This window comes from Macrotis lagotis, unplaced genomic scaffold (genome assembly GCF_037893015.1).
Source record: "Macrotis lagotis isolate mMagLag1 unplaced genomic scaffold, bilby.v1.9.chrom.fasta BILBYCTG047, whole genome shotgun sequence".
Lineage (NCBI taxonomy): Eukaryota > Metazoa > Chordata > Mammalia > Peramelemorphia > Peramelidae > Macrotis > Macrotis lagotis.
The window spans coordinates 8,685-80,773 of NW_027421954.1; the positions used below are offsets into that span (position 1 = coordinate 8,685).

A 72,089-nucleotide genomic window follows, 5' to 3' on the forward strand; every position below is an offset into this window, starting at 1 on the left:
TTTCTCTCCGCATCTCTCTCTATTCCATTTTGTCACTTCCGTTTCTTCCTTATCGTGGCTGAATGGTGAAAAAACTCTATAGTATGTAATTTGAGAAATAAACTTCGATTCAACAACCACTCCTGGTAACACTGACTTCTCATTTTCCACAAGTGGTGATGAATGCCACCTTATGGCAAAGACACTTCAGGTAGGTCAGGTGCCCTGAATTTCTTGGTGGCACGCTCAGCTCCCTCGGGCTTTTTCTGGATTTCCCAATCCATCAGCCAAAGACCCCAATCAGTGTCTGAGGGTACTTTATCCAATCTCACACTTTGGGCCATCTTTGTCTCCCAAGGATTCCAGCAACTCGCACTCCCCTTTCACTTGCCCAAAATCCCTCCAGGAATTCCACTTCCAGGGGGGAATAATCACGTGAAATCCTTCCAGACACACAAACACACACACACACTCACACACAAACAAATACAAAGAAACCCAAAGACAGACTCATACACAGACATAAAACGAATATGAACCTTTCGTTGCTCTCTATTCATTTCTGTCCATATCTTGTCTTCCTTTTCGTCTTGTCTTGGACCAACTACGTCACCTTCTATTTCTGGCACTTCTCCTCAATCCTCAATCTACTACTGCCTTTCCCAAGACAACCCCATGAGGACAACGACTTTGACAAAGACCCATGAAACCCTTTAGCTGCTTCTGCTTCTTCTTCCTCTTTCTCTCCTTCTTTGGACCCTGCCTCCCTGACCTTTGCTTCCCCTACTTTTCTTCCTCCCCCTTCCAATCTAAGCCAAAAAAATAACAATTCAAACAGAAGCCTAAAGCATTGACGCAAATGCTGACACAGCTATCCTATCTCTAAGCATTACACCTTAAACCTTATCTTCTGACCTTTCACCTAGAAAGCTTTCCCTCTCCCTGAAACCCTTAAGCTGCTTCTGATTCTTCTTCCTCTTTCTCTCCTTCTTTAGACCCTTCCTCCTGACCTTTGCTTCCGCTTCTTTTCTTCCTCCCCCTTCCAATCTAAGCCAAAAATAAACAATTCAAACAGAACCTAAGCAGCATTGACGCAAATGCTGACACAGCTATCCTATCTCTAAGCCTTCCACCTTAAACCTTCTCTTCTGACCTTTCACCTAGAAAGCTTTCCCTCTCCATGGAAATGCACACCTAAGCACGTGACTGGCCCTATTACCAACAGGACTTCACACAATACCTACCCCAAACCTTAAGGTCCTCCCAGTCCAAAGCTGACGGAAAGAAATTCCCTCCAGAACCGGGCTTCCAGGTTGGCGACACACAACCTTCAGCCGAAAACTGACTTTCAGTTTCCCACTCCTGCACTACAAACCTCTGCCACCCACTCTCAATTAGGACAGCCTAAGGATCTGACTCTGACCAAGCCAAAGCGCCTGACACTTGCAACCTCTTACTCAGCTGCGAACGTCAACCTGATTCCTAAGCTATCTGCCTTCAAACTAATCCTCTGCCAATTCTCTTTGAAATCTCCATCTCCTCCAAACACAACAAAAAGCCTCTAGCCAAATGTTAATGACTTCCTCGAAAGGTCTCACACTAAAGCTATGCCCAACACTCAACCTATTCAAAAGCTCAACATGAACCCTAATTTCCCCTTCCGGCTCTAACCCAAACATGAAACTCTTGCTTTAGAATCCTCTGCCTTCTTCTCCTCATGCCAACCAAAGCCAAAATCACTTGGAGCCATAAACAGCCACTTACTGGACCTTGATCCCACACACTCTCCTGTTTATAGCTTAGGAATGGGAAAGAAAAAGAGGTCAAGTCCCTTGGATGAAATCGCATAGCTAAAACAGACTTTAGATAAGCTTGGAAGGACTGATGGGCTCTGATGCTGAGCGAAGGCAGCAGAGTAAAGAGACCATTTTAAAACGTAATATGAACATGATGAGTTTTGAAGCTATGATGGAGGCAGTTGCTCTCAGCACTAAAGGGATCAAGAAACATCCTGGAAGATGCATTCTCCGCAAAGACATCCTCAGCATGATAAAAATCAAAAGAAAAAACGCAAAAAACGAAAAACACACGGGGAAATCGGAATGAATACTATGTTCACTTGGTTACAAAGCTTCTCTTCTGTTTTCCCTGGACACCCCATGTTTTCCTCTCATTTCGCTAATTCCTGATTCCTCAAAGACAAAATGATTCATTTGAAAACATGTTCAACGCAGATGGATATGTGTCCAACATTGACCCGAGTATTCGTTGCCGCTCTATTACAATATTTGACATTTCTAAAAATGTAAGTGGCCGAAAGTTGAAAAATCTGTATAGTGTGTTATTTAAAAATAAACTCAACAAGCACTGCTGGTAAAACTGACTTCTGATTTTCCCCAAGTGCTGAGAGGTGTCAGTGTATGGTGAAGACTTTTCAGGTAGTTCAGGCTCCATAAATTTCTCGGAGTCACTCTCAGCTGCCTTCGGCTTTTTCTCGATTTCCCATTCCATCAGTCAAAGACCCAATCACTGCCTGGGGTGCTCAATCCAATCAAACAATGGGGGCTTTTGATTTCAATGATCGTGGGTTGAATACCGATAATGCTGGAAGGTTCACGTGCCTCATGTCGTCCTAGGGCAGTGGCGATCCTACGGGTATGCAGATGTTTATTTGTTTAATCTCTGGGCAAATATGTTTAGACCTCTTTCCGAATGTCTTTACAAACACAAGTCGGGATGGCTTTGGCTCTTGGGTATCTGAAGGGAGCATTGACTTGTATCTCTTACCCCATGCCAGATCGAATACCTACGTAGTCATGTGGAGAAAAGCACACACACACATACACACACACAGACACAAACACACCGACTCGGAAAGACAAACACAGACACAGACACAAACACAAAGACAAACGCCAACAGACAAAGACAGCAAGGAAGAGAGCCAAGGATGAACAAACAGTGGCTCATCTAGTAACAGACACAAAGACAGAAAGCTGAGAATGGAAAGCCTTGGAGCAGGGCACAGACTTGCCTGGAGAAGTCAATCAATGGAAGGGGAGGGGCTGTGGAGCTTTGTCCAGTTTTTTTAAGGGAGAGGAGGTGGGCTTTATGGTTTTCGGCACATGAGTAAGCTTCCCTTGGAAGGCAGGCAGGAAGGGGCTTCATTGGCTGTGACGTGGCAGCAGTCGGGCTATAATAGGGGAGAACCTGAGGCAGAGGCATTCATTTTGCAGAAGCCAGAGGTGTGTTGGGCTAGCGCTTGGCAGTTTTCAGCTCCAGCTCGGAGTCCTTTGCAACTGAGCGTTTTTCTACAGGAATCCCCGATTTGGGGGTGGGGCCTGGCGTGTTGTTCCCCCCCTTCAAGAAGCAAGAGGCGAGTCTGCCTGGGGGTGACTCTGTTCAGGAGAAGTATCCCGGGTGCAGCCATCGGCCCGGGTCTGACCCTTAGGTGTCTGATTGTGCAGCAGGCGCCCTCGTAGTCTGACTCCGCAGGCGGCTGGGATGCCCAAGGAGAGGAAGGTCGGGGGCCAGAGGAGGCAGGGCCAAGGCCCCTTTTTCTCCCAGCCTCTGCAGAATGCAGCCGGAGCCGCGAGGGACAAACGACGAGCGTCTGCCGGGACAGTCGCCCGGATGCCCCAGGGTGTCTCTTCTGCCACCCACCCCAGCTGCTTCCAGTCGGATGCCAGCCGAGTCGCCCGTGCCACGCCTCCTGCCAGTTCCCGGGACTGCAGCCAGCTCGGCCCTATCATCCAGGCCAGAGCCTTCACCCGGCACCCCGAAGCTGCTTGCTCCGGAGACCTGAAAGTCGCCCTCTCTCACCCTGACCTCTGGCTCCAGTTTCATGCTCAGCAGAACGAAATGATCCTCACCAGGCCAGGCCGGGCCATGTTCCCCATCCTAACATACACAGTCCAGGGCCTGGACCCCGCGGCCCACTACCAGCTCAAGGTAGACTTCCAACAGAGCGATCCCCATCACTGGCGTTTCCACGAGGGTCAATGGGCTCCCTATCAAGTGGAAGAGGACTCGCCGCCAGGGGGTCAGTCCTATATCCACCCTGACTCGCCCAACACCGGGGCACACTGGATGAAGAAGGACATCTCCTTCAAGAAACTCAAACTGACAAACGCCAAATCCACTTCCGGGAATGCCAACCGGCCCATCTTACTCAAATCTCACCGCAAATACCAGCCCAGGCTTCACCTTGAAGAACTGAAGGCTGCTGGACACCAGGCCTCCCTGCCTTCCGGCTCCTCCGCCTCCTACTCTACCCACATCTTCATCTTCCCACAAACAGAGTTTATTGCGGTCACTGCATATAACAATGTGGAGATCATTCGCCTCAAAATCAACAAAAATCCCTTTGCTATGGCCTTTCGGAAAGGCCCCTTGGGCGAAGGGATCTTGAACAACGGTCCCCCCCTTGGAGAAGACAGTGCCAGGAGCTCTCCGGAAGCTGCTTCTCTGGTCAGTGGCCATGCCCCCGGAGGCAAAGAGGTTGCTGCCCAAGACAAGCAAAGGGTTTCCCCTAGTCTGTCCCAGCTGAGCCCCATCCCACAGACCCCCTTGCAGCAGAACTGCACATCCACTCCTGGCTGGAGCAGTAGGAGCATTGTGCCCCCGGGACACACTGCCATGAGCCCAGGCGTCCTACCTTCTGCTTCGCCACCAACCGTGACTTTTAGCTCCACACCAGAACCCATGGTCTCGCTAGGGGTGGCCCCTGTGGCCCTCTCTGACACCTCCCAGACGAGCAATATAGACTGGCTCCGATCTGGGCACCTAAAACCTAGGGAAGACCACCCGGAAGCCCAAGATGAGCAATGGCTAGCCACGGAAAACTCGACTGATCTGACCAAGTCACACTGTGCTCATTCGATAGTGGGTCATCCAAGAAGAGACGGTTGTCTCCCAAGGATTCAGACAGGGACTTTCTTGATGGAAACGAGGGAGCAACAGGCCTGCTGTCCCACAGTCCAAGGATTCAGCACCAACATTACCCCTGAGGGCGCTTCTGCAATCCCGAGTCAGCAACTGTGGCCAAGACCGACTCTGGCCCAAGACAAGAGAAACGAGCTCTCCGTTCCCTGGCAGGAGGTCCGGGACGCACGGTCACCTCTGTTGGCAACTTTGGACTCTCTTCAGAGCAGCAGCTCCAGCACCAGCAGCACCCATTTGGACCGGAGCTCCATCTACCCAGCCTTCCTTCCCTCCACTTCTCCAGCAGCCATGCCTGTTCAAGTCAGACAAGATGCTGAGCACTCACTCTCGGAAGGGCCCAATCTCCTCCATGAGATGGCAGAGGGGAATGCTATGGAATCTCTTCTATCTGGACCCCCAACCTTCACGGACCCTTTTACTGGATCTCAGGAATGGGAATATTATCATGACCAAATCGGCATCACTCTCATCAACTCAGAACCGGATGATTCCACAAAAGCCGAAACAATTTCCAAGAACACATGTTTGTCTCCTGAGTATGCCAGAAACTCGGACTCCCCTGTCACTTGTCCAGAATACTTCCAGGATTTGCACTTTTAGGGAGGAATAATCGCTTGGACTCCTTACACACACACACACACACACACACACAGACACACACAAACACACAAACACACAGACAAAAACACAGAAACAGAAACGCACAATCACAGTCGTTGGGATAATGACCAAAGAGGACACAATCGATCGTTTTCTCTCCGCATCTCTCTCTATTCCATTTTGTCACTTCCGTTTCTTCCTTATCGTGGCTGAATGGTGAAAAAACTCTATAGTATGTAATTTGAGAAATAAACTTCGATTCAACAACCACTCCTGGTAACACTGACTTCTCATTTTCCACAAGTGGTGATGAATGCCACCTTATGGCAAAGACACTTCACGTAGGTCAGGTGCCCTGAATTTCTTGGTGGCACGCTCAGCTCCCTCGGGCTTTTTCTGGATTTCCCAATCCATCAGCCAAAGACCCCAATCAGTGTCTGAGGGTACTTTATCCAATCTCACACTTTGGGCCATCTTTGTCTCCCAAGGATTCCAGCAACTCGCACTCCCCTTTCACTTGCCCAAAATCCCTCCAGGAATTCCACTTCCAGGGGGGAATAATCACGTGAAATCCTTCCAGACACACAAACACACACACACACTCACACACACACAAACACACACACAAACACACACAAACAAATACAAAGAAACCCAAAGACAGACTCATACACAGACATAAAACGAATATGAACCTTTCGTTGCTCTCTATTCATTTCTGTCCATATCTTGTCTTCCTTTTCTTCTTGTCTTGGACCAACTACGTCACCTTCTATTTCTGGCACTTCTCCTCAATCTACTACTGCCTTTCCCAAGACAACCCCATGAGGACAACGACTTTGACAAAGACCCATGAAACCCTTTAGCTGCTTCTGCTTCTTCTTCCTCTTTCTCTCCTTCTTTGGACCCTGCCTCCCTGACCTTTGCTTCCCCTACTCTGGGCTTCCCCGGCCTGGTCATTATATGGCTTGAGGGGTTCTCACCTTGGAACAAAGCCTGCCAGGGTCCCCCAGACCCCAGGACTAGTGCCACAACCAGCTGTTCTGAGGGACAGCTACTGAGCAAGGAGGGTAGCCTTACAAGAGAACCAAGGGAGCTCCTTGGACCATCCCTCTTGACCCTCAGCCCAGGCTCCCAGAAGCCCCCTTGGCATCTCAGTGGTATCCGCTGCACTTCAGCACTTCTGACCTGATGCTCCCTAGGCCTGCTGTCTGGGGCTGGGGTTGGGGGCACTCTGCCCTTCCTTAGCTTCTTTTAGCCCTGGAGCCTCAGGACCTACTCTAGCTCCCTACCAAACCTCAAGAAAGAACAGTCCCCACTCATTTCTGAGAACCAGAAGCAGAGCAGGTTTCAGCTCCCCCACTCCTGGGGTACCCTCCTGTGCCCATGAGAAGGGGCATCCCCCGCCCTAATGGTCAGTCTCTTCTCTAGTGGCTCAGCCAAATCAGACCTGCTGGGTGGGGAACAATAACCATCCCCCACCCCCAGAAGCAGGGCACCCCCTCCTCTGAGCCTCATTCCTCTGGGGCAGACAGAGGGAGACCAGAGGCCTGGCCTCTCCCATGAGAGGAGTCTGTTACCCCTCAGCCCGGGACAGCTTCACCTGGCCCTGAGCTCCGTCTTCTGCTCCTGTTGCCATGGACCAGTCTTGGACCCAAAGGAGCCCTGTCCTCAGGGGCCCTGAATCCCTATCCCTAACTTCAGAGTTCACTGTAAGCTATTCTACATGTAGGAAAGTCCCCTTTGAGGCTGGTTATGTGTAACTTCGGTAAAAACTGTGTCAGGGATTGTGGCTTAGTCGTTATTTGGGTCTGACTCTTCATGACCCCATGTGGGGTTTTTTACAAAGATCCTGAAAAGGTTTGACATTTCCTTCTCTAGCTCATTTTACCTATGAGAAACTGAGGCAAACAGGGTGAAGAGACTTGACCAGGGTCACCCAGCCAGTCAGGGTCTAAGGCTGGATCCACACTCAAGTCCTCCCGATGCCAGGTCTGGCCCTTTATCCGCAGGGACACCTAGCTGCCCTAGAGCTGCTGGACACCTCTTTTAAATTCAGTGTAAAAATGGTTTCAAGTAGAAATCCACTTAAATCAGGTTTGGGGTCCACTCCCAACTCGCCACATTTCAATGTCCGGGGCTTTTACCCTGATGATGTCATCCACAAGCCAATAGAAATGGTGTCTGCTTTTCTCTCTCTAATAACCAACGTGAATCTCTTCCTTTTATGGCCAGTCACAGGAAGCAGGAGAGCCTCTAGGCAGAGAAATATTGGTGTTTTTCTCTTTTTTCTGTATTGAGAGACAAATGCCATAATCCATTCCCCTTCCTGTATTGTTCCTTCTAAGCAGGGAATGGACCTATGTAAATGGCGTTCCGTTAGCTCCATTCATCTTTCAGAACTGGGAAAGCTTCCCTATTTTTGAGTCTGAATTAGGCTGATAATGAATCTTGTTAAAATTAGTGTCTCCAGTTATCCCGCCAGTCTCTCCTGGTTGTCCATCACAAACTCCTTGAGGCGGCTTTGTGATCGCAAAGACTCTGTCACCAGCCAAGCTGGTGCCTCCTTCAGTGAAGACAGTAACAATTCTGAACCTTAATCTCAGAATTGATGGTTAATTTAAAACTACTTCCCTTCAGACATGAGCAGGAGCACAGTGTTATGTGATGCATTTAGACCTTCCTGAGGCCACCCCTGCCCCTCCCCTAACTCCTCCCTGGAGAGGGGGCGCTACCCTCCCTTCACAGGTTCTGCTCACCCTCTCCTAACTGCCGGATCCATGTTCATCCCAGCCCAGCTCCCTATCTCCTGGTTCTTCTCCTTCCCCTTTCCACCTTCTTAACTGTCCCTGCTGTTCTCACCAACCCAGCTTGTAGCTGTTCCTTCTTGGCTTGAACTTGAGTATTTTCTCAAAAAAAAATGGGCCTGTGCCCTCTTCTTCCATTGTTGCCCCAGTTGGGCTGCCCCCCGTGGGCTCTCTTCTCCTTCATGATCCAAACATGCAGATGCTCCCCTCCCTTCATCTGTCTGGTGCCCAGGGCAGCGCTGGTCTTTGGCTTCCCCAGAGCAGAAGCTGAGGGGGCTCTGGGGCATAGCTCCTGATCAAGTGGCAAGGACCCCAGCTTGTCCAATAATGTCCCCTACTGACAAAGGTCTGAAAAGGCTGATTTTGCAGAGAGTTACCTTCCTGTGACCCACACCTTTTCGTGAGACTAATTGCTCATGAGGAATAAGGTTCTGTACTGTCAGTTTTATTTTCCTTGCTCTAACACTGTGCTTTTCTACTTTAGTTCCAAGACATTCATACTGAGGATTAATTTGTATCTTTTCAGGTGCAATAAGCCAACCCATATTTTCCAATTGAACTATAGTTTCTTTCATAAACTATCATAAACTATCATTCAAACTATCAGTCTGCTTCCTTATACTCTTGTCTTCTTGATTTCAATGCCGTGGATGCATAGATTTGACACATAGTAGGACTGTTCTTCATGCCTCATGGGAAGACTTTCCAATGATAGCTTTCATGTGGTTCTCTGAGATATATACTAGCCATAGAAAATGCACAAATTGTCCTATCCTTGTCATGTAAAGAATAGTATGAAAACAGTCTTTTAAATCTATTACCCATAATGGCCACTTGTTAGGAATCATAGAGGGAGAATATAATCTGGGTTACAAAGCCCCCCTTGTTACTGTTCTATCATTTACTTCCCTTAAATCCGTCAGCATTCTCCATTTTCCCAATTTCTTTTTTAGCACAAAACCAGGAGAGTTCAAGGACTATTAGACTCCTCTGTGTGACCTTTTCCTAACTGTTCCTTAATTCTTTGAGAGCCATTAGTTTGTCTTTTGGGAGGGGGCCACTGTTCCACCCATATAGCTTCTTTTGTTTTCTCAGCTTTGTATCCTCTTTCCATTACATCCTCCACAGTGGCCCCTATTGCAAACCTCTTCCTCATGACCAGTCTTTACTTGCATATCTTTCAAGATGTCACTTCCCCATAAACTGATGAGTAATGTATTCAGTGTATGTGGTTTTACTAGACCTTGTTCCTCATCCTTTTCCCACTGTAAGTAACTTGAGGTCACAGCTGTTACTTGTATGTTACCCCACACACACCCCTGTTATAAAAGAACCTTGATCAGTCCCCCAATTTCTTGCCCAGTATTTTGTTCCTATCACTGATCTGTCAGCTCCCATATCTGTAAGACAGATGTTTCCCCTTCTGTTTTTATTTCCATCATAGGTCTTGTTTCCTTTATTTCTTGACTCCAGTAAACCCCAGTCTTTGGAATCCTTGAGCTCCCCTAATATTTTCACCTCTTTTTTCCTTTCTTAGAAGGCAACAGGAGCAATTGAGCTAATCTTTGTCCTTTTTGTATTTCATATTTATTAGGATTGGGGCCCAAATAGATTATAACTTGAATCTCCCCTAAAGAATTCTCATCAGTGACTACCAGGATGATGAACAACCCAGCAGGGAAAATGCTACTGTGCCCAATGATGAAACCTGTAGTTCCCTGTGACAAAGAACCACAAAGCCCTGTGGTGTGCCTTGAACACCCATTGTTTCTTTTAGAGTAGGCCAACATGCCCCAGGTAAATCTAGGCCAGAGCTCCCTCTTGTGTCATGTTTTAAATCAGACACTTTTAATCTTGATCCTGGAAAAGTGAATTCACCTTTGGGATGCTCTTTGGTGGAATCATAGACAGGGCTGCTGCCATCATTTGATGGGCCTGGGCTGGGCCCTTTTCCCAGGTTCCTGAAATCTGTTTTCCCTCGTTGTCTGTTTTTGACCTACATTCAGATGCCCAATGTTTTCCTTTCCTATATCTAGGACAAAATTATCTAATTTGTTTGTAATGATGTTCTCCATCTCTTCCTTGGTCATAAGCTGCTCCCCTTTCCATAGATCTGACAGGTAAACTAGTCCTTGATCTTCTAGTTTGCTTACAGTATTGTTTTTTGTGTCTAAATCCTGTATCCATTTGATCTTATCTTGGTAACAGGTGTGAGCTGTTTGCCTAATCTACGTTTCTTCCATACTAACGTCCAATTTTCCCCACAGTGGCTCACGTTCTTTAGGACAAGAAAAACTAGGGGGTAGAACATGACCTTTGGGCAATGAGTGTTGCCTTGTCCACTTCTTGGGGATGATCCCTGTGGCATACGATTGGAGAATACCTGGTACCAGGTGCTGAATCACATCCCAAGCACCATTCATGTCCCATCCAGCCAGGAAATGCATGTAGGCAAAGTCCTCAATGTCTTCCCTTTGAATGGAAGGTCTAATTCTCTTTTCTTCTTTGCATTTCCCAGCCAGATGACCGACTTTCTCTCTCTAAGTTACAACCATGTGCTCTGGCCTAATAAAGAATCTGGAATAAAGAATCTGAGCTTTTTACATCTCCAGACCTATTCCTGAAGCTTTTCCTTGCTAGAACCCTGGTCTTTGTGGCAGCACCACACAACTTCCCCATCAGTAGTGGCAGAGAACTTTGGGCAGGGAAAGACTGCAAAGAAGAGGATTCTGGTGAAGGAGTCATGATTGGCCCATTGAACAGTTCTCTCCTGGTTTCTCCCTTCAGAGCCAGTTTCTCACTGACTTCTCACATTAAAGCAAGTTGTAAACTTAGAAAACAATAAACACTTATGTGCATCTGATTGGTGTTTGTCTTACTGGAGGTCAAGTTCTGAAGTTTCCTACTTTGAAGAGTCGGAATTCTCCCCCAGCTTCTCCTCTCTGACCAAACTGGATCATCATCTCCAAATTGTCTGAGGTGGTTCCAGACTCTCAGCAAGTCTTCCAAGAAAACCGTATCTCCCTCTCTCCTGTGAATTCTAAAATCTAAAGCTTGTGTCACTGCAGCTCTGGTTGTGGTGGCAAAGAAATGGAAACTGAGGGAATGCCCATTAACTGAGGAAAAGTTGAACAAGTTGTGGTTTATGTATGAAGTGGAACACTATGGCTCTGTAAGTAACCATGAGGATTGGGATTGTAAAAAAGCCTGGAAAGATTTGTATGAATTGATGCTAAGTGAAAGGAGCAGAACCAGAAGAACACCCTATACACCATCAACAGTAAGGGGTGATGGTCAACCGTGATGGACTTGTTCATTTCAGAAGTAAAAAAAAACACAGTTTAAAAAGACTTGTGATGGAAAAATCTCCTCCTGCAGAGAAGGAACTGTGGAGTTGAAAAGAAGACCAAAGCAGATGACCTTCACTTTTTGTAAGTTGTCGGATGTCTTTTGTGTTATGTAATTCTGTTATCTCTAATGCTTTCATTTTTCTGTTTAGATCTGACTCTTCTCTCACAACACATTTAATTTTGATCTATGTTTATCCTGGTTAAAATGTAAAATCTACATAAGATTGCTTTCTGTCTGAGGCAGGGGGAGGGAGAAAATTGGAAAGCTCAAAGCCTTGCAAAAAAATTGATTAGTTAAAAACTACCATGGTTTGTAGGTGGAAATTTGATGAATCATTTCTTTTAAAAATATAGTTAAAATAACTTAATAGGAAGAAAAGAGAAAAAAAAGATTTCACTTAAATAATGAAGTCTCTCTGCAGTGGTTTGGGATGTCAGAAATGATGGGTACAAGGACAGTTAGGAGAGACAGGGTTTGAAATTCTTACAAATATGCTGGTTAAGAAGGGCTTTGAGATGTCAGATGAGACCAAGGGTGGGGATAAAAGGTCATCAAAGTCATCAAGTCTGGCTAGACCCAGAATCTCATGTAAAGTTATAGAACAAGGCTGGCCTTCAGCAGATCTGGAGCAGCAGGTAGTGATAATGGATCACCAGATGGCAACAAGACTTTGGACAAAAGCCAACCAGTAGAGCCAGGGATTTGGTCATAATTAGGATCACAGCTTTTGAGAGGACCAGGAAGGACCCTCAGGGAACATCTGAATAAATTGGGACCCATCATAATAAGTATTCCATAATAAGCTTCTGGGAGTCAGATTTCTTCCTTCCCAGGCTCTGCTTCTGGTGCTCCAAGGATCTTTCACCAAAATTCACCTGTTTTTTCATGCTGCTTCTTCCTTGGGCCCTGGATCCTTCTCCCTATGACATGTTCATCCACAGGCAACTCCCTTCCTCCAGGACCTGCTCTGGGGATAGCCAGGCTCCCTTCCCCTCCAGCTGTGCCAGGGACTCTGGAGTCTTCACAAGCACCAGGTAAGGGGGGACTTCCCCTGTCCCCATCATTGTAAACCTCTGTTATATTAGAACTGTCCTATTAGAATGGAGGCTCCATGAAGGCAGGGCCCCCGATCTTTATTCTCCTTTCATTGCAATTTCCCACACATAATACTGAAAGATGAAGTTTCTAAATCTTCTGTTTCTGATCACTTATCTGTAAGTCGGGTTCCTAAGTCTGAGTGTTGGCTTCTGCCCATCCCAAGCTCTAGGTCTCTCCAAGTATATATCTGAAGCCTGGCACTAACTGCATCTTCAAGCTTGGCATTTTTTAGCCACAAGACAAAGAGTTGCTATAAATCTGTTTTCTCTAACTAGGCCTTTCTCCCCATTGGGGATGTCTTAGGGACACATACATAGCTGTGACACAGCTGGACTAAAGGGGAGGAACAGTTTTCTAGCCCTTGGGACATATTTCAGGATATGTTGGAATAGAACCAGATTAAGGTTGAGAAGAGTTGGATCAGTTCACAACTTCACCATCAGCACATCAGTGAACTCAATTTCCCTTGTGCTCTTCAAACAATCTTAATTTTCCATTTTTGTTCAATTAAATTGCTGAATCTCCTGTATTATTCATGAGTGTAACTGCCCTTTATCTATCACCCCCCCACAAAACCTAGTGAAATGCTGTTGATGAAAAAGCCCCCATGCATTTCCTTGTCCTCTGCTCTCCTTGACATCCTCTGCTCACACTCTAATTTCCCCCTCAATGTGCCCTCTCAACCATCCTCCCCAGGGCTGTGCCTCACTTTTCTATCCATCCTGTAGCCAGGAAAAATCCCATGGGAATGACTGGGCTCTCCTAGGCAGGGGCCAGGATATCTGAAAGATGGCCAGCACCCAAACCTAGCTTCCTTGCTAGTGCTCATGTGGGAGGTGACCAGTGGGTCATTCCCAAGAGAACCCATTCAGAAATCCAGCCTGGTCAGAAGAAGGCTTATATAAGGAGAGGGGAAAACCAGACACATCAAAGTCAAGGCAGGGGGCACAGGGATAGGCCTCAGCTTGGTCCAGGGTCTCAGGTCCAGATCTCAAGAATGACTAGAGCAGAATAATATTGTCAGAAACATTTGGCCACTGGCCTGCCTCTAGTCCAGCCCCTTGAGAGCTGGGAACACCTGAGCTGGGAGACCCTCCTTCTTTCTTGATTAGATCCTGGTTCGTGGACCTGAGTGTGTGAGACTTGACTGAGTGATCCCATGAAAAGGATGGAGATTGGGAGAGGAATGGAGAGAAGAGACATCTGTGTCCTCCAAGGCTGGGAAGGATTCCCTGGCCCTGGGTGAGTCAATGTCTTGTTTCTGACTAGTTGTTCCAGGTTTCCACAAAGCACAGGGCTTCTCCACTTTCTTCTCTGGTTGAGTCCCAGAGTAAAACCTGAAGCAGTGAGCCCAGAGGCAGTTAGTGGAAGGACATTGGTTTCAGTCATCCACCTAAAGTGGGAGCACTGGCCTAGAGAGGAACATGCCAGAAGCCCCCACAGTAGTGACTGGAGCACCATGAGTCAGCACTGGAAGGGAAGCCTGGATCCCTGGTTTGCAGACCAAAGGGACCCCTTAAGGAGCTCCCTGACTTAGCCTCCTTCTCCTCCCCCTGACACCCTGGTAGGAGCTGAGGCACATCTGCTGGGAGCTGTCCCACATCTGCTAGGAGCTGTCACAGGGGACCATTCAAGATTTCTTTGGGGAAGTGCTGGCATTTCAGGGATTCCTGGAAGACTTCCCCTTCCTCTATGGTTTGGGTATTTTAAGATGCCAACAAGGTTTTTCAAGATTTTCCACTTTCCTTTCTGTGGCTTCCCCAGCATTCTCCTCATTTTCCCAGAAGTCTTCAACTCCTGTGTGCAGGGAGCAAAGTACTGGCATGTGATGAAGTGGCCAAACTCCAGCCATCCCTGGGCATAGCATTTCTAGTCTAGTCCTTGCAATGTTTAATCAGGTCATGGGTGTCTTTCTCAAGAGCTGGCCCACACCATCGATGGCCTCCTGGCTGTGGCTGAAGCTCTGGCCTGTGCTGACCAGGCTGGTCTCTGGGTTGAGCCTCAGTGAAGAAACCTGGAGTACCAAGGATCCAGTGAAAGTCATTGGAGTTGGAGAAGAAGGGATGTTGTAGGCAGGGACTGAAGGGAAGACATAATGGGGCTTCCTCAGAACATGTTGTTTATCTTCATTCTTTTTTTAGGTTTTTTTTGCTAGGCAATGGGGTTAAGTGGCTTGCCCAAGGCCACATGGCTAGGTAATTATTGAGTGTCTGAGGCTGGATTTGAACTCAGGTACTCCTGACTCCAGGGCCAGTGCCCCATCCACTGCACCACCTAGCCGCCCCAGTTTGTCCTTCATTCTTGAAGGAGACCATAACATCAGGGAAGGACCTCTCTAGAATGCAGAGATAATGGCACAGTGGTGGGTGGAAGCTCAGGGAAGGGTTTTTGTCTCAGTTTCCCATCAGTCTGCTTCAATGTGAGGAAAAATACCAGTATTCTACTGGTGACAATAATAATTGGCCTCATCCTCAACCTGGAGCCTGGAGATGCTCAGTGTGACTGTGGTCTCTGACATGGAACCTGAGAAGCAGACAGGGATGCCTGAAGCCTTCTGGCTATTTGTATAAATCACCAGCACAGGGGACTGACCAGGTTTTTGCTGGTACCAATGTACACAGGAGCTAAGACTAACTCCACCACGGGAGATGGAGGCCGTCTCTCCCAAGTTCCTGGACACTGAAGAAGGCTGAGTCGGCGCAGCAGAGACCCCAGCAATTAACTGGGCAACAAATAGGTTGAGGTCATCACGGTCTGAGCAGGGACAAGAAAATTAACTACATGATTGATAATCACACTTGTAAGCACTACATGATCAAACTTGTAACCATATGAACTACATGATTGGTGATGAAAATTGTTCACTTTTGTAACCAAGGAAATGCTTTTAGCTTGCTTGTTTGATATGATTCTGAGACTATAAAAATAAATCCAAGTAGCTGACAGTCAGGTAACCTGCTCCTGCCTTTAACCCCTGTGTTGATTCAACTCATTTCACCGATTCTATCCTTCCTCTCAGGTTCCAAGGACCCCGTGGAGGCTGGACATCCACAGACACCAGATTAGATTTTTCCTTGAGGTTTTACATGTAGCCATTTTGTCACTTTTGTTCCCCTCTAAATTCATGCCTCGATCCTCCCTATTCCCATCATAATTTTAAAGTGATGTTTTGGGTTTGGCTTAATAGTCCTCTGTTTTTGGTGACTTCATGTTTTTAGGTGCGAGTTGATTCTGGTCCTGCACTATCCCAAGTAGTTTTTGTTGGAGTTGTGGATGTCTGCTGACTTTCCCTGGAGAACAGGGCTTAGGTTCTTGCTTTTTCTGTAGGACAGGTAGCAGTAGGGTTGGGGTGGGGGTCCTCCCTGTTGGCCTCCCCTGGGTGTGGGGTTTATCTACTGGCCTCTCCCCAGGACAAATCCTTGCTGCTGGGTTGCCTTCTTTATGTGCTATCTCTGCCCTAAGCTCTGGGCTGGAGTCTTACTGTTGGTCAGTGGTAGGTAGGACTTCACATCTGGTCAGCACTGGTCTCAGAGTTTCCCAGGGGACTTGTGCTTAGAGTCAGCAGGTGGGGAGGGACACCTACTATTCTGTAGACTGATCACATATTTTCCTTCCACTGCAAGTTTTTATACCAAAGTCTTTAGAAAGGTCTTCCTGGCTCCAAAATTGATCAAACTAAATTCCTGATTTTGTGTCATTGGATTAACCCCAAGAATAGCTAATATACCTAGTGGTATTCCTTAAATTATTTTTCTTGCAAGTGACCATTTCCCCACTTTCCTTGCTAGTCCATACTAACTCACAGTTTCCCTTAATAAATGCCCCAGTTTGCTCATCTTTACAATTGGATCCAAGTACCATCATTAATCTCACGAGTCTGAGGCCACCTATCTCTAAATTGTGCAATCCAGAATATATGCACCCTGCTTCTGGACATATTCAGACATATTCTACTCACCAGGTAAATATCCTGGCCAGTCAGTTATAAACAATAGTCACTCTGAACTGACTCAGTCATATGCCACTGGTGTCTCTCTCCTCTGGATCAGAATCCTGTGCCACAGTGCACCTCTGATCAGGGACTGAGAATCTAGGTCAGACCCAGGGGTACTGCTACCCACTAATCTCTCTCTCTCAATGGAGAACATTTTCACCCTGCCTCCCCTCTTCCTTTCTATAAGGAGAAGGTCATAAGTAGGGGTGTCACACTTACAGAGTCAAGGGGAAGTTACAGATAAACATGTACACATAGGTGAGAGATGGTGGAGATGAAACTGGTTCAGTGTCTCTCCTCTAGTCTCTTCTCCTCTTCTCTCTTCTTCTCCCTGGAGGCATCCAATGTCCTTCAGCATCCTTTGAATCTGTTCCAAAATGTCCTCTCCAGCTCTGGTGACTACTTGTTTTCTGGTAAAGAAACTGCTTAACATCTTAATTCAGTTCAAAACACATGTCTTCCATCACAAAACAATGAGATTCTGGAGCTTATTACAATTTACATTTTGCCTTACTGCTATATTGACACACACACACACACACACACACACACACACACACACAGACACTTCACTTTGAACACTTTTAACTTCCATTAGTATTTTACTACATGAGCAAACTCACAAGCTTGTAACATATACATTGGACAGTCATTTTTGTTCTAAGAGTACCCAACATCTGGTTTAAAATAAAATAGTTTTAACCTTTGTTCCCAAAACAATGACTCTAACATCCTTAACCAAAATGAATTTTTTCCAAATATTCCCATAATTTCCTTTTCCTGGTGTACTTATCTAACTCATATTCCTTTCCATAAAGTAGAATTTGAAACTGTAATTATCCTAAGAATTTCCCATTCTTCTTTGCAGGGGCCCTGGATCCCAACACTTCTCCTTAACTAAATATCCCTTCTAACACACACCAAAAAAAACTAAGGAGACTTAATTCCTACCTTAGCATGTAGCTGATAGCAGGTGTCAGAGCCAGACACCTAACCCATCTCTGCCTATTAGATCCAATTCACCTAAAACCTTTTTAGTTTGCTTAGTAACTAACTGTAAAGATCCAGGACATTAAAGGAAAATTCCTTTACAGATATAAGTATTGAATGTCAGTGTCAAGGCAGATCACATGGGTAAGTCAAATGTCTTAGGCCAGATGTATACTTCCAGGTGAGATATTATCCAAATGTCATTTTGGAAAAATCAAGTCAAAGGGGTCCAACCTCAGCCATACTGAGAAGTTGCCCCTTCAGCTGTCATCCTTGTCATCACCTGACATCCTTGACCCATTGGCTTCCTTGGCTCCAAGAACATAACATTTACCCAGTAGCATTTCTTTTTGTTGACCATCCTGGTATCTGACATAAGAGAAAATCAATTAAAAGGGGTGAAGTCAGGAGGGCTCAGAGGCAGGTTGCTAGAAGTCGATATGATGTTAATAGAAAACTCAAAAGTGTCTGAAACAAATTCAAACCAAGGTCTCGTGTTCTCTATGTCACTGTTACTAAATAGAGAGATTCTCCCACTCTGCAACATTTTATTCTCTTTATCTTGATTCTTTGTATCATTTCAAGTCTTTCTTATAGGTATTTCCAGTAACATTTATGTGTAACATGTATAGACTCATGGATGATGGAAACAAAGTATCCCATTGTAGTCATGAAAGATTACCTGGAACATTGTAACTTTCAGTTCTAGAACCATAGAATATCCCTAGAATATCTTGATGCTGATACCTAGGCCATTATTTCCAAACCTGTGGTATTGTTGATGTGAAGAGACGTGTCTGAGGCTCAGGGTTGGTGTATGATCTACTAGGATTCTCTTACAGGAATCCCCCTCCCCAGCTCATTGAAAAGGATTGTCTGTATGACTTCATAAGGGAACATGTGCCCATGTCCCTCTCTGCTTATCAGTACCTAATTGTCATGACCATTCCAGATGCAACATAATTAAGTATGAGAGTGAGCCAGTGGATCAGGATAATGCCTATTGGTTTATTTTTTTAACTCTTTCAAAAGAGAGATCCATTCTTCAACTAGAATTTCTGGTCATCCTAAACACAGTCAAAGATTAAATAGAAAATTCTGGGGCAAATTATCCATTGGGCACGAGCAGTTTTAAAGTGCTTTTTCAGTACATTTATTTATACTATTTTGAACTTTTGTTTGCAACTTATGTGGCATCCATCAATGAATCTGTGTTACACTGGAACCCATGTTTTTATAAAAAGGTATTAACTTAGGCTTAGGATCATGAAGTATAATTCTTGCTCTTTATACACCTTCTAGTTTTTCCTAGTTACTGGACTGCTCTTAAATAGCCTTCTCTGTTGCAATATCTCTGGTTTTTGCTTGCCTAATTTTTTACCCTTGAGTTTTGTTTCTCTCACTGTATATCTCCAAACCCAACCTCTGCAGGATGCCAACCAGCTGTGCCAGCTAATCAATCTCTGGACCCTGCTTCAAAGAAGCTATGAAAGGTCCAGAAGAATCTGGGTCCTGAATAATTATTAGGGGGGGGGGATGATGCAGAGCAAAGATGTAGAGAATTATGAATGTAGAAATTGGGTGGAGATGTAAAGTGACTGCCGCCTAGTCTAGAGAAGTAAATTCACTACCATGGAAAAGACTAGAGAACTATGAATGTAGCAGAAGCTAAATTTGTAATCTTAAAGGGCTGTTAAATCTTGTTAAATTGAGTGGAGGTCTCCCAAGTCTCCCTGATCTTGAAATGTAGACCCACTATCTTTGATTAATGTAAGCTTTGTATCCTGATCTCCTTAGGCTCCAGCTACTACCTAATTCCAGTCTGGTAAGAATGGGAAGGGAGTACTCCTCTTGGCCTCTGGATGAGGGGCAAAGACATAAAAACCTGGGTTAAACTCCATTCAAGGTCATGAGTCTTCTCTAACTCGTTGGCCCAGTCTCTGCTTGGCTGCTCTTTCAATTCTGTCCTTCTTTACCTCCCATTTTCTTAATGTGTTGTAACTTCTTTAATAAATTTTGGGTTTATTTCTACCCTTGCTTTTGATAGTTTGAATGATTCATCAAACGGAGAACAAAACTCAAGAAACCTGCAGCTAAAGATTCTGGCCCTTTTTACTTTGTCATCTGGTTTTAATTTATCTGGGTGATTTTCTTTGATAATTTTTTTAAATGTGCTCTTCAGCTTTGCTTTTTTCTTTATTGAGGTTATTGGGTCTAATAATTCTTATATTTTTCTCTCCCTGATTTATTTTCTAGTTCAGTTGTATTTCCAATGAGAAGTTTCACAATTTTTCCGATTTATAAATTTTTTTTATTTTGTCTTAGGATAACTTGATGTCTCATAATGTCATTAGTTTCCACTTGCTCGGGTCTAATTATTAAAGAATTATTTTCTATAGTGATCTTTTGTTCTTCCTTTTTCATTTAGTCAACTCTAACTTTTAGGAAGGTATTTTCCTCAGTAAATTTTTGTATATCTTTTTATATATTGTATCTTTTTTCATGATTCACTCCATTTATTCTTTTTGTTTAATTACTTTCCTCACTTTTTCTTCTACTTTGTAATGTGCTTTTAAAAACATTTTTCAGGAATTATTTTTGAGCTTGAAACCAGATTAGATTTTTCTTTGAAGCTTCACATATGGCCATTTCCCCACTATTGTTCCCTTCTAAATTCATGCCTTAATCCTCCCTATTACCATAGGCTTTCTCAATGATTTTGCTCAATGATTCTGCCTTTTTTTTTTGGTGACTTGGTATTTCTAGGTGAGAGCTGGACTCTGGTCCAGCCCTTTGGGCCTCACTGCCAGCTTTCCCTGGGATTCTGGGCTGAGCTTCTTGCTTTCTCTGTAGGATAGGCTTCCCTTCTAATTAGTAGTGGTGGTGTGGAGGTCCTCCCTGTTGATCTCCACCAGGTAAGGACTCTAACTACTGGCATCTTCCAGGGTTAAGCCTTGCTGCTAACACAGCATCTCTGTGAGTAAACTCAGGGCCTGGGGTCTTGCTGTTGGCCAGTCTTCAAGTATGGTCAGTAATAGGGTCCCTAGTGGCTTGTGCTTAGGGTGCACTGACTGGGCGGGGTGGGCACTGATGGTTTGTAGGAGGGAGGGGCCTTTCAGATAGATTGCCCCCAGGCCTCATTGTGAGGTTACTGCTGCTCTTGGACCATTCTGCTTCCTGGGTCCTGGATGAATCCTGAGGTGCTTTTCTAGTTGTTTGGAGGAGAATTTGGAAGGGATTCACAGAGCTTGTTCTTCACTTTATCACCTTGGCACAAGGAGCCATGTCTAAGTCTCAACAGAGCCTACAATGGTCTTGGTCGGGGGGAGGAGAAGAATGGAGGAGAGGCAAGTGGAAAGAGGGAGGGGACAGGTGAGGGCCTGGGACTGGGGAGGGAGCTTTTGGGGGATAGGATCAGAGGAAGAAGAAGCTTGAGGAGGAGATGTCCCTGTCTCTATCCCCAAGGACCTCTTCAGAGACCAGAGAGAACCAACACTACAGGATTCACAGGCCTGGGAGAGGTTTTTGTGTCACTTTCCCATCAGTCTCTATCACTGTGAGCATCACTACTGTACAATGACTGACAGTAATAAACCACCTCATCCTAAGCCAGGAGCATGGAGATGCTCAGGGTGGCTGTGGACCCTGACTTGCAGCTAGAGAAGGGGGCAGGTATCCCCAAAGTTATCTGTTTATTACCATAAATCACCAGCACAGGGGTCTGGACAGGTTTTTTCTGGTACCAGTTTGAATCATAGCTATGAAGTTCATTCCCCAATACAGGAGATGGAAGCCATCTTTCCTAAGCTCTTGGACACTGAAGGTGGCTGAGGCAGTGCAACAGAGACCCCAAAACCTGCAAGGACTGAAGAGCTGAGTCAGAGACAGGGGCACCTGTGCCCCAAGGGGATGTTGGTCAGGAGGAGGACCAGCTCTGACCTAAGACATTTTGGGGCTTTTGCCCCAGGGAATAGGCTCTGGAAATTTTCACCTGTGTAGCGAGCCAGGAATGAAAACAGCAGAGAGATCCAGGCCATGGTCAAGATTCCTCCCAAAGTTCTGGGTTCTGAGGCTCCCCAGCTGAAGTTGGGCTCCCCCAGGGCCCCCATAAGATAGCCCAGGCCTTGCAGGGAGGAGTTTCCCCCTCCCCCTAGGCAAATCTGCTCCTGCTCTGAAACCTGCAGTCAGGTCTCAGGTGCTGGCACACCCTAGTGCTCCTGGGCCTGGGGGAAGGATTGGACCACTGATGCTGAGGATGGTATAGGCAGAGAAAAACATTTTTTTTCTTGCCAATAACTAAATTTCATGTCTTTCAATGCTAACCTTGGGTATTCTGAGAAATATTATCTTATAGACCAACCTGTCTTGTAGCATCCCTGGTAAAGTTTATCCCTGAGAAAGCTCCCCTCCGTGGAACAGCCCCTTGGACTGATAAAATGTCTCTTGGATAGAATAGAAGGGTCCAACAAGGACAGGGAGGTAGAGGCCAATGAAGAATAACTAGGTAACCTTTATTAATCCAAAATGAGTGATTTGTCCTTGTGCAGACCCTATCCCTTTCCAGACATGGGTCCAGATCCAGTTTCCCTAATTAAGCCACAGCATGACCCCCTTTTGACTGATTGTCCCTTAAGGATGAGACCCCAACTTGGCTTATGAAGTTAGCAAAGAATGTGACCTGTGAAGTTCATCAATATTTGACCTGATTGCATTGAAATAAAAGTTTATGTGTTTTAAAATACAACAAAATGAAAAAATGACAAGCTCGTAGCTTTCCATAGAACAAATAATAACTTTATATTATTAGATTCAGAATGAACAGATTTACAATGACATCACCCTTATTGCAATGGGTTCAATTTTTTTGAATGACGGATAGACAGACTTCCTTCATAACTTTTAATCCCTATTCTGGAGTCCCATCCCCAGAGGCCATGTGGTTTAGTTAAGTAGCCTGTTCCCAGACCTGGGACTCAGTTCATGGATTGGAACACTGAGGCATTGCTGGTGGAGTTGTGAATGGATCCCACTTTTCTAGAGAGTAAAATGGAAATATGCCCAAAGAGTAATAAAACTGTTCATACCCTTTGACCCAGTAATTCCAATTCTCAGTCTATATCCAGAAGAAATTGTAAAAAAGGGGAAAAGGCCATCAAGTTCCAAAATATTCATAGTAGTCCTTATTGTGGTGGCAAAGAGTTGTAAACTGAGGGGATGCCCATCAACTGGGGAATGGCCAAACAAGTTATGGCACACGAGTACTATGGAATATTATTATTCTATAAGAAACCATAACTGGTCCAACTCTAGAGAATCATGGAATGACTTATGGGATCTGATGCTGACCAAAGGGAGTAGAACCAAGAGAACAATGTCCACATCAACAATATTGAGGAATGATCAGCCTCGATGGAAGCAGCTCCTCTCAGCAGTTCAGAGAGTTAGGACAACCATATTAGACTGACTATGGACTATATTATCCACATCCAGAGGAAGAAAAACAAAACAAAGCACACAAAACCCCCAAAACAAGCCTGCTGAATCTGATGAACACTTTATAAACATTATCTCTTTTGCATCTTTCTCTTAATCCTAATTCCTCATTCTAAAAAAGCTAATGTGTAAAAATGGTTATTGGATTATGGATGTAACCTGACTTCACCTCTGGGGGTGGGTGGGAAGGGAGGGTAGAAGGAAAATTTGTAACTTAAAAATAGGAATGTGCATATGGATGAAAAGAAAAAATAGAAATAAAAATATTTTTTCCTTTGAGATTTTACATAGAGCCCTTTTGTCATTTTTGTCCCCTTTTGAATTCATGCCTTTATCCTCCCTATTCCCATAATAACATTCAAGCTTTGCTTTGAATTTTCCTCAGTTTTCCTGCCTTTTTTGGTGACTATTTATTTTTACATGAGAGTTGGGCTCTGGTCCTACACTGTCCCGAGAATTTTTTTTGTGGGAGCTGTGGGTCTTACTGCTGGCTTTCTTTGGACTTCAGGGTTCCGCTACCACCTTTCTCTGCAGGACAGGCTTCTGTCTGGTTTGTATGTTGTTTGGGGGGGTCCTCCCTTTTGGCCTCCCCTTGTGGTAGAGTTTAACTGCTGGACTCTTCCCAAGGGGAAAAGATGAACATTTAACAAAATAGGAAACTATCATTATTTATTGATGAAGAGAATCAAAGGTAAACAGAAAATCTGGTCATCAAACAGGAGAGTCAAGAGATGCATGCAAAGGTAAAAAAAGGAAAAAAATTGTTATCCAATAAAACTATCCGAGTTATATCCCCGCCCCGAGAGGAAGATTTTCATAATTTATGAGAACTGTAATGTATCAGAGGGAATATACTTAGCCAGAAGAAATGGACATTCATGACATGTCCATGATTTTCATGTAATGATTAAAAATAATATTTCATTTAAAAGGGGAAACAGTAAAGAGACAGGAGGAAGGGGAAGATTAAATGGGGTTAATTACATCACATGAATAGGTGCAAAGGACTTATTTCAATAGAGGGGAAGAAAGGAGAGGTGAGAATCACCTGAAACTTCCTCTAATCAGAATTGGCTCAAAGAGGGATTGACCAACACTCAGTTGAGTTAAGAAACGTATGACCATTCAAGTATTAAGATGGAAAAGGTGGGGGAAGGGAAATTGAGAGAAGGAAGGGAAGGAAGAATGGATAAAGGGAAAGAGGAAAGAGAAGGGAGGGTTTTGGAAGGAAGGAGGCAAACACACTGAAGGAGGTGGCATTCAGAAGCAAAAGACTGGGGAGATAAGATGAAAAAAGGGAAAAATACAAACTGGTAAGATAGCATGGAGGGCAATAAAGAGTTAGGAATTCTAACTTTGAATGTGGATGGGATGAAATCTCCCTTAAAACAGAAGTGGACAGCAGACTGGGTTAAAAACCAGAATATCAATGGAATTAATGGACAAATGCAAATGAAAGTGGACTCACCATACTAGAACTAAAATTACATTATAAAGCATCAGCTATCAAAAATGTCTGGTGCCATTATAAATTCATGCTTTGATCATCACAATTGCGGTAGTAATTCTGTAAACTCATGCTTTGTTTTGAGTTCTGTTCAATTTTTCTGCCTTTATTTTGTTACTTGGTATTTTTTTTAGATTTCTGCAAGGCAATGGGGTTAAGTGACTTGCCCAAGGAGGCAAAGCTAAGTAATTATTAAGCATTTGAGGTTGGATTTGAACTCGGGTACTCCTGACTCCAGGGCCACTGCTCTATCCACTGCACCACCTAGCCGCCCCTTCATATTCTTTTTGTAAGAGCTGGGTATTATTTCTATTTTGCTGTTGGACAGAGCCAGGCAGGACCTGACATCTAGTCAGTATGGGCTCCAAGTCTCCAGGAGGTTGTGCTTAGGGTGGGCTGACTGGGAGGGGTTGGCTTCTTGCTCTGCACAGACTGCTCACTTTCCTTGGTGCAGGAGCTGCTGACTTATAGGAGGGAGGGGTCACTGGGATGGTTTGACCCCAATCCTTTTAGTGAGGCTACACCTTTTGGACCACTCTACTTCCTGAATCCTGGATGTTTGGGGGGAAATTTGGGAGGATGACAGAGAGTTTGTTTCCCATTCATCAACTTGGCATAGAGGCCGTGTCCAAATTTCAAAAGAGTCCAAAATGGTCTTTCAAGGGGCGGGGTATCAGAAATGAGAGCAGAGCATGTGGAGAGAGGGAGGGGGCAGGTGAGGGCTGGGGGTGGGGGTGGGGAAGGAGCCTCAGAAGGAGAGGGTCAGATGGGAAAGTGGTCTGAGGGGGATGATGTTTCTATATCTGATCCTCACCAGGGACCTCTCTGGAGCCCAGAGGGAAGGGCACAGGGGGGCACAGGTGACACAAGTCCTGCGAAGGGTTTTTGTTGCCCTTCCCCATGAGTCTGTGTCACTGTGAGGAGAATGATACTCAGCAGACTGACAGTAATAATCAGCCTCGTCCTCAGCTTGGAGCCCTGAGATGCTCAGGGTGGCCGTGGTCCCTGACTTGGAGCCAGCGAAGCGGACAGAGATCCCTGAGGGCCTCTGGTTATTTTCATAAATCACCAGCACAGGGACCTGGTCAGGTTTCTGCTGGTACCAGTGTGCATAGTAACCAGTAACTCCAGTACAGGAGATGGAGACTGTCTCTCCCAGATTCTTAGACAATGAAGGAGCCTGAGTCACCTCAGAGTGGACGCCAGAACCTGCAAAGAGAGAAGAACTGGGTCAGGCAGGGGTCTCTCTGTACCAAGAATATGATGGTCAAGGGCAGACTAGGCCTGGTCTGAGACACTGCAGGACCTGAACCCCAGGGAGAAGACCATGGGAAGTCTCACCTGTGTAGATGGCTAGGACTGAGAACAGTAGAAATATCCAGGCCATGGTCAAGATTCCTCCCAGAGCTCTGGGTCTTCAGACTCTCCTGCTGGGGCTGGGCTCCTCCAGGGCTTCCTTAAGACTAGCCAAGACCATGCAGGGAGGAGGTCCCCCCTCTATGCAAAGCTACTCCTGCCCTGGAGACCTTCAGGAGGGGCCTCAGGTACTGATTGGCTCCTTGTGCTCCTGGGCCTTGGGTCAGGGCTAGACCAATAATGCAGAGGAAATTCTAGGTAAAGGAGAAAACCATTTTTTTACAAATAGCTAAATTTTGTGTTTTTCAATACTCTCTCCAGGAAGAGGGGTGGAACTTTCAGAGAACTCACTTCCCCTCCCCTATCTTTCAATCACTGCCTTCTGCCCAAGTTCAGAATTGTCCCCAGACTGGTTTGAGTTTTCTGTTTGATCAGCTGCCCCATAGAAAGGACTGGGGAAGAAGAACCTGCCAATGGTCCACCCCAGACCAGAGAGCCCTATGGAGGAACCTCAGGGAGTGAGGGCCCTTTGGCTTCTTATCAGCCAGGCTGAGTCCCCATCCTCAGGCCAACACCTCCCTCTGGTGACCCTATATGCAACAGGGACTCCTCTGAGTGTCAGGAGATAGGCTGCTGAATCCTTGTGGCACCATTGGGGACTCCTCCTTGTACCTTCAGAGGCACTAGGAAAGAATGGAGCCCATTGACTAGTCCACCACAACAGAAAGGATGGAGATGTGGAGATGGAGGACAAGGAGACCTGAAATCAATCATGGAAAGACTTCATGTTCTGAGTAAAGTAGAAGGCAAGGTCACCCTACTGACGGAAGGAAGAAAGCAGTGAGGGCTTGAGAGGTGCAGAAAACATGTGAAAATCTTCTCTGGGGGGGGGGGGAGATGTAGAGTCAGGGGAGAACATAAGATTTCTGCCTGTAGAGCAGGGAGGCCTCAGAGGAGGGAAGTATAGAGACATGGTGCATCTCAGCTCCTCAGTGCTGATGGATACACATTGATTAATGAGGAAGACATGAACCTAGAGAGATGGATTGTCACTACCATGGTGTTTGCTGCCCAACAACTCCAGGAAAAATGCCATGAACAGAACAGGAGTCTGTAGATAACATTTGTAGATCTAAACAAGGTCTTTGATATCACTAGTCATGTGGGCTTATGGGAAATTATGTCAAAAGAGTATTGCCTGGGGCAGCTAGGTGGCGTAGTGGATAAAGCACAGGCCTTGGAGTAAGGAGTACCTGGGTTCAAATCTGGTCTCAGACACTTAATAATTACCTAGCTGTGTGGCCTTGGGCAAGCCACTTAACCTCATTTGCCTTGCAAAAAAAACCTAAAAAAAAAGAGTATTGCCTGAGAAATTCATGAATATTGAACATCAATCTCATGACAGTGTGCTTGCCTCAATTCTGGATGGTGGATGATGCTCTCCAGATTTTCTAGTCACTAATGGAGTGAAACAACGCTGTGCCCTTGAACCCATGATTTTTAGCATGAGGTTTTTAGCCATGTTGTTAAATTCCTTCACTGAGGATGAACAAGCCATCAAGGTAAATTATTTTATTTGAAAAGGTTCCAAGCCAAGACCAAAGTGGAGGGAGTGTCGGTGCAGGTCTTCTGTTTGCAGATGATTTTGGACTCAAGCCTCTGGAGCTGAGATGCAGCAAAGTGTGGGTCTATTCTCTGCTGCTTGTGTTTATTTTCTCCCAACCATGAACACCAAGAACCCACAGGTGCTCCATCAACCAGCACCACACCATCTATATGGGGAACCATGGGTTACAGCAAATGGAGAAGTTTTGAGTACTGTGGACAAGTTCACTTACATTGACTGTGTCCTTTCCAAGGAGGTCCACATTGACAATGAGATTGACACTCACATAGTCAGAGCTAGGTCAGTATTTGGGAGGCTTTGAAAGAACATATGGGAGACAAGAGTTATTAGACTAACCAGTAAGCTGAAGGTCCCCAGAACATTGTACTGACCTTATTGCAGGATGTTTGTGAAACTGGGACAGTGTACCAGCACCATGACAGGAAACTGAATCGCTTCCATTTAAATTGTCTTGAGAAGATTCTGATGATCACCGGGTAGGAGAAGATGCCAGACACTGAGGTCCTTTCTCAAGCTAAACCATCAAGTATCCCAACATTATTACTACACATGATAGATGGGAAATATTGTTAGAATGCCAGATGTATACTTGCCAAAAAGCCTATTTTATGGAAAACTCACACAGGGTAAGAGCTCACAAGGGGGTCAGAAGAAGCAATACTGGGACACGCTGAAGTTCTCTCCTAAGACCTTTGTTTGATTGAGCAGCATGGGAGACACTGGCACAGGACATTGTGTGCCCTCATCACTGAGGGGGTCGTGCTCTATGAGGAAGGCAGAATGGGAGCAGCGCAAAGGAAAGTAGACATCCATATGTTTAGAGAACCCAGCCCCAGCAGTATCCCCAGACTATTTCTGCCCAACCTATGGTAAAGTATTCTGAGTTCATATATGGCCAGACACACTATAATTTGTCTCAACCAGAGTGATGTCATTTTGGTCTTTTGGGGTAATGAATGACAAGAACAATTGACCAGTAATCAATGTGAGAAAATTAGGAACTATGACCAACTGTCCCATCTCCTATTAAAGAAAATGAGCTGAGTTCTTAGCTTGAGGTGGTTTTTTTTTTTTTTGCTAAAATTTATATTGAATTCGGAGCAACATCACTGACAGTTTACACTAATATCAGTCCATAATGTTTGTGAAAATAGTTTAGCTAATGATGCTCAACCCTGTCCCAGATTAGGACAGATAAAGCAGCAAATATACCTGTTGATGAGATCACCTGATACATAAATACATCAAAGCAATTCAGATGTGGAAGGACGACCCAGACTCCTAGGATGCTTCACTTTAATTTTTGTCCATCCTTCAAAGGGAGTGACTAAGGATCCCTAACTGTGATTAACTTCTTTAATGTAATTTTTTTACCTTTTCCATAGTACAAATCCATATAAATCAATAACTTTAGGTTTTATTATAAGTCATTCTCCATATAGTAAAATAGCTTCTGTAATGGGGTCTTCTCCTCAAACGTATCAAGTACTGTGGCTTAGTTGATTAGTTGTATCTGACTCTTCATGACCTGATTTGGGATTTTCCTCTCTCTCTCTCTCTCTCTCTCTCTCTCTCTCTCTCCCTCTCCCTCTCCCTCTCTCTCTTTCTGTCTCTCGTGTGTGTGTGTGTGTGTGTGTGTGTGTGTGTGTGTGTGTGCTCTGAAAGCTATTTATAGACCAAAGATCTATGGTGCATCTCAACTACTCAGTGCTGATGGAGCCCATTGATTAGTGATAGGGACCTGAACCTAGAGAGATGGACTCAACACTGCCATAGTGTTCTTAATAGACCATCATCCATCAGGGCAGTAGTCATGGATCCTTTACTTCCAGAAGAGGTCAATCCACATCTAGGTGAAACTTCAACTGAAAAAGAGGGTTTGTACCATTAGGCTCCCTTCAAGTGGCTGATTCTTTTCCAGCTAAGATCTACAAGGAGGTGAGTCCATTTCTCATTCAAAAGCTGACAGAAATTTTACAGGACATATGGCAGGAGAAAGCTATCCCCCAAGAATTCAAGGCTGCCTCCATTGACAATCTCTATGAAGGGAAAAGGGAATAGATTGCCCTCTGACAACCACAGGGGTCTTTCTCTTTTAATTTTTCCTGGTAAGATTCTTGGTAGAGTTCTTCTCAATAGGCTGAACCTACATCTGGAAGGGGGTTACTCCCTGAGAGCCAGTGTGACTTTAGAATGTGGCAAGGAACAGTTGATATGGTGTTTGCTGCCCACCAATTCCAGGACAAATGCCAGGGACAGAAAAGAAGGTCTGTATTCAACATTTGTAGATCTGACCAAGAAGTCTGAATACTGTCAGTCAAGAAGGATTATGGAAAATTATGTCAAAATTTGGTCTCCTGAGAAGCTCCTTACTTAACCTGGATGTCAATCTCATGAGGTTGTCATGTGGACAGTGCTCTCTGAATGGAGGGAAAGATGGAGGTCTCCTTGCTCCCAGACTTTCTAGAGTGATGTTTTCAGGCATGCAAATTTAGGCAAAACAAGTTAAAATAATGAGGAAGCTAGGCCAATGACTCCAAAAGGAGTACGCCATGGTGACTGTTCCCATTCCCCTGAGTACATATTAGGAATGGACATTTTAAAGGCGATGACTTTGAATTTACCTGAGGGGGAAGGTCTGGAAGTTGCCTGGGATCTTCCAGTTTGTAATCACTTTCAAACAGTGAAAGGGTGGATTCTTTCCATTCTACTTTACCTTCTGGTTCCAATTTATCTGGGCAGTTTTCTTTGATAATTTCATGAATTTTGCTTTTCGTGCTTGATTTTGTTTAATTATGGTTTTTGGATAGTTCAATACTTTTATTTTCTCTTCTGGTTCTATTTTCAAAGTCTGTTATTTTTCTTTATCTTTCTTATTTTTTAGGTTTTTGTAAGGCAAATGGGGTTAAGTGGCTTGCCCAAGGCCACACAGCTAGGTAATTATTAAATGTCTGAGACCAGATTTGAACCCAGGTACTCCTGATTCCAAGGCTGGTGCTTTATCCACTACGCCACCTAGCCACCCCAGTCAGTTATTTTTCAATGAGAAACTTCATATTTTATCTTATTTTTATAAAAGCATTTTTGATTTTATTTTATTTTATTTTGATGTCTCATAAAGTTCTTAGTTTCCATATGCTCAGTTCTATTTTTTAAGGAGCTATTTTCTTCAGAGGTCTCTTGCACTTCCTTTTTCCTTTGATCAATTATATTTTTTTAGGGAGTTATTTTCCTCAGTAAATTTTCATATATTCTTTTCCATGCTTTATCTTTTTCAGTGATATTCTACTGCTACTCTCAATTCTTTCCTTATTTTTTCTTTCACTTCTGTATTTTGGTTTTCAAAATACTTTTATTCATCTTCAGGTAATATTTTTGGACTTGAGACCAGATTAGATTTTTCTTTGAGGCTTCACATGTAGCCATTTGAATAATACAGTCCACTTATAAATTCCTGCTCCCTTCACCCCTATTACTATAGTAACTCTGTAAACTCAGGCTTTGTTTTTTTGTGTTTTGTTCAATTTTTCTGCCTTGTTTTTTGACTTAGTATTTTTTCTGGAGGGTTGGGCTTTGTTTTGTGTCTTGCTGTTGGCCAGATCCAGGGAGGGCTTCACCTCTGGTCAGCAATGGACCCAAGGTCTCCCATCAGGTTTGTGTTTAGGGTGGGCTCTGGGTTTGGGAAGAGGGATTGCTGGCTTGTAGGAGAGAGGGGCATCTAGATTGCATTATCCAGGCCCCTTCTGTTGGTCTTGGACCACTCTGCTTCCTGACTCCTGGATGACTTCTAAGGTGACTTTCTAGTTATTTGGAGGGAGATGTGTGAGGATGAAAGAGAATTTATTTCTCACTTCTTCACCTTCACAGGAGGAGTGACGTTCAAGTCACAGAAGAGCCCAAAGTGGTCTTTGGGGGGGGCAGCAGAAATGAGAGGGGGGCATGTGGTGAGAAGGAGGGGGGCCAGTGAAGGCCTAGTGCTGGGAAAGGAGCCTCAGAAGGAGAGGGTCAGAGGGGGAAGGGGCATGTGGGAGAAGATGTTTTGGTCTCTGTCCTCTCCAGGGACCTCTCCAGAGCCCAGAGGGAAGGGCACAGAGGGCTCAGGCCCTGGAGGGGTTTTTGTCTCACTTCCCCATGAGTCTGCATCACTGTGAGCATTAGCACTACTATCCCAGTGCAGACAGTAATAATCGGCCTCATCCTCAGCCTGGAGCCCAGCGATGCTCAGGGTGGCCGTGGTCCCTGACTTGGAGCCGGAGAAGCGGGCAGGGATGCCCGAGGGTCTGCTGTTATTATCATAAATCACCAGCACAGGGGACAGACCAGTTTTCTGCTGGTACCAGTACGCATAACTACCAGTAATTCCACTACAGGAGATGGAGGCCGTCTCTCCCAGACTCTTGGACACTAAAGGAGGTTGAGTTGGTGCAGAGGAGACTCCAGAACCTGCAAGGATAGGAGAGTTTTGTCAGAAAGGGGCAGCTTTGTCCCAAGAGGATGTTGGTCAAGTGCAGGACTAGGCCTGGCCAGGGACACAGCAGGAGCTGAGCCCCAGGGAGCGAGACCTGTGAAGTCTTACCTGTGTAGAGAGCCAAGAGTGAGACCAGCAGAGAGATCCAGGCCATGGTCAAGATTCCTTCTACAGCTCTGGGTCCTGAGACTTCCCAGCTGGGCCTGGGCTCCCCAGGGCTCCCTTAAGACCAGACCAGGCCCTGCAGGGAGGAGCCCCTCCCCCTCTATGCAAATCTGCTTCTGCTCTGGAGACCTGCAGGAGGGGCCTCAGGTCCTGGCTGACCCTGATATTCCTAGGCCTGCATGGCAGGACTGGACCAGTGATGCAGAGGAAGTTCTAAGTAGAGGGGGGGGAAACAGTTTTTTTTCCTACAAATATCAAAATTTTGCATCTATCTGTGTGACCCTTCTGTATCCTGAGAAATATGATTGGATGACCAGGCTTGGAACATCCATGGGAAAGTTTCTCCCTGAGAAAACATGCCTCCCTAGACCAGCCCTTGGGCTGATAAAATGGATCTTGGCTACACCAAGAAGATCCTACAAGGACAAGGAGGTAGAAGACCAAAAAGGAATACAGAGATAACAGCCTGTTAGCCAAAATGAGCCACTTGTATTTGTGCAGACCCCATCCCTGTCCCAGTATGGACACGGGTCCTGTTTCCCTACATAAGTCACAGTTTGGTCCCTTCTTGGCTGCTCGTCCCTTCAGGATCAACCACACAAATAATAACAGTTATATGACCTCATAGTTCTGAGTCTTAAATATCTTCAGTGAATTCATCCCTCAGACACCAATTTACACTTTTTAGTTTCCTGACTTCAACCCATCCTGGCCCCTGAGTTCATCCATGACTTTGGGATTCTGGGGTCAGATCCCCTGTGCCCCAGGCTCTGCCTTGGATGCTCTTGGTCTCTGTCACTATCACTCAAGTAGAGCCCTCCCTGGGCCTGGGACTCAGGGAGGGAAGACCACAGCTTGTCCTCCAGTGATCTCTTCTGGCCAAGGCTGCAGATGCTCCTTCTTCAGAGCAGTCCCTGCCTGTGTCCTCACCTTCCAAGGTGACTAATGACCCACAACATAAAAGGTTCTGGACTGTTCAGACAGATATGTGTGGGGGGCAATACCAGAGAATATTATTAAAGGAAAAGGAGCAAGAAAAACAGCCAAGAAGACTCCTTCAGAGCTGGAAAGTCCGGAGCTGAGAGAGCTTGAGGATCCCAGAGAAATTCATCCAAGTCAGAATCTTGACTCTTAGATCATGTGGAGAATCTTACCTTAATAGAAAACTCAGTCCAGACTTTTGGCTTCAGCCTTTGAGAACCGGTGAGATCAGAAAGATTACCAGAGCTTAAACCAAAGCCCTGGGTCTGGCGGTGAGGGTGTCGGTGGATGGATTTTCAGGAGACCTCATGGACCCATTTGATGGTTTCCCTTTAGACCATTCAGGATTGGGATAAAGAAGGAAGAGAAGAGAGGAGAGAATGGACCCCAGAAATAGGTGGATGACTGGAGGAAAAAATGGGGAGATCCAATGTCATTAGCATCCACAACCTCCCAGTCCCTTGGAGAAAGACTGAAGTTTATCAGAACCTCTGCTCCCAGAGAGACCTGGTCTTCACCAACCAGGAGCCATTAGGATGACTGTAACCAGGGGTGTGGAATAGGCCCTGAGGGCAGCACTGGAGGGGTCTTCCTGTCCCAGGGAGATTAGACACACTCAGGGCAGGATGGTGTAGAAAGGTCTTTTGACCCCAGAGGTACACAGAGTCTCTGCCTCTGCCAGCAGGTCACCAGTGTGTCCTTTCCAAGAGACCCATTCATTCTGTTCAGAGGAAGGTTTATATAAAGGGAGAGGAAACCAGAGGTATCATAGTCACATCAGGTGGGCACAGGGATGGATCTCACTGGGCCAAGACTCAACCAACCTGACCAGATCATAGGCATGTCTCAGACACACCCAATCTCTGATCTCCCTCTAGTCCTGTCCCCAGAGAGCTGCACACCCACTGGGCTGGGAGACCCTCCTGCTGTCTTTGTCACATCCCTGATATTGGGCCATTTGCATTGTCTGAGGATGAGGAGGAGATCTGGTCTTTGTCGCAGAGCCCTGGTAGGCTTAGAATTTAAGAGACACACGGAGACATATGTGGATATATCCAGGGAGGAAGAAGCAGGAAACCTGCTGGTTTTCTTGGATGAGGCACATTTGTTTTAAAAAGAGTTTTTCTTTTTGTTTTCAAAGGATTGTGAGGCGAAAAATTTAATTTGTTTAGAATGGGAAAGTGGCGGTTCTCTGTTGTGGAATGTTGACTGCACCATCTGATGGGGTCACATTACTGAATTTCTTTCCCTGATAACAAGAGAGCTCCCCTGGAGTAAGGGGGATGGGAACATGATTATAAAGAAAAAGAATATATAGCAATAAAATTTTAAATGAAAGATAAAAGACCCCCCCTGTATTACATTTTCCTGTACTCTCCCTGTCAGTCTTGGCTCAGTCTCCAATTTAGTTCTCTTCATATTGTGTCCCCTCAACCCCTTCCTCAGGGTTAGGCCTTTCTATCCTTCCTGGATCCAGGAAAAATTTCATGGGAAGGATTGGAGCCTTCTTGACAAGGACCAGGCTATCTCCAAAATGGCACAGTACCACCACTAGCATCCCTGCCAGGACTTGGGGAGCTCTTGACAAAGGCCAGGACCATCCTTGGGATGGCATGGGGAAGAAGCACATGATGCCAGGCAGGAGTTGGTTCTTACCATCTCCAGCTTTGGCCCCTTTCTCAGATTAACTGGGGAGGAAGTACCTGCCAGGAGATCACCAAGACCAAAGAGCCCTAGGAAGGGACCTCAGGGACTGAAGGACTTTTGACTCCTGGCCTGCCAAGCTGAGTCCCCATCCTCAGGCTAACAGCTCCCTCTAATGGCCCTAGGCCGAATGATGGCTCCTGAGAGGGGCAGGAGACAGGCTGCTGAACCCCTGTGGCACCATTGGGGCTCCTCCTTGTAACTCCAGAGACACCAGGCAAGGCAGGTCTTGGAATGACTGGAGCCCCATTGACTCATCCACCATGTCAAAATGGATGGAGATCCGTAGAGGGAGGGCAAGGAGGGCTGAGGTCAATCATGGGATCACCTCAAGGCTCTCAGTAAAGTCAAGGGCAAGGTCACCTGTTGAGGGAAGGAAGGAAGAAAGAGGTGAGGGCTTGAGGGGTGCAGAGAAAATATGGAAAATATTCTATGGGGCAAGAGGAGATGGAGAAACCTGGGGAGAAAAGAAGGTTTCTGCCTGTAGAGCAGGGAGGCCTCAGGGGAGGGACATGTGGAGGGGACCCCAAGACTGTTCTTGTACCTAAGGAGTAGAATGGAGGATCAGGTTTGGGGAAGGACCCATTGGTCACCTACCTCATGAGCACTGGCAGGGAGGGAGAGGTTCTGTGGGCCTTCGCTGCCCTCCTGGCTTCCTGCCCCCCTTCTCTGAAGCTGAGCTCCTCTCCCTGAGCAGGGAGACCTCTCCAATGTGTCCTTCAGGGTCCATCCCCATCATCCAGACAGCCTCACTCTCTCCTGGTGACTGTGACCTCTAGGCTTGAATCAGAGAACTCCCCAAGGGCTCCATTTATGGTTGTGTCTGAAAGTCCAACCACAAACCCTAAGCAAGTGCCCTCTTGGACTCAGTCCTGTGCTGATACTGGAAGACTAGACTGCACCCCTAGGAGAGGTATGGTGCTCTGTGGGCCCACTGCTTCCTCACCCCAGCTTCCCTTCCCTGTTCCTTCCATGGCCTGGGGGGTCTATGCTGAGGCACAAAGCCTGCCAGCCCCTCCAGAGGTTTCTGCCACAAGCTGTTGTTTGGACAATCAGCTTCTGAGCCAGGTGGGTTCTTCTGTCATCTGAAGAGCACCCCCAGCTGCTGGAGGGGATGGTCAGTCACCAGGCCCTTCCTCAGCTCATCCGGGGCTACAGAAGCTGGCACCACAGGGCTCTTGCCACTAGGAGCAGAATGGTGGGAACTTCCTTCAGGGAGGTCAAACCTCCCCCCCCCACTCCAGAAAGGCCTCTGGGCCCTCAGAGACCCAAGAAACAGAGAAAAGGGGGTCAGAGACCCTGAAACCTTGGAATTATGAGTAGAGCCTGGGCCAGCCCTGGCTGTGGCTACTCTCAGAAACTTGGACTCAGCTCTCTGCAAGAGACTCAAAGGGGGTGACTGGGAGACTCAACCAGTGAGCTCCTCAGGGTGACCTCTTGCCCTCATCCCAGCCTCCCAGAAGGCCCTTTGGATTCCCAGTGGAAACCACTATGTATCAGCACTACTGACCTGGTCCTCCCTGGACTTGGTGTCCAGGTGGAGAGGGGGGTGGGAAGGTTAGGGGAGGCATTGCCCTCCATCAGCCTCCTTTAGCCCCAGAGCCTCAGGGCCCATTCTAACTCCCTGCCTTGACTCAAGGGAGGGCACCCCCCAGCAGGGCAGACATCAGCTCCCCTGGTCCTGATGTGCCCTTCTGTGCTCATTAGAAGGGGCATTCCCTTTCCTCCTAGCCAGTGTCTTCTCACATGGCTCAGCCAAGGCAGCCAACTCTCACACCTGCTCTGTGGGGAACATTCTCCTTCTCCAAAATCAGGGGGAACCCCTCCTCTGAGCCTTGTTCCTCTGGTGCAGACAGAAGGTGACCAGGGGTCTGGCCATTCCCATGAGAGGAGTCTGAGACCCCTCAGCCCCATATAGCACCATCCAGCCCTGATCCTGGCTTCTCTGCCTGCTGTCATTGGCCAGACTCTTGGACCCAAAGGAGCCCCCTCCTCAGGGTCCCTGAAACTGTTTCCATCTCTCAACCATTCTCCTGGAGGGTTTCCTGGCTTCTTCCTGTATGTGTTGGCCCCTCACAGAGAGAACAAAAGACCCCCTGAAGCCTGAGGAATTCATTCCCTGACCAAGGAATGACAGAGTGGGGTTGAAGTTTGGGGTGATTGGACATACCCCAGATGAAGGCAAGGTTCAAAGAGGATGGAGTAGAGACTAGTTGGAAGAAAGATCAGAGCAATGGACTGGGGATGGAGAGGGAGCTCTCTTTGTAAAAAGGCAACTTTATTTTCTTTTCAGGTCTAAATTCTCTCCCTCTCACCACCCCCTCCTCATTCCAGCCTCTGAGGATCTGACTATGTCTTGTGTCTGGGGCCTTTGTGGTTCCACTGAACAGTTGTGAAGAAGGCATCCAGGGGATCTGAACTGTACTCACATCCTTCATCTCCCACTTCAGTCCTCCCTGGAAGAGCTCCCTACCCTGGTCAGTAAGACCTCCAAGATTCTGCTTCCTTCCTGGTCCTCCTCCCTAGGGAGACAATGGAGACATAATTGGCTCTTCTGGGATCCACCTGTCCTCAGTAAACATTGAAGAATCACATACTCTCTGCCTCTGTCCTGGACCCCAGAGATGCTGAAATTCTCCCCTCCTTCAGGCCCTGCCATATGTCTCCAGCCATGGTTCCTTCCCCACACGGGCATCCACTATTTTCTGTTAAAAATATTCAAGTCCCTTTATTGGAGCAAGAACCTGGACCAGACTCAGACCCCAAACACAAAGACCTGGAAGAAACATTCCATTCTCTCCGTGTCAGCAGATTGTGCCTCCCTTTCCCTGTTTCCATCTGTGTGTGTGTGTGTGTGTGTGTGTGTGTGTGTGTGTGTTTCAAAGATAGTTTCCTTGATGGAAAGATAGTTTCCCACATCCATTTTTGCATCCTCTTGTTGAGCCCCAGTTGTTGGTGGGGGCAGCTTTACCCACCCCAGGTGTGAGCCTGGGAACTGGACAGGGATGTCAGGGTCCCTGGGAGGAATACCACTTGTACTCCTGAGGAACATGCCCCACTATCTACTGGACCCAGACAACAGGGTTACTGGTAGACACAGGCCAGAGCTCCAGCCTTGTGTTATTGTGACGTGACTGACCCTCCTGGGAACACTGAGAGAGATGACCCAATAAACCACAGCTTGAGAACTGGCCCCTGAAATCAAGGGGCACCCCCCAATTCATTGCTTTACTGCCTTCCTTTCCATGTCCCCACTAACAGGACTTTGTGCTGACCTAGGCAAAGAGTGAAGAGTAGGAAGAGAGGAAGGGCCTAGGTCTTGCTAGAGATGGCGTGGGAGCTCTTCTTCCAAAAAGCCCCCAACTGGGTTGGCCCCCATGGGCTCTCCATTCTTCATGGTCCACAGACATGTAAGTGCTCCCCACCCTCCATCTCTTTCTGGTATGCTTGTGGGGGGTGTCTTTGTCTTCCCCAGGGTAGAGACTGTGGGGGCTCTGGTGTCTTAGTTCCTTGCTCAGGTGGCAACGATCCCAACTTGTCCAACAATGTCCTCTACTGGAAAAGGCCTGAAAATGTGGATTCTTCAAAGAATTCCCTTCCTCTGACCTTCACCTTCCAAAGGGAAGACTTGCCCACAGGATAAAAGGATCTATATGTTCAGAGAGATGCATGGAACATATGGGAGTGTCCCACCAGTTACTAATGCTCAGGAAAAAAGGAAAAATCATAACAGTCTAGAAGAATCCATCAGTCTGGAAATGGAAGGGAGAGTTAGAGGTTCCCCAGAGGAAGTCCAACAAGCTGAGATGGTGCCTTCCTGTGGACTCACTCTGAGAAAGGGAGGGGAGTATGGGAAAGGGAAGGAGAATGGGGGACTATCTATCTCCACCACATAAGCCTAGAGAGGCCCCAGGTCTTGGGGAAACTGATGTCCTTTCTCTCTCCACTGCTCCAGGTGTCCACAAAGAACAAGGGAATACCCACCTTCCATCCTGAATGGGAGATCCTGAAGTAAGGTCAGATGTCTTGGGGTGTTGATGTGCAACTGGCAGCCACCATATGTGTGGGTACAGACCTAGGGAAGAGCCAGCTAGTAGCCCCCCAGACAATGACAAGGTCATTCTGGGTCCCTGGACTGAGGACCCAAAGAGACCCCAAGAAGGCCCTAACATGGCCTCATTCTGCCCTCCCCACCTCCCTGCAGGACCTGAGGCAAGCCTGCTGAGAGCCATCTGGGGCGGGGGGGGGGGGGGGCTGGTCCAGGATTTCCTTCTGGATATCTGGATTTGCAGGGATGTCTAGAATGTTTCCTCTTTCTTGGATGCCTTGTTCTCTCAGAAACCAGCAGCGGTTCCCATGTGTTCTTGACATTCAATAGAATGTCTTCTCCCACATCCTCTAGGCTTTTCCAAATCTTCATGTGTAGAACATCAAGGGTCTCTCCTCTATGACCATGGCTGATCTGCTACCAAACCTTCTTCCATTGTGGCTCTAGTGGCTGCTCTGAATGCTCAGGTACATGTGCACTTATCTCAGGAACTGCCCCATCCCAAGGATGGATTCCTCGCTGGGACTGAAGTTCTGACCTCTTCTGACTGTGGTGGACTCTGGGTCAGATCGTACTAAAGTTACCTGGGGCTCTAAGAGTAGTGTGAGTGGGAAGGGATTCTCCAGCCCAGGACCAGAGAAGAAGGCTAGTGTTTGACAGGGGCTGAAACAGGGACATCTCTGGGCATCTTCAGGGCTTAGTCCATTGGCCAGCACATAGTGGGGACTTTGTCCATGCTTACTGAGTCATAGATTCCACAAGAACCAACTAGTCACTTCTCACTAAAATCCCTTGGGGGAGCAGGAACAAGAATCCTTGAGGACTTAATGACCAGGGGAGTGAGCTCTCCCAGTGGGGCTGGAGGGCCTTCCCTGCCCAGCTGAGAGGGGCTCAGAATAGGGAAACAGAAGGGGTAATAGCTCTCTCCCCCAGGACCCTCACCAATCAGACCCACTGAGCTTCTCTCTACAAGAGTCTGGAAGAACCTGAAGACATATCCAGGGTTGGTGAGCTCAGGCTTGATCAGGAGCCATCCCCAGCCCCCAAAAGAGTGTTCCCTGGGACCTTCTAACCTAATGCACACAGAAACACACACACTCACACACACACACACACACACACACACACACACACACACATACAGACATGCAAGTATGTATATAGAGATATCTATATCTCTTTCTATCCACATGTGTCAGGATGACCATTCTCCTCATTTGACTTTTTGTGTTGCTTTTTTCCATTCAGCTTAAACTGGTTTTTAATATGTTATTTTCTTCAGTATTTTTTTGTATTTCTTTCATCAAGTTGATGACTTGGTTTTCATGATTTACCTGTGTCACTCTCATTTCTCCTCCCAATTTCTCTTCTATTTCCCTTAATTGTTTTTCGGGCTTTTTTGAGCTCATCCATAGCCTGAGTCTACTTTCTGTTGATTTTGTCCTCATCTGAGTATTGTATTGTGGTCCTCCATGGGACCAAAATAATTTTCTGTGGTCAGATTCTTCTTTTTCTACTGTTTGCTCATTTCCCCGGTCTATGACTGATTTACCACAATTCCAAGGCTTTGGGGGTCTTTGGAGGACACCCCCAGGGACGTTAATTCCTCCCAAGTCTTATGAGATGCTCTGACAGCTCTCTTGCCTGTGTTCAGGCCCTCCCCTCTGCCCCGGAGCTGTGAGGAGGGTCTCTGCTCAGCTATGATGTGGGGTCCCAGACTGCAACCTGGATCTGAGTGTGGGCAAACAACTGAGTCCTGCCCCAGGGAGAGCAGAGAGACCTCTGCAGTCAGCCAAACCCCCTTACCATTTATGGCCTGAGAGCTCTGGACTTGCAGCATGGCTCTCTTGATTCCATGGCAGGTTCTCACCACTGGCCCACTCTGAGGGTGGAGCTCCTCTCTGCACTCATTCTGGTGTGGCAGACTTCTCTCACCACCCCTTCTGGCTGACCCCAGTGATCTCTGGGCCAAGAGGTCTGGAAATCACACTCTATGCCACTGACCCAGGTGCCCAGTCTGGCTGTGATGCAGCTTTTTTCCAACACCCATCCCTGTGGAGCAGACCTTTTCTGTGGAAATTCTAGGTTGCCTTGCACTGAGAAACTGTATCACTCTGTCTGTCGGTTCTGTCCCTATACATTTGGACTAATCATAATTTGATGGCTTTTGGAGTTTTTTGAGGAATGAGTTTCTGGGAATTCTTGCCTTCATGCTTCCATCTTGGCTCTGCCCCCCCAATTATTCCTTTTTGAATGTTTTCAGTACTTTCTCCTAGATCTGTGAGTTCTGTTAAGTTGCCTACAATATTCCTCAGATCTTCCAGTTTGGAAGCACTTATAGACAGTTACTGGTAGATTCTTTCCATTCTACTTAGCACTCTGGTTCTAATTTATCAGGACAGTTTCCTTTGATGATTTTCTGAATTTTACTTTTCTGTTTGGATTTTTTTAATCATGGTTTTTAGTTAGTCCAGTAATTCTTATATATTCTCTCCTGGATTGATTTTCTAGGTCAGTTGTTTTTACAATGAGAGATTTCATATTTTCTCCTGTTTTGTTAAAATAATTCTTTATTTATTTTCATCTATATGTACAAGTATATTTTTGTTACAAAATTTCCTTCCACCCTCCCTTCCTAATTCCATATCCTTTTTAAATTAATTTATATTAAAGATATTATTTGAGTTTTACAATTTTCCCCCATCTTACTTCCCTCCCCCACCCCCCAACAGAAAGCACTCTGTCAGTCTTTACTTTGTTTCCATGTTGTACCTTGATCCAAACTGGGTGTGATGAGAGAGAAATCATATCCCTAGAGAAGAGACAAGAAGACTAAGAGGTAACAAGATCAGACAATAAGGTATCTGTTTTTTTCTAAATTAAGGGAAATGGTCCTTGAACTATGTTCAAACTCCACATCTCCTTATCTAGATACAGATGGTACTCTCCATTGCAGACAGCCCAAAATTGTTCCTGATTGTTGAACTGATGGAATGAGGGAGTCCTTCAAGTTTGATCATCACTCCCGTGTTGCTGTTAGGGTGGACAGTGTTTTCCTGGTTCTGCTCATCTCAGCATCAGTTCATGCAAATCGCTCCAGGCTTCCCTGAATTCCCACCCCTCCTGGTTTCTAATAGAACAATAGTGTTCCATGACATACATACACCACAGTTTGCTAAGCCATTCCCCAACTGAAGGACATTTACTTGATTTCCAGTTCTTTGGCACCACAAACAGGGTTGCTATGAATATTTTTGTACAAGTGATGTTTTTACCCTTTTTCTTCATCTCTTCAGGGTATATACCCAGTAGTGGTATTGCTGGGTCAAAGGGTATGCACATTTTTGTCGCCCTTTGGGCATAGTTCGAAATTTCTCTCCAGAAAGGTTGGATGAGTTCACAGTTCCACCAACAATGTATTAAGGTCCTAGATTTCTCACAACCCTTCCAATAATGATCATTTTCCTTTCTGGTCATATTGGCCAGTCTGAGAGGTGTGGGTTGGTACCTCAGAGAAGCTTTAATTTGCATTTCTCTAATAATGATTTAGAGCAATTTTTCATATGACTATGGATTGCTTTGATCTCATCTGTAAATTGCCTTTGCATATCCTTTGACCATTTTTCAATTGAGGAAATGGCTTTTTATTTGAAAACTATGACTCAGTTCTCCGTCTATTTTAGAAATGAATCATTTGTCAGAAACATTAGTTGTGAAGATTGTTTCCCAGTTTACTACATTTCTTTTGATCTTGGTTACAGTGGTTTTATCTGTGCAAAAGCCTTTTCATCTAGTTGGTTTTCAGTGATGTTCTCCATCTCTCAGTCATAAGCTGCTCCCCTTTCCATAGCTCTGACAGGTAAACTAATCCTTGAGCTTCTAGTTTGCTTACAGTATTGTTTTTTATGTCTAAATCCTGTATCCATTTGGATCTTATCTTGGTAAAGCGTGTGAGCTGTTGGTCTAATCTAAGTTTCTTCCATACTAACTTCCAATTTTCCCAGCAGTCAGTCACAATCGTTAGGACAAGGAAAACGGGTGTAGAACACCACCAATGGGCAACAAGTACTGCCTTGTCCACTTCTTGGGGATGATCCCTGTGGCATATAATTGGAAAATACCTGGTGACAGGTGCTGAATCACATATCAAGCACCATTCATGTCCCACCCACCCAGGAAATGCATGTAAGCAAAGTCCTCAGGAGTGGAAGTCTAATTCTCTTTTCTTCTTTGCATTTCCCAGCAGGATGACCCACTTTCTCTCTTTAAGTTAGAAGCATGTGCTCTGGTCTAATAAAAAACCTGAGCTTTTTTTACATCTAAAGTCCTATTCCTGAAGCTTTTCCTTGCTAGAACCCTGGTCTTTGTGGCTGCACCACACAACTTCCCCATCAATAATGACAGAGAACTTTGGGCAGGGAAAGACTTCAAAGAAGAGAATTCTGGTGAAGAAGTCATGATAGGCCCATTAAACATCTCTCTCCTGAGTTCTTACTTCAGAGCCAGTTTCTTACTGAATTTACTTCAAAGTGAATCATAAACTTAGAAAACATTCAACATTTATGTGTGTCTAATTTGTGTTTGTCTTGCTGAAGGCCAAGTTCTGAAATTTCCTACTCTGAAGAGTCTGGATTCTCCCCCAGCTTCCATATGTTCTCCTCTCTGTCCAGACTGGTTCATCCACTCCAGATTGTCTGAGGTGGTTGCAGACTCTCAGCAATCCATTCATGAAAACCATATCTCTTCATCTCCTGTGAATTCTAAAATCTAAAGTTTGTGTCCTTAAATTATAGAACACAAATATTCATCACAGCTCTAGTTGTGGTGACAAAGCATTGGAAACTGAGGGAATGCCCGTTAACTGAGGAAGAGTTGAACAAATTGTGGTTTATATATGTGATGGAACACTATGATCATGAGGGTTGGGATTGCAAAAAAAGCCTGGAAAGACTTGTACGAATTGATGCTGAATGAAAGGAGAAGAACCAGAAAAACATTCTAGACACCATCAACACCAAGGGGTGATGGTCAGCCAAGATGGACTTGTTCATTTCAGCAGTAAAAAAAAAGACAGTTTTAAAAGACTTGTGATGGGAACAATCTCCTCCTCCTCCAGAGAATGAACTGTGGAGTAGAAATGAACACCTAAGCTTATGACCTTCACTTTTCTTAGTTTGTTTTTTTTTGCTAGGCAAATGGGGTTAAGTGGCTTGCCCAAGGCCACACAGCTAGGTAATTATTAAGTGTCTGAGATGGGATTGGAACCCAGGTACTCCTGATTCCAGGGCCGGTGCTCTATCCACTGAGCCACCTAGCTGCCCCTTGACCTTCACTTTTTATAAGTTGTCTGATGTCTTATTATTATGTAATTCTGTTATTTCTAATGCTTTCATTTTTCTGTTTAGATCTGGTTCTTTGCTCACAACACATTGTGTTCTGATCTATGTTTATCGTGGTTAAATATGTAAAATCTATATCAGATTGTTTTCTGTCCGAGGGAGAAAAATTGGAAAGCTCAAAGCCTTGCAAAAATTGATTTGTTAAAAGCTACCATGGTTTGTGGGTGGAAATTTAAGGAATCATTTGTTTTAAAAATACAGTTAAAATAATGTAACAGGAAGAACAGAGGAAAAAAAATGATTTCAGTTAAATAATGAAGTCTGTTTGCAATGGTTTGGGATGTCAGAAATGATCCCAGCAATGGATGAGCACAAGGACAGTTAGGAGAGACAGGATTTGAAAATGGTCTAAATATACTGGTTAAAGGAGGGCTTTGAGATGTCAGAGGAGACCCAGGGAGCTGATTAAATTTTATCAAGGTCATCAAGTCTGGGCAGACCCAGAATCTCATGTAAAGTTAAAGGGCAAGGATGGCCTTCAGCAGATCTGGAGCAGAAGGTAGTGGTAATGGATCACGAGATGGCAACAAGGCTTTGGACAAAAGCCAACCAGAAGAACCAGGGATTTTGGTCATAATTAGGATTCCAGCTTTTACAGGACCCAGGAAGGACCCTCAGGTAAGATCTGAATGTTGGGGAAGGAGTTTATTAATTGGGACCCATCATCATAATCGATAATATGGACTCCATAAAGATTCTGGGATTCTTGGAGTCAGATTCCTTCCTTCCCAGGCTTTACCTCTGAAGCTCCAGGATCTGACTCTAAAATTCACCTGATTTCTCACACTGCATCTTCCTTGGGCCCTGGCCCATCTCCCAATGACATGTTCATCTACAAGTCATCCCCTTCCTCTAGGACCTGCTCTGGGGACAGCCAGTCTACCTTCCCCTCCAGCTGTCCCTGGGACTCTAGAGGCTTCACAAGCACCAGATATAGGGGACTTCCCCTGGCCCCATTACTGCAAACCTCTATTATGTTAGAATTGTCCTATTAGAATGGAGGTTCCATGAAGGCAGGGACCCCTGTCTTTATTCTCCTTTCATTGCAATCTCCCACACATAATACTGAAAAATGAAGTTTCTAAATCTTCTATTTCTGATCAAACACTTATCTCTAAGTCAGGTTCCTAAGTCTGAATGTTGGCCTCTGCCCATCCCAAGCTCTAGGTGCCTCCAAGTATATATCTGAAGCCTGGTGCTAACTGCATCTACAGTTTGGCATTTTGAGCCACAAGACAAAGAGCTGCCATAAATCTATTTTCTCTAGGCCTTTCTCCCTTTTGGGGATGTCTTGGGGACACATACATAGCTGTGACACAGCTGGACCAAAGGGGAGGAGCAGTTTTCTAACCCTTGGGATGCATTTCCAGATATGTTGGAATAGAACTCAATTATGGTTGAGGAGAGTTGGATCAGCTCACAACTTCACCATCAGCGTATCAGTGTCCTCACTTTCCCTTGTGCTCTTCAAATAGTCTTAATTTCCAATTTCTCTTAAATTAAATTGCTGAATCCCTTGTATTATTTGTGTGTGTTACTGCCCATTATCTGCCCGCCCCGTACTCACACAAACTTAGTGAAATGCTGTTAATGCAAAAGCCTCATGCATTGCCTTGTCCTCTGTTCTCTTTGCCAGCCTCTGCTCACTCTCTAATGTGTGCTGCCAGTTATACTCAGAAAAAGGATTGGCACATGGGGGCACTTTTTCAGTGTTGGCAGTGGATGGATTTTCAAATGGACAATTGTTGAATGGAGCCATTTCTGAATTATCTCCTTCAACCCTGGATGTGACAGCAACCAGGATTGGGGAATGGGCCCTGAAGGAACAACTGGAGGGATCTTCCTGCCCCAGAGAGAGAAGTCCAGGCTCAGAGCAGGAGGGCAGGGAAGGGTCTTTTGTTGTCTGAGAACCATAGAGCCTCTAACTTCCTCCCTGCCAGTGGATGACCAGTGGGTTCTTCCCGAAAGACCCATTTAGTTCATTCAGAGGAAAGTTTACAAAAGGAGAGAGGAACCCAGAGGAATCATAGACATATCAAGTGGGCAAAGGGATGGACTTCACCTGGTCTGAGTTCAGCCAACCTGACCAGGCCATTGGTATGTCTAGGGCAGAATAATTTTCTCAGATACACCAGGTCTCTGGTCTCTTTCTAGTGCTGTCCCCGGGGAGCTTGGCACCCCACTGGGCTTGGACACCCACCTGTTGTCTTTATCACATCCTTGATCATGGGGTCGATTATGATGTCTGAGGATGAGAGTGAAATCTAATCTTGTGGCAGACCCGTGGTGGGCTTAGAATGAGATACACAGAGACTCAGGTGGATCCAGTCAGTGAGGAAGAAACAGGAAACAGGATGGTTTTTCTGGACTAGAGTGTTTCCTTCTTTTTCAGTGGATTTGGAGGAGACAAGTTGGACACCTGTTAATTTTTTAGAATGGGACAGTGGGGAGGGGGCAGGGGTCTACAATGTGGAATGTAGACTGCACCATCTGAAGGGGTCATGTTACTTAATTTATTTACATAATAAACAAGAGAGCTCTCCTGGAGGCATGGTGATGAGAACATGGTTATGAAGTATAAACAATATTTTGCAATACAATTTTAAAAAGAAAAAACAGCCCCCAGGCCTTGCATTGGCCTCTACTCTCCTTGGCAGCCTTGAGTCATTCTCTAATTTACCTCTACTGATATTTGCCCTCTCATCCCACTCCCCAGTACTCTGCTTTGCTCTCCATTCTGCCATCAGGAAAGGTTCCATGGGAAGGATTGGAGCCTCCTAGGCAGGGGCCAGGCTGTCTGGAAGATGACACGGACCCAACACCAGGTTCCCTGCCCTGGATTCAGAGGGATTGCAAAGCCCATGCCAAAGGTCAGGACCAGCCCTGGACTAGCATGGGGAAGAAGCACAGGATCCCAGGCTGGTGAACATTCTTGCCATTCCCAGATTTGCTCCCTCCCTGAAACTGACTGATGAGATAAATTATCCTGAGATTTTGATGACTTGCTCAGCTTCATATTGGATTATCTGTTCTTGATCGGGGGGTAGAGGACCTGGGGTCCCCAAGAGTTTGTCACCACAATGTTGGCTGTGGCAGGCCTCAGCAGTCTGGGAATCTTCTGAGAGTGCCCCCAAAAAGAGACCGAGTCTTTCCTCTAAGTACCAGGCTAGCTAGTGTGGAGAGCCCTGAGGCCATTAGACTGACCACAGAGAGAGAGAGAAGGGGGTTTGGGGGAGCAGAGGAGAAAGCAGTTTGAGAAACAAAGGAGATCACATAACCCTTAATCCTGAGCAGCCCTTTCCTGGTCACACTGCTTAACTGGCAGAAGAGGGGGCAGATCCTTCTCAGAGTCACAAAGATTTTATCCCATCCATAAATTCAGTTTGCCTCTTTCTAGTCTACATGTGGGATTCTTGTCCAGTGAGCAGTGGGCAGATTGTTCTGAATTAGCTGAATCCTATGGACCATGACATATTCAATATATATGATATAACCATCAGGAGCCAGGGAGACTGAGTCAGATGGAAGGCTGGCTCACAGGGACCCCTTGGGGAGGCAAAGAAGGGACGTACAGGGTTGGTTTGCATAGACCAGGAAATAGTATTTAATGACCTATTTAGCCATCCCACAGTGTAGGACTGAAGAGACATGTTTGCAAATCAATTTTCCTGAAAATAATTAGTTTATTCACCAACAGGATGAAGTGAGAGAGGAGGTCTATGAAGAATGTCAAGGAACATTCTTATTTCTGCGGACATTAATGCCAAAATGAGCACAGAAAGGTCTCATTGAATAACAAGGATTGAGACAAGGTCAAATGCTTGAAGAGTAAACCAGGCCTTCATGTCTGTACCACACTAATGAGTTGTTTTTTCTTCCTTTCTGTCTTATTTTTGTGAGGCAATGGGGCTAAATGAGCTGCCCAAGGTTATTGAGTATCTGATGCTTGATTTGAACTCAGGTCTTCCTGTCTAGAGGATGAACACTTTGGTTTACAACAGTTATCTATTGGGGTGATCCAGATGGACAATTGTGAGGGCACTAAGAGAATACTAGACCCAAGACAGGAGGAGGGAAAGAGACCAAGGGCCCAGAAAACTCTTAGATCTTATAGAGCTAATAGATGGGATTGAGAGAACCCCAACAACTGCCTCCCAAGAGAACTATTCTCCCATGTGGACAAGTGGGTGGAGCTCAGAACTAATGGATCAGTTCACTGAGAAAATATTTCTGCTTTCACAATTCATGAAGACATATCATAAGAATCTTGTCTCTGGCCCCAGGACAAGATGGAATAAGAGCCATGAGTCAGGAGCAGGTGGAGAAAGGAATCCTCCCCCACACTGGCCACACAGGGGGTGGTGGTACCTGAGCCTTGGATACAAAGAAGTGAGAATGTCCTCTTACTTCTCCAGAACCATCACCAGCTCCCTCTTTCTCCTAAGAGAAGATATCTGATGTTCTCTTGGCCATCATGTCTCTGGCTGCTCTCCCTGGGGTCCCCCTTAGTTGGCCCGTTCCATGTCACATAAACTCCTACATTCTGGCTTTCAGATGATCTAACCAACTGGCCTCCCCCTCCAATTCCTGCCTTAACTCAGACCATCCTCCTCTGGGGCTCCCCTGCTCACATGGCCCTGGAGGCCCAGGCCTCCTTCCATGCTCTGCTCACCTGCTCCTGGAAACCTTTCCTGATTGCCCAGGGAGGAGGGCTCTGTCCTGAAGTGACTCTAAAGTTTCTAGAGGAGCATTCTGCATTTCCTCCTCTGGGCACCTTCTGTTTCTCCTCTGGTAAGATTCCCCCTTGGGTCCCTCCATCACCGGAGTCAAGCCTCCTTCCTCTGAACAAGAGGCAGCAAGACTGGGACCCCCTGAGCAAGGGGCTGGGTCTGATACCATATTTCCTGGAGTCTCAGCAGGCAGATGGATTAAGGCCTTGGAGGGAAGGTCTCTGTTGAAGTAAGGAGGGAGTCTTCCAGGGGAAGCTGGGGACTGGGGAGCATGAGCTCCCTGAAAGCTCTACCTGGGCCAGGCTGAAGAAGGAGAGAGGCTGGAGGCCCCTGGGACAGACAGGGGTCTCTGTCTCCCTTCCTCAGCTCTCTCCATTCATGTATTATTATCATCAGAGGACCCACAGTAGTAATCAGACTCATTCTCAGCCTGGACCTCAGAGATGCTTAGTGTGGCCACTGTGTTGTTGCTGGAGCCTGAGAATTGATAAGAGACCCCTTCTTGTCATTCCTTGTCCTTGTAAATAAAGAACAGAGGAGGTTAGCCCCCTTTCTACCAGGACCAAAGAGCATCCTTCTTTTCTGGCTGATCCCCTGCATGGGTGAGGGTGGCAGTTTTCCCTGGGGTCACAGACATGCAGAGATCTTGGTCAGCACATGGGAGGCCAGTAAACCTGGAAAGAAAGGAGAAAATATCTTGTCCTGAGGGTCAGCAGCTTGACTTGGAGAGAGTGGAGAGATCTCCCCCTGCAGTAGCCCCTAGGGAGAGCTCCAGGTCAGGGCCAGGGTCCTGGTGCGACTGAGGCCCAGGGATAGGCCCTAGAGGCTACCTGTGCAGAGAGTGAGGAAGGGAGGAGGAGAGGGATCTAGGCCATGGTGGAGGCAACCCCAGGGACTCTGCTTCCTCAGGCCCCACAGCTGGACCTGGGCAACCTAGGCCTGTCTTATTCCCTCTTCAGGTAGAGGGGTGGGACTTTTACAGAACTTACTTCCTCTCCCCTCCCTTCATGTGCCAATCACTTCCTTCTGCCCACATTTAGAACTGACTCCAGACTGAGCGGGATTTCTGGCTGAATAGCTCCTAGTCTGCCCCAGAGAAAGGTTTTGGTAGGAAGCACCTGCCAGGGGACCACCCAGACCATAGAGCCCTAGGGAGGGACCTCAGAGATTGAGGGCCCTATGACTTCTTGCCAGCCAAGATGAGTCCCCATCTTCAGGCCAATAGCTCCCTCTGGTGACCCAAAGCCTAATGGTTGCTCCTGGGAGGGGGAGGACACAGGTTGCTGAACTCCTGTGGCATCATCGGGGTCCCATCCTCACACCTCCAGAGGCATTAAGTGAAGAAGGTCTTGGAATGACTGGAACCCCATTGACTAGTCTGCCATGACAGAATGGATGGAGATCTGGACAGAGAGAGGGCAAGGAAGGTTGAAATCAATAATGTAGAGGTCATGATCACCTGTTGAGGGAAGAAAGAAAGAGGTAAGGGCTTGAGGAGAGCAGAAAACATGCAAAAATATTCTCTGGATTGGGGGCAGATGGAGATACATGGGGAGAAAATAAGTTTTCTGACTACAGAGCAGGGAGATCTTAAGGGAGGTAAGTGTAGAGATATCTGATGCATCTCAGCTACTCAGTACTGATGGATCCACGTTGATTAACAATGAAGACACGATTCTAGAGAGATGGGCTGACCACTTTCATAGACTTTGCTGCTCAACAGCACCAGGAAAAATGCCGGATAAGAACAGAGGTCTGTAGACAAGATTTGTAGCTCTGACTAAGACTTTTGTTACCATCAGTCATTTGGGCTTATGGAAAATTATGTCAAAATAGTGTTGCCTGAGAAATTCATCTATATTGTACATCAATCTCATGCCAGCATGCTGGCCTGGGTTCTAGATAGTGGATGATGCTCTCCAGATTTCTCTGTCACCAATGGAATGAAACAAGGATGTGTCCTTGCTCGAATTGTGTTAATATAGATCCCCAACTCCAGTCCAGTCTTCAGCCCTGTTATCAAAGGTCTTCTTTGAGGATGAACATGGCCTCACGTTCAGCTACCACTCTGAAGGTAAATGCTGAAACTTGAAAAGGCTCCAAGCCAAGACAAAAGTAGACAGAAGGTTGGTGCAGGATCTTCTGTTTGTAGATGATTTTGAATTCAATGGAGCCTCTAAAGCTGAGATGCAACAAGGTATGAATCAATTCTCTGCTCCTTGTGTTTATTTTTTCCTAACAATGAACACCAAGGAAACCCAGGTGCTCTTTCATCCAGCACCCCCAAATGCATATGTGGAACAATTGGTTAAAGCAGATGGAGAAGTTCTAACTACTGTGGACAAGTTCACTTCCCTTGGCAGTGTCCTTTCCAGGGAGGTCCCCATTGACAATGAGGCTGACATTCACATTGCCAGAGGTGGCTCAGTGTCTGAAAGAAAGTGAGGGGAAAAGGAGGTATTAGACTGACCACCAAACTGAAGGTCTACAGAGACACTGTGCCCTCATTGCCCATGAAACTGGACAGTCTACCAGCACCATGTCAGGACACTGAATCACTTCCATTTAATTGTCTTGGGAAGATTCTGAAGATCACCTGGCAGGAGAAGGTTCCAGACAATGAGGTCTTTCTCAAACTAAACTGCCAAGCATCCCAAAATTACTATACAGAGTGCCAGTATGATGGCTGGCACTTGTTAGATTGCCAGATGAACGCTTGCCAAGGGGACTATTTTCTGGAGAACTCCCACAGGGCAAGTGCTCACAAAGGGGTCAGAAGAAGTGACACTGAGACTCCCTGAAAGTTCCACTGAAGAACTCTAGAATTGACTGTACAGCATGGGGGATCCTGGCCCAGGACCATTCAGCATGGAGTGCCCTCTCAGTGAGGGGACTGTGCACTATGAGGCAGGCAGAATGGAAGCAGCTGTGGAAGAGCATTCCAGGCTGATATACAGCCAGAATGGTGATTTGTTTCAACCATAGTGATATCATTTTGGTCTTTTTGGATAATGAAGGACAAGAACAACGAACCAACCAATGTGAGAAAATCAGGAGTCCAACAACTATTAAAGACAATGAGGTCAGCTCTTACCTTGAGTTGTAGTTTTTGCTGAAATTTATATTGAAATCTGAGTAACATCAGTTACAGTTTTCATGAACATTCAACCCCTCATGTTTGTGACAACATTTTCGCTAATGATCCCTAACCCTGTCCCAGATGAGAACACAGATAAAGCAGCAAATACATCTAACTGTGGCTGAGATCACTAGATACATAAATACATCAAAACAGTCCAAATGTCGAAGGACGACCCAGACTCCTAGGATGCTTCACTTTAATTTTTGTCCATCTTTCAAAGGGAGTGACTAAGGATCCCTAACTCTGATTAGCTTCTTTAATGTTATTTTTCACATTTTCCTTATTACAAACCCATAGAAATCAATAACTTCAGGTTTCAAAATAAGTCATTTTTTTCATATAGTAAAATAGTGTTTACACTCCATATATATAACTTCGGTAATGGGGTCATCTTCTCAAATGTATCAGTATTGTGGCTCAGTGGATAAGTTGTGTCTGATTCTTCATAACCCCATTTGAGTTTTTTTTTTACAAAGATCCCAGAAAAGTTTACCATTTTCTTTTCTATCTCACTTTACAAATGAGACGCTGAGGCAAACAGGGTGAGGGGACTTGTCCAGGATCACACAGCCAGTCAGGTTTTGAGGCTGGATTCATACTCAGGTCTTCCTAATGACAGGTCTGGCCCTTTGTCCACTGGGTCTCACAGCCCCAGGGCCTAGGTCTTGCCTGCTTTATTGTGGGGTCTGGGTCTCAGGAAGCAGGCCCTGGGAAGCCTCATTTGTGTAGACAGTGAGAAGGGAGACCAGATAAGACATCCAGTCCATGGTAAAGATTTGTTCCAGAGCTATTTCCTGAAGCACCCCAACTGGGATTGCCCCCCCAGGGTTCCCTTAAGACCAGTCCAGCCCCAGCAGGGGAGCCCTCCCCCACCCCACACTAATCTGCTCCTGTTCTGGAAACCTACAGGAGGGGTCTCAGGTGCTGGCTGCCGCTGGCTGCTCCTAGATCTTTTGTTATAATCTATGTTTTCCTGGTGGGTGGAGAGAAGCCCCTGTGGTGTAAAAATCCTCTTAGAAAAAAAAAGTCCATTATGGGAGTTCTTAAGGAAATACATAATGAAAGAGGTGCCCATTTCCCAGCAGCTCCATGAGCTTAACCACAGCACCTTCATTTTGCCCATCACCCCTAATATTCAGGGAAGATGGAAATAATTCCTGGAATACTTAAGATATCCCATACACAGGGAGGCTAGGTGGTGCAGTGGATAGAGCAGCGGTCCTGGAGTCAGGAGTCCCTGAGTTCAAATCCGGCCTCAGACACTTAATAATTATCTAACTGTGTGGCCTTGGGCAAGTCACTTAACCTTGCAAAATCTAAAAAAAAAGATCTCCCATACACAAGTCTGAGGACTGAGCAGTATTCAAATTGGGTCTTTCTTTTTTTTCTTTTTTAATTAATATTTTATTTTCCAATATTATACAATAATAGTTTCTACCTATCATTTTCTGTAAAGTTTTAAATTTTACAATTTTTCCTCCCCCCATCCCCCCACAGAAAGCAGTCTGATAATCTTTACATTGTTTCCATGCTATACACTGATCTAAATTGAATGTGTTGGGAGAAAAATTATATCCTTGAGGAGAAAATAAAATATTAGAGATAGCAAAATTATGTAGTACATAAGTCACTTTTTTTTCAAAAAAATTGAAGGTAATAGACTTTGTTCTTTAAACTCCACAGTTCTTTCTCTGGGTACAGATGATATTCTCTATCACAGGTGCTCTAAAATTGTCCCTGATTATTGCATTGATATAATGAGCAAGTCCAATAAAGTTAATCATCACCCCCATGTTGCTGTTAGGGTATACTGTCTGGTTCTGCTCATCTCACTCAAAACCAGTTTGTACAAGTCTTTCCAGACTTCTCTGAAATCCCATCCCTCCTGGTTTCTTTTCTTTTTTTAATTTATTTTTATGAAAGATATTATTTGAGTTTTACAATTTCCCCCCCCATCTTACTTCCCTCCCCCCCACCCCAACAGAAAGCAATCTGTCAGTCTTTACTTTGTTTCCATGTTGTGCCTTGATCCAAATTGAGTGTGATGAGAGAGAAATCAGATCCTTAAAGAAGAGACAAGAAGTCTAAGAGGTTAACAAGATCAGACAATAAGATATCTGTTTTTTTTTTTCTAAATTAAAGGGAATAGTCCTTGAACTTTGTTCAAACTCCATATCTCCTTATCTGGATACAGATGGTATTCTCCATCACAGACAGCCCAAAATTGTTCCCAATTGTTGAACTGATGGAATGAGCGAGTCCTTCAAGGCTGATCATCACCCCCATGTTGCTGTTAGGGTATACAGTGTTTTTCTGGTTCTGCTCAAATTGGGGCTTTCTTGAATGGAGTTGCCCACCTGTACTATCTGATAATCTATTCAAACTGTCCATGTATGTCAGCCAATAAAAAGTCTTCTTTTAATACCAAAACCATGAAGCCAACTTTTTAAAAAATTAGTACAGTCTTGGGCTACAGAAGGCTAATGGAAGTCTGTCAGGGCAAAGAGGGTGACTGGTTCATTGTCTGCTCTGACCAGACCATCTCTGGTAGGTCCAGTTCTGGGGACTTAGAAGGTCAAGGGTTTGGAGAACAGGGTACATAGCATGGGAGGAGAACGAAAGTCATTGAAGGAAGCTAAGAATATTTAACCTGGGGAACAGGAGACTTGGGGAAGGGGTGAACAAAGAAACTGAGATCTTGTACTTCATAAATGTTTATTGGGTACAGAGCATGGGAGCAGACTCTGCCATCTGGGTTCTGCAGAGCAAAACCATCTGCTATGGGGGAGATGATTTGGGGGAGAATCATTTTGTATTAGTCAAGGGAAAAATATCCTCAGGATGAAGAGTTGTCCAAAAGGGAAAAGAGCCTTTTGAGGAAGACACTGGCTTCCCCATCATCTGAAGTCATTCAACGAATATGGGGTGACCACAGCTCTGGTATGTGAAAACTTCTGTTCATTTCTGGGTTAAACTATGGAAACTTGAAGGTCCTTCCATTCATGACCTTGGCACCTGAAGCATCTTCTCTGATACAGGGAGGACTCTCCTTCCCTAGACACCTGAGCCTTGATCGCACCTGCTGGTCATTTGGCCATTAGAACACCTTACCTTGCTTACCATGGTATATTGGGCATAAGGATGTTAACTGAGGAGGAAAATCTCCATTGTTGTTTTAGCCTTCATTTTGTGCCTGAGTAGTTGCTACACAAGTCGTTTTTCTGTAATAAAATAAGGACTCATTTGGGGATGATGTGTTTGTGTCCCTCAATGTGATTTGGCTTCTGTCCTCAAAGTCTGGCAAATAACAGAGCAACACTTCTTACAGTGCTGGCTTTGCTTCATTAATAATTTCCTTTCATTGTAAACTTAGGTTGGAGTCATCATTCAAAACTTTGGCGTAATTGGACTTATCTATACTCAGAGCCCTGAGAAACTGGGGGAGTTACAATTATTTTTCTGCCATGTTGTAATACAAACAGATTAACTTGATTAAATTTCCTATGTTTTTACTTTCTTGATTATTTTTTTTCCGTTTTTGTTTCTCTTCATTCTTTTTCTTTGGAGATAAAATTTCTTCTTCAACTCTGCTCTTTTAATTAAAAATGTTTAAAATCTCCAAATTTGTCCTTAAAGATTATGTTCCCTTTCCCTGGGCAGGTGATGCTCATTTATAATTATAACTCATTTGCCTTCCAGTCCCTCATCTCCCAAGCACTTTGGTTTCTTAATGTGGAAGGTGCCAAAGTCTGTGTCATCCTGACTGCAACTGAAAAAAAAATTGAATTTGTTTTTTTTGACTGCAGAAATTTCTCAATGATCTGTGAATTCTAGAATTTGTCTATTATATTCCTGGAAGTTTTCAGTTTGAGATCTCTTTCAGGCCATGATAGGTGGATTCTCTCCATTTCTCCTTTGCCCTCTGCATGTCATGTATCAGGGCAGCTTTCTTTGATAATTTCCTTGAAATGTGTTCTCCGGGTCTGATTTTTTTTATCGAGGCTTTAGGGTATTCCAGTAATTCCTCTATTTTCTACATTAGTTGTTTTTTTCCAATGAGAAATTTCACATTTCTCCTATTTTATAGAAAACATTTTTGATTTGGTTTTATACTATCTTGATGTCTCATGAAGTTCTCAGTTTCCACTAGTTCAAATCTAATTTTTTAGAAATTCTTTTCTTCAGGGACCTTCTGACTTCCTTTTGCCTTTGGCCACATTTATTTCTTAGGGAGTTCTTCCCCCGTACAGTGTCTTTTTTCCTGCTTTAGGTTTTCATGATTCTGCTGTATTATTCTCATTTCCTTTCCCAATGCTTCTTCTGTATCTCAAGTCGGCATTTCAAAGTATTTTGTGCATCTTCAGGAAATACTTTTGGTTTTGAAACCAGAATAGGTTTTCCTTTGAGGCTTCCCTTGTAGCCATTGGTCACCATTGTCCCCTTCTAAATTCATGCCTTGACCTTCCCTGTTACCATAGGTATTTTTGAGCTTCATTTTGCATTTTACTCATTTTTTCTGCCTTTTCCTGATGACTTCTTGTTTTTAGGGGAGAGTTGGGCTCTGGTCCTGTACTGTTGGAGCTATGAGTCTTACTGCTGGCTTTTCTTAGACTTCAGGGCTGAGCTGCTTCCTCTACCTCTTGGAGAGGTTTCTGGCTTGTAATGTGGTGTGGGGTGGCCATCCTCCCTGTCGGTTCCCCCACCCCAGCTGTGGAGTTTAACTGCTGGCCTGGCTGCTGGGTTGCTTTGTTAAGGTGGTATCCCTGCCTGTAGGTTTTGAGACTGGGGACTTTAGGTGGCTCAGTCCTGGGCAGAGCTTCACATCTGGTCGGTAATAGCCTCAAGGCCTCCTGGGAGGCTTGTGCTTAGGGTGGGCAGGTGGGATGGGGGCCTGAGGCTGTAAAGACTGCTCATTTGCCTGGGGGCTGCTGGCTTGTAGGAGGGAGGGGCCTCGAGGGTGGATTGTCCCCAGCCCCATTCTGTGAGGCTGCTGCTCTTGGACCACTCTGCATCCCTACCCCTGGATGTTTTCTGAGGTGGTTTTCCAGAAGTTTGGAGGGGAATTTGGCAGATTTAGAGAGTTTGTTCCCCATTCATCACCTTGGCACAGGAGCAAACTCAGAAGATCCCCAAATAGTCTTTCATGGGGGGGAGGCAGCAGAAAAGAGAGGGGGCATGTAGAGAGAGGGGAAGCAGATGAGGGGCTGGGACTGGGGAAGGAGCCTCAGAAATAGAGGGACAGTAGCGGGAGGGGGCCTGAGGGGGAGGATGCTTCTGCCTCTGTCCTCAAGGAGACTTCTCTGGAGTACAGAGGGAAGAGCAGGTGGTGGTTGAGGGGGAAGGTCCTGGGAGGGTTTTTGTCTCACTTCCCCACCAGTCTGTGTCACTGTGCACCATACCCGTCCTGACAGTAATAATCCGCCTCATCCTCAGCCTGGAGCCCGGAGATTCTCAAGGTAGCTGTGCTCCCTGACCTGGAGCCAGAGAAGCGGTCAGGGATCCCTGAGGGTCTCTGCTTAGTATTGTAAATCACCAGCACAGGGGCCTGGCCTGGTTTCTGCTGGTACCAGTTACTATAGCTACTACTAAATCCACTGCAGGAGATGGAGGCCGTCTCTCCCAAGTTCTTGGACACCAAAGGAGGCTGAGTCAACACAGCAGAGACCCCAGAACCTGCAAGGACAGAAGAACTCATTGAGGCAGGGGTCTCTGTCCCTGAAGGGGCTGCTGGCCAAGGGCAGGACTAGGCCTGGCCTAAGATACTGTGGGACCTGAGCCCCAGGAATCAGACCCTAGGAAGCCTCACCTGTGTAGAGAGCCAGGAGTGAGAGCAGCAGAGAGATCCAGGCCATGGTCAAGATTCCTCCCAGAGCTCTGGGTCCTGAGACTCCCCAGCTGGGGCTGGGCTCCCCCAGGGCTCCCTTAAGACCAGTCCAGGCCCAATAGGGAGGAGGGTCCCCTCTCCCTCTATGCAAATCTGCTCCTGCTCCTGAGACCTCCAGGAGGGGCCTCAGGTGACAGGACCTGGTGCTTCTGGGACCTGGGGGCAGGGCTGGGGCGGTGACACAGAGGGAATTGTCAGCACTTTGTTTTACTTGCAGAGTTAAATTGTGTATCTGTCTATGCTGACCTTGTGTATGCTAAAAAATACGATGTTATAGAGCAGCCTGCCTTGCACTGTCCCTGGGAGAATGTATTCCTGAGAAAGCTCCCCTCCCAGGACCTGACCTTGTGGTAATAATAACTTGTCTCTACGAGGAAGGTCCAAGAGGACAGGGAGGTGGAGGCCAGCAAGGTAGATGCAGATAACAGCTTGGTAATTCAAAATGAGTGAATTGTCCTCCTCCCTTTCCCTTTCCCCATCCTATTTCCTGGCATGGACAGGGGTCCCATTGCCCTGTATGAGCCGCCTCATGCTCCCCTTTTGGGTACTTGTCCCTTAAGGATCAGCCCCCATGCAACTGCACAATAACAGTTGTATGAGCTCATAGTCCTGAGCCTTGAATATCTTCAGTGAATTCTTCCCTCAGGCCCCAACTTCATCTTCTTGGTTCCCTGACTTCAACCCCATCATGGCCTCTGAGGTCATTTCTGACTCTGAGAGTCTGGGATGGGTTTCCTTTCTCCCCTGCCTCTGCCTCAAATGACCTTGGTTTCTGTCACTAAGCTACTTTCTCAAGCTGGGTCCTCCCTGGGCCTGGGGCCAAGGGGGGGGGGGAACCCTCAGCTTGTCCCCCAGGGATCTCTCCTGACAAAAGCTGCAGATGCTGCTCCCTGTGTGAGTCCTCACCTTCCAAGGGGACTAGTGACCCCCAAGGACAAAGATTTTGGACTGTTCAGACAGACATGAGAGGGCAATACCAGAGAATATTACTCAGGAAAAATGAAAATCAGCAACAACCTAGAAGCATCCAATGAACCGTGGGCTTTCTGAGATGAAAAAAATACAGTGGTTACCCAGAAAAAGTCAAGCAAGCTGGACCTCTTAGAAGACTCTGGGGAGAATCTCAACTCAGTCCAAATTTTTGGCCTCAGCCTTTGACAACCAATGAGTTTAGAAAGACAACCAGAGTTAGTGAGGGTGACATTGGAGGGACTTGGAGGAGACTGCATTGCCCCAGTTCATGGTTTCCCTTTATATCATTCAGAATTGGGATGAAGAAGGCAGAGAGGAGATGAGAGGAGGGGTCCCAAAAGCAGGTGGAGGAATAGAGGAAGAAGAGTGGGGAGATCCAATGTCATTAGAATCCAGGACCCCCAGTCCCTTGGAGAAAAACTGAAGTTCAACATAACCTCTGCTCCAAGAGGTATCTAGTCTTCACCAACCAGAGGAGAGAAACCTAAATATATTCATAGGATGGGAGACCTCTCCCAGGGGCTCCAAAGAATTGTTTTTCTAGAGAGAGGGACAGGTCTGTGTACTGCCAGTTATACTAGGAAAGAGGCTTGGCACATGGGGCACCTTCTCAGTGTTTTCAGTGAATGGATTTTCAACAAATGGAGTCATTTGGGTGGTAGTAACCTATGGTGGGGAATAGGCCCTGAAGACCATCAGAGGGGTCTTCTTGCTCCAAGGAGAGGAGCCTAGGCTAGGGTAGGAAGGCAGGGAAGTATCCTTTGTCCCCTGATGCCTACAGAGCCTCTGCATCCCTGTCATTGTGTGTCCAGTGCTTCCTTCCCAAGAGATCCATTCATTCTATTCAGAGGAAGGTTTAGAGAGGGGCAGAGGAAACCAGACACATCAGTCATGTCAGGTGGGCACAGGGAGGGGCCTCACCTGGCCAAGGCTCAACCAACCTGATCAGGTCACAGGCATGTCTCAGACTCACCAAGGCCTCGGGTCTCCCTGTAGTCCTACCCCAGGGAGCTGGGTACCTTCTGGGCCAGGAGACCCTCCTTAGTGTCTTTATCCCATCCCTGATCATGGGTCATTCACAATACAGGAGGATGAGGGGGAACTCTGGTTTCTGTGGCAGATCCATGGTGGGCTTAGAATGAGACACAGAGATTCATGGGGATCCAGCCAGTGAGGAAGAAGTATGAAACCTGATGCTTTTCTTGGACAAGGCCTGTTTGTTTTAAGGAATTTTTCTTTCCTTTTTCAATGGAATGGGAGGAAATTAAATTTTTCTTTTTTAGTATTAGTAAGTGGGGAGGTTCGAGGAAATGAAATGGTGATTGCACCAGCTGATGGAGTGACGTTATTTCATTTCTTTTCATTGTTAACAAGAGAGCTCCCTTGGACTGAGGGGGATCAGAACATGGTTAAAAATAAAAACAAGATTTAGCAATAAAATTTTTAAAATAGAAGAACTCACCCCCTGCATTGCCTTGTCCTCCCCTCTCCCTGCAGTCTCTGCTCAGTCTCTAATTTAACTCCATTCATGTTGTGTCCTCTCACCCCACCCTCAGGACTGGGCTTTCAAGCCAGAAAAGCTTTCATGTGAAGGACTGGAGCCTCCTGGGCAGGGACCAGCCTGTCTGAAAGATGGCAGGTGCCCAACACTAGCATCTCTGCCCTGGATTCAAAGAAATTTGGGAGCCCTTGTCAAAGGCCTGTATCATCCCTTGGATAGCATGGTGATGCCAGGCTGCTGTTGGTTCTTTCTTCCCCCAGCTTGGTCCCCTCCCCCAAAGTTAACTGATGAAATGAGAAAGGGCTTGGGAGGAAGCACCTGCAGGGGTCCACCCAGACCAGAGAGCCCTAGGGAGGGACCTCAGGAGCTGAGGGTCCTTTGACTCCTTGCCAGCCAAGCTGAGACCGATCCTCATGCCAACAGCTCCCTCTGGTGACTCTAGGCCCAACGGCAGCTCCTGGGAGGGTCAAGAGACAGGCTGCTGAACCCCTGTGGAATCACTGGGGGTCTCCTCACACCTCCAGAGGCACTGGGTGAGGCAGGTCTTGGCATGACTGGTGCATTATTGATTAGTCCACCACTACAGAATGAATAGAGACCTGGAGAGTGAGGCCAAGGAGATCTGAAGTCAATCATGGGATGAGCTCCATGCTCTCAGTAAAGTGGAGGGGCAGGTCACCTGCTGAGGGAAGGAAGAAAGAGGTGAGGGCTTGAGGAGTGCAGAGAAAATGGGGAAATCTTGTGTGGTGTGGGGGGAGGTGGAGAGTCCTGAGGAGAAAAGGTTTCTGTCTGTAGAGCAGGGAGGCCTCAGGGGAGGAAAGTGTGCAGGGGACCCTAAGACTGTTCTTGAACATGAGAATGAGGATGGAGGGCCAAGGCTGGGGAAGAACCCACTCACTTGGTCACTCACTTCATGAACACTGGACTGGGAAGGGGGCTCTGTGGGCCACCCGTGCCCTGCTGCCTGGAGCCTGAGCTTCTCTCCCTGGGCAGGAAGGCTCCTGCTATATGTCCTTCAGGCCCATCCCCTTCAGCCAGATGACCTCACTCTCTCCTGGTCACTGTGACCTCCAGGCTTGAATCAGGTAACTCCCCAAGGGCTCTATTCATGACTGTGACTAAAAGTCCGTTCAAAAACCCTGAGATGGTGCCCTCATGGGCCCAGCCTTGGACTGGCACTAGAAGGCTATAATGCATTCCTGGGGGTGGCGCAATGCTTTGTGCTGCTTCTGCATCCTCACACCAACTTCCCTGGCCTGGTCCTTCCATAGCCTGTGGGTCATCACTGAGGCACAAAGCTTGCCAGGTCCGCCCCAGCCAGAGGCTTCTGCCACAACCAGCTGTTCTGAGAATCTGCTTCTGAGCCAGGTGGGGTCTTCTGTGCCCTGAAGAGCCCTCTCAGCTACAGAGGGGACGGCCAGTCACCGGGCCCTTCCCCAGCTCATCCAGGACCACACAAGTAAGCTCCTAAGGGCTCTTTCCAGCAGAGGGAGAATGGTGGGAGCCCCCCTGCATGGAGAACAAGCCCCCACAGAGACCCAGAAACAGAGGAAAGGGGTCAGATGCTCTGAATTCTGGGGAAAGCCATGTAGATCCTGAACCAGCCTGCCTGAGGACTCTCTCTGAAACCTGGCCCTGGTTCTCTGCAAGAGAATCAAAGGGGATGACCAGGGGCTCTATGAGAGAGTTCTTCAGGATGACCCCTTGGCCTTAGCCCAGGCCCCCAGAGACCCCTTTGGATTCCCAGTGGAAACCTCTGTATGTCAGCACCACTGACCTGGCCTAACCAGGCATGGGTCCACATGTATGGGGGGGCACTACTCTCTATCAGTCTCTTTTAGCCCAAGAGCCTCGGGGCCCACTCTAGCTCCCTCAAGGGAGGGGGGATGCAGCCCCCTTCAGGGCAAACCTCAGCTCCCCCTGGCCCTGGGGTACCCTCCTGTGACCATGAAAAGGGACATCCCCCCGCTTCCCAATGGCCAGTTTCTTCTTCCAGTGGCTCAGCCAAGGCAGCAAACACTCAGACCTGCTGTGGGGAACAGGAAACATCCCTCTCCCCCAGAAGCAGGGGGACCCCTCCACTGAGCCTCGCTCCTCTGGGGCAGACACAGGGAGACCCGAGACCTGGTCACTCACATGAGAGGAGTCTGAGATCCCTCAGCCCCAGACAGCTCCATCTGGCCCTGAGCCAGGTTCTCCTCCTGCTGCCATGGGCCAGACTCTTGGACCCAAAGAGCCCCCTCCTCAGGGGCCCTGAGGTTGTTTCCTGCTCTTGACAATTCACCTGAGGGGGTCCTGGCTTCTTTCTGAAGGAGCTCACCCCTCACAGGGAGACCAATAGACCCCCTGAGACCCTGAGGAATTCATTCTCTGACCCAGGCAGGATGGGGTGGAGGAGGGGAAGTTTGGGATGATTGGTTGTACCACAGATGAAGCAAAGGGACAGAACAGACAGTAATGGGAAGAAAGAATAGGGAAATGGTCTGCTGTTGGAAGGAGAATCACTCTTAAAAAATGCAACTTTAGGGATTTTGGCGGGAAAGGCGCCGAGTTTGGTTTTCCATGGTGGCTGTGGTGGAGACTGGAGTCGTCTGAGAGGTTTTAAGTGTCTTTCCCCAGGTCAGACAGTCAGAATGTGTCAGAGGCAGGACTTGAACCCACGTGTTTCTGCCCCTGGAGGCTGGCACTGTGTCCGCTAAGCCATCCCCGCATTCCTTGATGAATAAATACAAGTCATAGGATGGATGTATTTAATAGGGGAGGTGCTTCCTAGTAGAGCCATTGCTGTGCCCTTTGTGGAAGACTGGGATTTGGTGCAAACTTTGGGAGAAGGAACTTGCTATGAATAGGCGAACAGAAGAAGCAGTTGCAGTGAAGATTGTGGATATGAAGCGTGCCATAGATTGTCCAGAAAACATTAAGAAAGAAATTTGCATCAATAAAATGTTAAACCATGAGAACATAGTGAAATTCTATGGTCATCGGCGAGAAGGCAATATTCAGTATCTCTTTCTGGAGTATTGTAGTGGAGGAGAACTCTTTGATCGAATTGAGCCTGATGTAGCCACGCCTGAACAAGATGCCCAGAAGTTCTTTCATCAGCTTATGGCAGGGGTGGTGTATGTTCATGGTATTGGAATAACCCATAGGGATATTAAACCAGAAAATATTTTATTAGACGAAAGAGATAACCTCAAAATCTCAGATTCTGGGTTAGCAACAGTATTTCAACATAATAATCATGAACGTTTATTGAATAAGATGTGTGGTACTCTGCCATATGTTGCCCCAGAATTGCTTAAGAGAAAAGAATTCCATGCAGAACCTGTTGATGTTTGGTCATGTGGAATAGTACTAACTGCAATGCTGGCTGGAGAATTGCCATGGGACCAACCCAATGACAGTTGCCAGGAATATTGTGACTGGAAAGAAAAAAAAAACCTATCTTACACCTTGGAAGAAAAATCGATTCTGCCCCATTAGCCTTGCTACATAAAATTCTGATCGAGAATCCAGGGTCAAGAATTACAATACCAGATATTAAAAAAGACAGATGGTACACTAAGGTACTTAAGAAAGGTGCAAAGAGGGCTCGAGCTTCTTTCAGAGGAGTATCAGATTCCCCAAGTGGATTTTCTAAGCACATACAATCAAATTTGGACTTTTCACCAGTTAATAGTTCTCACAGTGAAGAAAAAGTGAAGTTCTCCAGTTCTCAACCAGAGCCACGAACTGGTCTTTCTTTGTGGGACACTAGTCCTTCTTATATTGATAAACTGGTTCAAGGCATCAGTTTCTCTCAACCTGCATGTCCTGACCATATGCTGCTGAACAGTCAATTACTTGGCACCCCAGGTTCTTCACAGAATCCTTGGCAGCGTTTAGTTAAGAGAATGACACGGTGCTTTACCAAATTGGATGATGACAAATCATATCATTATTTGAAGGAAACTTGTGAGAAATTAGGTTATCATTGGAAGAAGAGCTGTATGAATCAGGTCACAGTATCAACCACTGATAGAAGAAAAAATAAACTTATTTTCAGAGTGAACTTAGTAGAAATGGACGAGAAGATCTTAGTGGACTTCCAGCTATCCAAAGGTGATGAGCTGGAGTTCAAGATGCACTTTCTGAAGATTAAAGGGAAGCTAAGTGACGTGGAGAGCAGCCAGAAGGTGTGGCTTCCTGCCACATGATCCATACCCCGGGTAGACCCAGTGAATGCAATGCTGCTAACTTGACACTATTCTTCCTAAAGAAGCTTACACTGTTTTACAGACCTCAGATCTAAAGTAATGATTCCTAAGGACTTGTCTATCCCTTTCTCAACCAAGATTTTCTAATTCCTTTTGTTAAAAAATTTTTTTTCTTGAATAGAAGCATATCAAAACACATTTTTCAAAGTATCAGAGAATGAGCATATATGTTTAATTTGTAAGGAAGACTTTGGGAAGAGATTGGGCAAAAGTTCTTCAGCAAAACATTTGTTGAATTTGGAATGCACTGTATTCAATCTAAGTTTTGAGTATAAATTAGTTCATTTATCATATGTTTTTGCTTCATATTTGGTTAATCAGAAAATTTGAGTTTTTTCTGGACACAGTAATTCTTGAATGTACTAGTAAGAACTCTATTCTTATATTTGGGGCAATAAATTCACCAATATGTAAAGTAAGGCAAATCTTATTCACTGAACAGTCTTCACATTCTTACACTTAAATTTTCTAAGTGCCTCTCAGTTAAACCTGTTTTTGTCTGTTTTAAACTAGTTATGCTGCCAATTGAATTGTGCTGGTTGAGATTATCTGGTAAATACAAGACTTGTTTTTCAGCAATATAATTTATAATCTGGGAAGTTTTGGTTGATGTTTTCAGATAATGGTTGAGCATAAGCCTCTAGTGCAGTTTTCACTTTTCATTTTGCTCTTGCATATCCTAAATATTCTGGGTTCATTTAACATATAGATATATTTTTATCTATCACTGTAATTATAAGATCACTTCAGAAAGCCAAGTTTTCAGGTTCTCTAAAGAATGTAGTGGTAAACAAGCCTTTGTAGGTAGGAAGGAATAAAACTAAGAGAGCCAGGGATGTGAAAGAATTGAACTTTTACTACAACTCTGACTTGTTACCATAATAGTTTTTTGAACTTCATTTCTGTTTGAAACAAAGTCTATTTGCAGTTACTGTTTTTTTCTGTTCAACCAGCCAGTTGTAAATAAAATATTAGAAGTAACTTTTACTGCTTTGTAAATTTAATAAAATAAACGATTCAAATAAGTTCTTTAAAAAATGCAACTGTATTTAAGTTCAAATCTGAATTGTCTCCCTCTTACTACCCCCTCCTCATTCCAGCCCTCTGAGGCTCTGGGTAGGTCTTCAGTCTGTGGTTCCATCAGACAGTTGTGAGGAAGGTTTCCTGAACTGAACTTATATTCTTTTGACCCCTTCACTTAAGCCCATTTGACCCAAATCTCTCTGGGAGATCTCACTCCCATGGTCAGTAAGACCTCCAAGGCTCTGCCGCCTTTCTGGTCCTCCTACCCAGGGAGATTATGGCGACATGATTGGCTCTTCTGGGATCCATCCCTTGCTCAGTGAACATGGAAAAAGCACCTACTATGTGCTGCCCTCTGGCCTGGACCCTGGAGATGATGAAATGCTCCTCTCCCTCAGGCCCTGCCTTCATTGCCCTGCTCTGTGTCTCCAGCCCTGGTCCCTTCATGTTCTGGTGCAAACGTCCCCTGCTGTCTTCCTTCTTTTTATTTTAAAAATTATGTTCCTTTTTTGGAGCAAGAACCTTCGCCCTACACAAACCCTAAATACAAAGATCTGGAAAGAAAAATTACATTCTCTCCATCTCAACAGATTTTGTTAGACATTGCTCTCTCTCTCTCTCTCTCTCTCTCTCTCTCTCTCTCTCTCTCTCTCTCAAATATTTAGTTTGATTTTTATTCAATATTTTTTATTTTTCAAAAATATGAAAAGTTGAGAGGGCAGAGCCAAGATGGCGACAAGAAGGGATCGAGTCTTAGGAGCTCCCTGATAAAACTCATCAGCTAAGGACTCTAACTAAACTTTCGAGAGACAGAACCCACAAAGGGACCCAGTGAGGCAGTTCTCCTACTCAAGGTAACCTGGAAAAGAGCAGAAAGGCTCTGCTCCCCGGGGTCAGAGGGGCGGCCTGCCAGAGCAAAAGAACTTCAGCCTCCCAGAGGCAGCCCCAGGGAGCTGGGAGTCACAGCTCACAGCAGCAGGGGAGTCTCCTGAGCTGCACCCCGAGGAGCACCGGGCACAAAGTGGGGGAACAGCAGGGGACCTCTGCCAGAGCGAGCACATGGAGCCCAGCCCTCAGGGCACACAGCCAGCAGCTTGGTCTTTCGCCCAGACCAGGAAACAGAAGCAGGCAGAGCCGGTAAGCAGGAGCCCCCAGGGCATGAGCCCATTGAGCTGAGGGAGGGGAGTGAAGAGAGACTGCCAAGCTCTGTCCTCAGCCCCAGGAACAGGACTCTGGGGCTCTGACCACATTCGGATGCTGATCCCAGTCTAGGCCCCCCCCCCCCCACAGAACAGCAGGGCCCCCCCACCTCAGCCCCGTGGCAGAGGGAGGTGCTTATGGTCATTCACAGACCAGGAGGGAGGACAGAGCCTCACACACTGAGACCCTTGTGGGAGTGTCCCAAAAGCTCAGGAAGTACCCCAAACCAGGCCCAGGCTGGGAAAATGAGCAAGCAGAGAAACAAAAGGAAGACTATTGAGAAATATTTTGCAAATGAACCCAAGAAGGATCAAAATACTCAGTCTGAAGATGAGGAATCATAAGCTCCTGCATCTAAAGACTACAAGAAAAACAGAAATTGGGCTCAGGCTATGACAGAGCTCAAAAAAAGACTTTGAAAATCAAATGAGGGAGTTGGAAGAAAAACTGGGAAAAGAAAGGAGAAGAGATGCAGGAAAAACATGAAAATGAAGTCAGCAGCTTAGTCAAGGTTATCCAAAAAAATGCTGAAGAAAATAGCATGCTAAAAACCAGCTTAGGTCAAATGGATAAAACAGTTCAAAAAGGTATTGAGGAGAAGAATGCTTTAAAAAGCAAAATTGGCCAGATAGAAAAAGAGATAAGAAAACTCTCTGAGGAGAAGAAATCCTTCAGATAAAGAATAGAATTCATGGAGATTGATGAATTTACCAGAAATCAGGAATCAATACTTCAAAACCAAAAAAATGAAAAATTAAAAGGAAATGTGAAATATCTCATTGAAAAAACAACTGATATGGAAAACAGACTTAGGAAAGATAATTTAAGAATTATTGGAATACCTGAAAGTCATGACCAGGAAAAGAGCCTTGACATCATTTTCAAAGAATTACTACAGGAAAATTGCCCTGATATTCTAGAAGCAGAGGGCAAAATAGAAATGGAGAGAATCCACTGATACCCCAGAGAAAGAGATCCCAAAAAACCAACCCCTAGGAATATTATAGCCAAGTTCCAGAACTCCCAAGTCAAAGAGAAAATATTACAAGCAGCCAGAAGGACACAGTTCAAATATCGTGGAGCTGCAGTCAGGATCACACAGGACTTAGCAGCAACTACATTGGAAGCTCATAGGGCTTGGAATACAATATACCGGAAGGCAAAAGAGCTTAGAATGCAGCCAAGAATGAACTCACTGCTGAATGTCCTCTTCCAGGGAAAAAGATGGACTTTCAATGAACCAGGGGAATTTCAAAGGTTCCTTGAATGGCCAGAGCTGAACAAAAGGTTTGATCTTCAGATACAGGACTCAGGTGAAGCATGGAGATTGGAGGAGAGGGGGGAAATATGAGGGACTTAATGAGGATGAATTGCATGTATTCCTGCATAGAAAAATGACACTGATAATACTCATATGAACCTTCTCAGTTAATAGAACAGGTAGAGAGAGCTTTTATAGTTGAAGCACAGGAGAAAGCTGAATTTGAAGATAAAATATGGTGTAAAAATAGAGTCAATAGAAAAAAGGGAAATGGAATGGGAGAAAGAAAAAGGAGAAGGGGAATAGTCCAAGATATTTCACATAAGATTTTTTTTTATTACAATGAGCTATTGTAATGATATGGAAGGGGAGAGGCAAGGGGGAATGAGGGAATCTTTGCTCTCATCAGAGGTGGCTAGGAGAGGAAACAGCATATATACTCAATGGGGTATAGACATCTGGAGTAAGAAGGAGGGGGGAGCAGGGGGAAGGGGTGGGGATGTGAGTGATGGAGGAAAGGATGGACCATGGGGGGAGAGCAGTCAGATATAACACATTTTCTTTTTTACTTCTTGCAAGGGGCTGGGATTGGATGGCCTGTCCCGGACCATGGGGCCAGGTGGATTCTGGGCCTAAGGGGTGGTATGGAGGCTCAGGACTTCTTGGCCCCAGGACCAGGGATCTGTCTGCTGAGCCAGTCAACGACCCTACAGAAGAGTCAGAGTGAAAGGAGAGAGAAAATAGAGTACATGGTAGTGGAGAAATAAGAAAGGAGGGAGTTGCGATCAGCAATGGCAACAGTGGAAAAATATGGAAGTAACTTTTGTGATGGACTTATCATAAAGAACAAGATCCACCCATGACAGTGTTGTTGGGGTTGGAACAAAGACACAAGCACATTTTTGGTTATTATTATTTGGGGGAGGGTGCAGGACAAGTGGGGCTGGATGGCCTGCCTGGGGCCACATAGCAGGGTGATCTTTGGGTGTCTGGGGCCGGATTTGGACCCAGGTGTTCCTGGCTCAAGGGCCAATGCTCTGTCTGCCACCCAGCCACCCCTACTATTATTACTATTTTATTTTATTTTGGGTCTTTTTTTTTCTTCTTTTTGGTTTTTGCAGGGCAGTGGGGATCAGGGAGCTTGCATGTCACACAGCTGGGTGATTGTTGGGTTTACAAGGCTGGATATGGGCTTGGGTGCTCATGGCACCAGGGCTGGTGCTTCATCCATTGCACCACCTGGCCATACCTACAATTATCACTATTATTTTTTTAATTTTAATTTTTTTCTCTCCCCTTTACTTTTTTTGCCCAATCAAGTCTATCTATATTCATGGGGGAAGAGGGGTATTTTGTTTACTTGTAAACAAGAATATTTTATTAATGTAAAAAAAATTTGTACAAAATGAGAATAAAAAATAAATTTAAAAAATCAAAAAAAAAAAGAAAAGAAAATCTAGCCCAATTTCTGTTATCTATGAGCGTTAGCAAATGACTGCACATATTTTGAGAGATCTGGTGATATTTAGCCTTAAGTTAAGGATTAGTTTCCTAACAATCAGAACTTTCCATAAGTGGAAAGAACTTTCTCAAGAGATTGCTGGTCTTCTGAATATCTTTGAGGAGAAGATGGACAGCCACACATTAGGGATATTGTAGAGGAAATTCTAATTCAGCCACAAGTTGACTTTTGGTTGCTTGTTCCATACTGAAACTATGATTCTACCATTTTTAAAATCTCCTTACCCAGATATGGAGAGAGCATGCTCTCTGGCCAGTCCTAAGTGAAAACCAATTTGAATAAAGTTGTTCTTAAAATCAATATTAAAAAATGTGAAAAGTTAGTTTTCAAGTTTCATTTTTGCAAACTTGTCTCCCCTCATCCTTTTTCTGTCCAGACCCTAAGAAAGCAGAGAATCTGATCAAGATTAGATTAGACACACACAAACACATAACACTTCACATTTTGCAGTGATCAGGGAAGACTTCATCGGAGTCTGACTGTGGCAAACCCAGCTGGACCCCAGAACACACCCTTCATCAGCTTCATCCTCAGGTTGTGCCCCAGTTGCTGGTGAGGGCAGCTTTGTTCCCCCAAGCCTCCTGCTTGGGAACTGGAAAGGGATTCCCAAGCCCCTGGGAGGAATTCCACCTGTTAGCCCTTCAGTAACACACTCTGGTATCTGCTAGACCTGGACAGCAATATTACTGGTGGTGACAGGTCCAGAGCTCCAGCCTCAGGTCATTGTGAATGACCATCCTGGGGACACCGAGAGTAAACCTCAGTTTGAGAACTGGCCCCTGAAATCAAGGGGGCACCCCCAGATCATTGTTCTGCAGCCTTTCTCTTCATGTCCCCATCAGAGGACTTTGTGCTGACCTAGGTAAAGAGTGAGGAGCCAGAAGAGATGAGGGGCCCAAGTCATAGTGGAGACAGGCCTGGGAATTCTTCTTCCAAAGACACCCAGATGGGCTGGTACTCATGGACTCTCTCATCCATCATGATCCACAAACATGCAAATGCTCCCCACCCTCCACCTATTTGTGGTGCCCATGGGCTGGTCTTTGGTTTGCCCAGAACAGAGACTGAGGGGACAGCAGTGCAGATGTTCTGTTGTGGGGTGCCCTCGATGAGCAGGCATGTCCTGGATGAAGATCCAGACAAGGAGACTGAGAAGGAGCAGCCAAATGGTACAAAGAGAACCAGGAAGATTAAAGGTAAAGGATTAGAGGATCCTGGTCTCGGTCCTGATCCCTCTTCCTCTGTCCATTTGATTTAACTTGATGATCTCATCAGTTTCCATGGATTTTTTGACCATCTCTATCCTATGATTCTCAGATCTACTTGTTCTGCCTGAAACTCTTTGCTGTTGCTTTTCCGATGTCACAAATTGTATGTTCAGGGGACATCTTCAATTCATCATGTCCAAAACAGAACTCATTATCTCCCCTTTTCCCCCCTTTTATCATTATTCCCCAGTATGTTGTTTCTGAATACCACCCCCTTCGGTGTATTTGCCCTCTTATATCACCCCTACCCTTTCTTTCCCCTTTCCCTTTTTCCCTTTTCCCTTCCATTTCTTTTGTTAGTTCCCCCTTTTCCCCCACTCCCCTTCCCTTTCTCCATCCCCCTCCCCTTTTCCCTTTTTTTAATACTTCAAAGGTTAGATGTTTTATAAGTTAACTAAGTATGTATAGGTTTACTTTAAGCCAAGCCTGATGATAAGAAGATTCAGGTGTTTCTCATCTCTTCCCTTCTTCCCTTCTATTCATAGGTTTTTTGTACCTCTTACTGTAATGAGATTTACCCCCATTCAATCCCCTCCCTCCTCCCATCTCTTTCCTGTCCCCCTTTTTAAGGAGGCAGTGTTTTTTAGATCATTCTATCTGAGTCATAGAAAATTCTGAGTGTCTGTCACTTCTAGCTAAGTACATTCTTTCTAGTAGAGTTAAAATTCTTGAGAATTATTAGTCTTTCTCCCAAGTGGGGTTAAAGCCAGTTACATCTCTTTAGATAGCAGTCTCATGGATAGATCATGAATGTCCATCATTTCTGGCTAAGTATATTCTCTCTGTTAGAGTTACAATTCTCAAGATTTATGAGAATCT

General features: G+C 45.8%; 1 pseudogene and 1 gene segment (V, D, J or C); one reads left to right on the forward strand and one right to left on the reverse strand.

Annotated features, from left to right (window-relative positions):
- Window positions 1-31,737: 31,737 nt before the first annotated feature.
- On the reverse strand, window positions 31,738-58,303 carry LOC141504065 (immunoglobulin lambda variable 3-25-like). The segment is given in 2 exon segments: window positions 31,738-32,189; window positions 58,190-58,303. Coding segments are annotated over 2 exon segments (498 nt in total).
- A 5,377-nt stretch (window positions 58,304-63,680) lies between these two features.
- On the forward strand, window positions 63,681-64,987 carry LOC141504064 (serine/threonine-protein kinase Chk1 pseudogene; annotated as a pseudogene).
- Window positions 64,988-72,089: the final 7,102 nt, after the last annotated feature.